The 72,089-nt window shown below is 35.3% G+C and overlaps 4 protein-coding genes across 5 annotated transcripts; 2 read left to right on the top strand and 2 right to left on the bottom strand.

The window, feature by feature from the left end:
- The first annotated feature begins 17,943 nt into the window (after positions 1-17,943).
- Positions 17,944-19,503, top strand: LOC127092183 (BURP domain protein RD22). The gene is made up of 3 exons (XM_051031011.1): positions 17,944-18,091; positions 18,206-18,314; positions 18,608-19,503. Exons 1-3 carry the CDS (start codon positions 18,050-18,052, stop codon positions 19,354-19,356), a joined length of 900 nt encoding a protein of 299 aa, XP_050886968.1. The 5' UTR covers positions 17,944-18,049; the 3' UTR covers positions 19,357-19,503.
- A 9,458-nt stretch (positions 19,504-28,961) lies between these two features.
- On the top strand, positions 28,962-48,654 carry LOC127092181 (BURP domain protein RD22). Of its 2 annotated transcripts, XM_051031008.1 has the most exons (4): positions 28,962-29,164; positions 29,283-29,394; positions 29,490-30,278; positions 48,256-48,654. In XM_051031008.1, the coding sequence occupies exons 1-4, from the start codon at positions 29,126-29,128 to the stop codon at positions 48,414-48,416; spliced, it is 1,101 nt and encodes a 366-aa protein (XP_050886965.1). In that variant the 5' UTR covers positions 28,962-29,125; the 3' UTR covers positions 48,417-48,654. The 2 variants fall into 2 exon arrangements, with proteins under 2 accessions (XP_050886965.1, XP_050886966.1); XM_051031009.1 differs by lacking the exons at positions 28,962-29,164; positions 29,283-29,394; positions 29,490-30,278 and adding exons at positions 47,112-47,243; positions 47,374-47,485 and having other exon boundaries at positions 47,578-48,654.
- Positions 32,720-35,368, bottom strand: LOC127092182 (alanine aminotransferase 1, mitochondrial). Its single transcript, XM_051031010.1, has 8 exons — positions 35,235-35,368; positions 34,325-34,375; positions 34,043-34,093; positions 33,871-33,936; positions 33,723-33,784; positions 33,199-33,277; positions 33,033-33,099; positions 32,720-32,934 (listed from the first exon to the last, which is right to left on the bottom strand). The coding sequence occupies exons 1-7, from the start codon at positions 35,289-35,291 to the stop codon at positions 33,091-33,093; spliced, it is 375 nt and encodes a 124-aa protein (XP_050886967.1). The 5' UTR covers positions 35,292-35,368; the 3' UTR covers positions 32,720-32,934; positions 33,033-33,090.
- Positions 48,655-48,834: 180 nt separating the features above from the next.
- On the bottom strand, positions 48,835-70,671 carry LOC127092179 (helicase and polymerase-containing protein TEBICHI). Its single transcript, XM_051031007.1, has 26 exons — positions 70,441-70,671; positions 69,840-70,249; positions 69,076-69,277; positions 68,163-68,975; positions 67,873-67,937; positions 67,350-67,455; positions 67,021-67,221; positions 66,660-66,860; positions 64,958-65,119; positions 64,636-64,875; positions 64,267-64,479; positions 63,643-63,993; positions 63,343-63,495; positions 62,770-62,976; positions 61,366-61,584; positions 61,142-61,259; positions 59,645-60,804; positions 59,324-59,521; positions 53,319-53,578; positions 52,326-52,515; positions 52,124-52,228; positions 50,241-50,593; positions 49,888-49,996; positions 49,591-49,731; positions 49,414-49,510; positions 48,835-49,292 (listed from the first exon to the last, which is right to left on the bottom strand). Exons 1-26 carry the CDS (start codon positions 70,474-70,476, stop codon positions 49,192-49,194), a joined length of 6,411 nt encoding a protein of 2,136 aa, XP_050886964.1. The 5' UTR covers positions 70,477-70,671; the 3' UTR covers positions 48,835-49,191.
- Positions 70,672-72,089: the final 1,418 nt, after the last annotated feature.

Here is a 72,089-nt window from a genome sequence, read left to right as displayed (position 1 = left end):
GAGATCTCAAAGTTGTAAAATTGTTCAACACTTGGAAAATTTTCCAAGTGTTTAGAAGTTAAGATTGTCAAAGTTGATGGCCAATTATCTCCATGATCCAAGTTGAATCTCTTCAAATTTCCGACATGAAAATTCTAGAGGATTTGAAAATCTTACCAAAGAGCCCAGTCACATGAATTTATCACACTTGAGCTAGGAGTTTTGAAGAAGGAAAGTCACCATGTTAGGCCAAATTGAAAGTTCATCTTAATGTCAAGTTTCACGTTCAAACCAAATCCAAACCTCAAGATCTTTCTTTTCAGCCTATGATGATTCTAAATCTCAGCATAATGAGTGTTTTACACAAACCATTGATGCATTACACAAGGGTTTGAACCATTATTCTAACAACATACCATTCATGGATCATTTTGTCATAAAGCTTCATTGCCATTTCCATAAAGATCACTTTTCTCAACCACTTTTGCTTGGAGCTTTTTAAATAGATCTTTCTTTTATCTTACTCTATCTAAACACCAAAAGCAAAAACACTTTTGTACTTTTTACCATTTTTTTCAGATTTTATCCAAAGTCCATTAAACAATACTAATAACCTATACACCAAATCTGAATTCATTCACTATAAAAGGAGGCCTCATTGCAATTTTCCAAAACACAAAAAACATCCATTATCAAGAAAGAAAGAACATTGAGTCATTCTTGCACTCTTTCCATATTTTCACTCAAGAAAGCTTGAGGGATCATTATTTCTCATCTAGAAGTGTTTTTGAAGGTGCAACAGACACACTCTGTTAGGTAAAAAAAAGCTCATTTTGAACTCCCTCATAAAAGCATCATTTTCACTCATTCTTGTTACCATTATGTTTGTTTTGAACATGAACTCCCTCATAAAAATCTCATTTATTTTTTTATTTAGTTTTTAATTTTATATTAAAAAATCCAAAAAAACTTTATTATTTATTCCTTTTTATTTTTTCATTTACGTATGCTTTGATTCAATTTTTCCCATGATTAATTTGCTCCCATTTTGATTCATATTTGTTGAATACCTTGATTATACTTGGACTTAGACTTGATGATAACTTGTTCATTTGATTTGTGCTTGAAGTACATGTATGTTTGTGGTTGATGACTTGCTTTAAAATCCTAATGTATGAACCTTAGACGCATGAACCTTAATGACTTGAACCCTTGTATAATGTGAACTTTTGTCATAAAATGATGTTTTGATGTGCTTTGAAGTTACTCTTAAAAATTGCTTTAGTCTTGATGCATGACATATTTGTTTAAGGTTTAACATGCTTGTATGCTTGTATGATCCATGTGTTATGATTTATTCTCCATGCCATGCCTTTTGCTCCATTCTTTATTGATGGCCTTGATTGGTGTCTTAAGATGTTTAAGTTTGATACATGGTAGTGATTTTGTTCATATGCTTGCTTAGTGCATATTGTTAACCCATGACATTTCTTGCATGATACTTGTGCTTATGTTTCAATCTAAGGGAAACAGATTATAGTGACTTATTCTCATGTGCATATTCGTTGTGTGTGTTTGTTGTAACACCCTTCTAAAATACCCCAATATTTAATTAAAACAACAACATTATTCAGAGTAAATATGCAATTAAGGGTGTCACACTTGACACTTCACACCATTTTCCAAATAACTGGTCATACTCATTTGTTTATCAAAATAAAACATTGCACAATACGCAGCGGAATAAAATCCAACAATGAACAAAACATGTAACACATCACATGTAAAACTTGTTCAACAACCACAATTGAAAACAAAGTAAACATCCCGTCCCGATGTTACATCTACCAGAGCATGACCCACTAAGGAACTACACTAGACTCCAAGCACTAGCTTCTACTCAATCACTGCTCGTTACCTGAAACATAGTTGTAAGGGTGAGTTCCTCAATCGATATAATAAGCATTATAGGATATCATGTAATGCTAAGTAAATGAACACATCTCATCACCCTAATCATATCACACATTCAGTAACGGCAACATCAACTCATACTCATAATCATGCTCAACATAAACATCAAAACACACGTATAATATTGGAACACATCCATTCATATTATACACAATACATACATTATGCAATGAGACTCCATGCATGCGGTACCGACTATTCATGAACATATAGTTCAACCTCACCGATCAAATCCAGATACGGCTACCAAGCTCACTAGTCCCACTCATTTGAGACCTAGTGACTCACATCACTAATTCCTCACCATGGGAATTAGCTACCACCCCAAGGGCTATGCTATGCACGCTAAATCACCTAGCATGCAAACATCAACAACAATCCACAATAATTCATCACTAATTCCTCACCATGGGAATTAGCTACCACCATAAAGGCCACAATATGCAAGCTAAATCACTTAGTCATGCAAACACCAACAATCATCCACAATGGACATATGCTCACACTCTAAGCCATAAACAGTCCATTCACAATTGCATACATAATAGATACATCCACAGCATTATGCATACAATCATACATCATCCACATATTTATCACATAATCATATCATGCCACATAATCAATCACAGTATTAGCACGCTCTACTAATACCCCTACCGCTCAAAACAACGGGAAATGATCCCTATTATATCATACGCCAATATAGGCCAAACATCAAACATGCACACCACATTTAAATATAAATTTTTCACTTTTCACACAGTGTTAACCGGTTAACGCCCTGGGTTAACCGGTTAACGCAACACAGAACACGCTTCCTGGCAATTCACAACAGTGTTAACCGGTTAACACCCTGGGTTAACCGGTTAACGCAAGACAGACAGCAATATTTCACAATTCATAACAGTGTTAACCGGTTAACACCCTGGGTTAACCGGTTAACGCAAGACAGAAAGCTGTTCCTGCGCTAACACGAAGCAGAATGCAGAATTCTCCGCATTTTCCGCCGTTGGAGGACTTCCGGACCTCCGATTCCAATTCCGTAAAAAGCTACACGTTCGGAAAATCAAGACACATCCAATTACAGATTCAATTACAGCTTTAACATAACTTATTCATCTCAATTTTTCAGCATTCAACATCCTAATTAGGGTCAAATCAATGGCTTATCACTACCCATTACATGTTAACCCATAATACCCATTAAACAACGATAAACCCCCCTTACCTGAGTTAATCCGGCAAATCCTTCTTTGACCTTCAACAATCGTGAATCCTCTTCTTGAGCCCTAGCTTCTTCTTCTCCCTTTCTCAGTTTCTTCTCTTTTCTCCCTTTCTCCACTTTCTGTCGCTCCTCTGGTTTTCACGTGAAAAACCCTTTTTACCAAATGGAACTCTTTATATATATATTCCAACTTTATTATTCCAATAATAATAATCCAATAATATTCCAATTATTTAATTAAATTAATAAATATACTATTAACTTAAATTAAATAATTATCATATTTTATCGGGGTGTTACAACTCTCCCCCACTAAAAGAGTTTTCGTCCTCGAAAACATACCTCAAGCGAATAACTCAGGATAAGACTCCTTCATCTGACTCTCAAGTTCCCAAGTCACATTGCCACCTGCTGGTCCTCCCCAAGCTACCTTTACCAAAGCAATCTCTTTACCCCGCAACTGCTTCAACTCTCGATCCTCTATCCTCATAGGTGATGTTTCAACAGTCAGGTTATCTCTCACCTGTACATCATCTACTTGGACCACATGCGACGGATCAGGAATGTACCTCCTCAACTGAGACACATGAAAAACCTCATGCAAATTCGCAAGTGACGGCGGTAAAGCGATAACATAGGCTACCTCCCCTATCCTCTCCAAAATCTGATAAGGACCAATAAATCGAGGTGTCAACTTCTTCGACTTCAAAGCTCGACCAACCCCAGTTATCGGAGTAACACGAAGAAACACATGATCTCCCTCTTGAAACTCAAGTGACTTCCTCCTCTTGTCGTGATAACTCTTCTGACGACTCTGAGCAATCCTCATCTTCTCCCGAATCATCTTAATCTTTTCCGTAGTTTGTTGAACAATCTCTGGTCCAACCACAACACTCTCACCGAATTCATACCAACATAAAGGTGTCCGACATCTCCTACCATACAAAGCTTCAAACGGTGCCATACCAATGCTCGAATGAAAACTATTGTTATAGGTAAACTCAATCAAAGGTAAATAACAATCCCAAGCACCTCCCTTTTCCAAAACACAAGCCCTCAAAAGATCCTCCAGTGACTGAATCGTCCTCTCAGTCTGACCATCAGTCTGCGGATGATATGCAGAACTCAATCTCAGCTTAGTTCCCAAAGCCCTCTGCAAACCTTCCCAGAACTTCGATGTAAATCTAGGATCTCTGTCCGAAACAATACTCGACGGAATACCATGCAAACTTACAATTTTCTCAATATACAACTCAGCTAATCTCTCTAACGGATAATCCATTCTGATCGGAATGAAACGAGCCGATTTTGTCAATCTGTCAACAATCACCCAAATAGCTTCAAAATTCTTAATTGTCCTCGGTAAACCAGCAACAAAATCCATACTGATACTATCCCACTTCCACTCTGGAATAGCCAACGGTTGCATTAGCCCAGACGGCTTCTGATGCTCAATCTTTGACTTCTGACAAGTCAAACAGGAATAAACAAAACTCGCAATTTCTCTTTTCATTCCCGGCCACCAAAATAACTTTTTCAAATCATGATACATCTTCGTAGCCCCAGGATGAATACTCAGGCCACTACGATGTCCTTCCTCAAGAATACTCTTCTTAAGTTCGGTAACATCCGGAATACACACCCGATTACCAAATTTCAAAACACCATTCTCATCCACTCTGAATTCACCACCTTGATCTTGATTCACTAGAGTCAACTTATCAACCAAAAGCACATCGGATTTCTGACCCTCTCTGATCTCATCCAGAATACTACTCGTTAACTTCAACATTCCCAATTTAACACTATTGTGAGTACTCTCACACACCAAACTCAAGTCTCTAAACTGCTCAATTAAATCCAATTCCTTAACCATTAACATAGACATATGCAATGATTTCCGACTCAATGCATCAGCCACTACGTTTGCTTTACCCGGATGGTAATTCAAACCAAACTCATAATCCTTCAGAAACTCTAACCATCTCCTCTGTCTCATATTCAGCTCTTTCTGATCAAACAAATACTTTAAACTTTTATGGTCACTGAAAACCTCAAATCTTGACCCGTACAAGTAATGCCTCCATAACTTCAGAACAAATACCACAGCTGCCAACTCTAAATCGTGTGTCGGATAGTTCCTCTCATGAACCCTCAGTTGTCTCGAAGCATAAGCTATAACCTGCTTATTCTGCATCAACACACCACCCAAACCCAACAATGAAGCATCACAGTAAACCTCAAATGATTCCGATGGACTCGGTAATATCAGAATAGGAGCAGTAGTCAACCTTCTCTTTAACTCTTGGAAACCTTCTTCACATTTTGAGTCCCAAACAAAAGCTTGCCCCTTTCTAGTCAACATCGTCAACGGTAATGCCAACTTAGAAAATCCCTCAATGAATTTCCTATAATAACCTGCAAGTCCAAGAAAACTCCTTATCTCAGAAACTGACTTCGGAGCTTCCCACTTAGATACAACTTCAATCTTAGAAGGATCAACAGCAACACCATCTCTTGAAATCACATGACCAAGAAAACTAACCTCTTCTAACCAAAATTCACACTTGGACAGTTTAGCAAATAACTTCTTTTCTCGTAGAACTCCTAAAACCACCCTCAAATGCTCAGCATGCTCTTCTTCAGATTTCGAATACACCAAAATATCATCAATAAACACCACAACAAACTGATCTAGGTACGGATGGAAAATCCTATTCATATACTCCATAAATACTCCAGGCGCATTAGTCACACCAAAAGGCATTACAGAATACTCATAATGTCCATACCTTGTTCTAAAAGCAGTCTTCTGAATATCCTCAGTTTTCACACGTATCTGATGATACCCAGATCTCAAATCTATTTTGCTGAACACACTCGCACCAACCAACTGATCCATCAAATCATCAATCCTTGGCAAAGGATACCGATTCTTGATCGTCACTTTATTCAGTTGCCTGTAGTCCACACACAACCTCATAGTACCTTCTTTCTTCTTAACCAATAACACTGGTGCACCCCACGGTGACACACTCGGACGAATAAATTTCTTATCCAACAGATCTTCCAACTGACTCTTCAATTCAGTTAACTCAACAGCAGACATACGGTACGGAGCCATCGACATCGGCCTAGTACCAGGTACCAAATCAATCGAGAACTCAACTTCACGCTCTGGCGGTAATTCATTCACTTCTTCAGGAAACACATCAGGAAAATCACACACCACAGCTAGATCGCAAATCACCAGTTTATCTTTAGCCTCCAAAGTCGCTAACACCATAAACAACTCTGCCCCATCTACTACTGCCTCATTCACCTGCCTTGCTGATAGAAACAAACTATTTCCTTCCTCAATCTCAGGAAAGATCACAGTCTTATCAAAACAGTTGATATGAACTCGGTTAAACACCAACCAGTTCATACCCAGAATAACATCAATCTGCACTAGTGGAAGACACACTAGGTCTATTCCAAAGTCTCTACCAAAAATACTCAAAGGACAATTTAAACAAACTGAAGTAGTAGTCACTGAACCCTTCGCAGGAGTATCAATCACCATACTTCCATGCATCTCAGATATCTCTAACTTAAGTTTCACAGCACAATCCAAAGATATAAAGGAATGAGTCGCACCGGTGTCAATAATAGCTACAAGAGGAAAGCCATTAATATAACACGTACCTCGGATCAAACGATCATCTGCAGAAGTCTCAGAACCCGATAAAGCAAAGACCTTGCCTCCCGACTGGTTCTCTCTCTGAACACAGCCCAAGTGATCTCAGTATTCCCAGCAGATTCCAACTCAGTGCGGGTAGCAACCCACCAATCATCTGCTTCTTCTGACAGCATATGCGTACCGAACCTGACCTTCTGGTTCTCGGCACACTCAGTCACTCGGAAGATCCTCTCAATCTCCTTCAACCACTTCTGAGCGCCATCTGGATCGTATGCTCCCTTGAACATTGGAGGATTGTTCTTCTGGAACTCACTCAGTTGACGAGCAGCTCCCATTCCCACAACATTCGGATTTCCTCCAAGTACTCCAGCTAGCATACCCAGAGCCTCAGCAATCGCAGCATCGTCTCTACCTCTTCCATCCATCTCTATTCTGAAAGCCCAACAAGCTAAAACAATAAGTACTGATAGGGTTACACAACACCTATCCCGTACAGGGAAACAGAATAATTACGACTCGACTCGACCGACTATGCTCTGATACCACTAATGTAACACCCTTCTAAAATAACCCAAATATTTAATTAAAATAGCAATATATCAATCAGAGTAATTATGCAATTAAGGGTGTCACACAATCATTTCACACCATTCATCAAATAACTGTCATGCTCTTTTATTAATTCAAAACATAAAGCATTTGCACAATACGCAGCGGATAGAAATCAAATCAATCATGCAAAACACGTAACACATTACATGTAAAATTATTCAACAAGGTAAAACATCCCGTCCCGATGTTACATCTATCAGAGCATGACCCACTAAGGAGACTACACTAGACTCCAAGCACTAGCTTCTACTCAATCACTGCTCGTTACCTGAAAAATAGTTGTAAGGGTGAGTTCCTCAATCGATATAATAAGCATTATAAAATATCATGTAATGCTAAGTAAATAACACATTAATCACCCTAATCATATCACACATTCGGTAACAGCCACCTCCACTCAAACATCATAATCATGCTCAACATAAACATCAAAACACACGTATAATATTGGAACACATCCATTCATATTATACACAATACATACATTATGCAATGAGACTCCATGCATGCGGTACCGACTATTCGTGAACATATAGTTCAACTTCACCGACCAAATCCAGGTACGGCTACCAAGCTCACTAGTCCCACTCATTTGAGACCTAGTGACTCACATCACTAATTCCTCACCATGGGAATTAGCTACCACCCCAAGGGCCATGCTATGCACGCTAATCACCTAGCATGCAAACATCAACAACAGTCCAAAATGACTAACATCACTAATTCCTCACCATGGGAATTAGCTACCACCATAAAGGCCACATTATGCTATGCCAAATCACCTAGCATGCAACATCAACAACAATCCACAATGGACATATGCTCACACTCTAAGCCATAAAACAGTCCATCCACAATTACATACATAATATATACATTCACAACATTATGCATATTTTCACACATCATCAGCATATTTATCACATAATCATATCATGTCATGCCAAATAATTCAATCACAGTATTAGCACACTCTACTAATACCTGTCCTACTCAAAACAACGGGAAATAATCCCTACTATATCACACACCGATATAGGCCAATCACCAATTATGTTCACAACATTAAAATATCAATTTTTCCAATTTCCAACAGTGTTAACCGGTTAACGCCCTGGGTTAACCGGTTAACGCAACACGGAACACGCTTTCTGGCAAACCTCAACAGTGTTAACCGGTTAACGCCCTGGGTTAACCGGTTAACGCAAACAGAACAGCAATTTTCACAAATCACAACAGTGTTAACCGGTTAACGCCCTGGGTTAACCGGTTAACGCAAGCAAAACAACAATACTTCACAATTCCTAACAGTGTTAACCGGTTAACACCCTGGGTTAACCGGTTAACGCAAGACAGAAAGCTGTTCCTGCGCTAACACGAAGCAGAATGCAGAATTCTCCGCATTTTCCGCCATTGGAGGACTTCCGGACCTCCGATTTCAATTCCGTAAAAAGCTACACTTTCGGGAAATCACAACTCACACAAATACAGATTCAATTTCAGTTTTAATACAACTTATCCAACACAATTTTTCAGCATTCAACATCCCAATTAGGGTCAAATCAACGGTTTATCACTACCCATTACATGTTAACCCATAATACCCATTAAACGACGATAAACCCCCCTTACCTGAGTTAATCCGGCGAATCTTTAAGCTTCAAGCTTTTCCGTTCTTCAACCCTTGCTCTCCTGCTCTTCCTCTTTGCCCTTTCTCCCTTTTCAGCCGCTTCTCTGCTTTCACGTGAAACCCTCTTTACCAAAAATGAAACTCTTTTTTTCTTATTTCCCACTTATATACTTTCCAATAATTATTATTCCAATAATAATAATAATAATAATAATAATAATAATCCAATAATTCCAATTATTTAATTAAATTAATAAATATAATATTAACTTAAATTAAATAATTATCTTATTTTTATTGGGGTGTTACAGATATGACCCACCTCTCCACATTTGAAACAAGTCACAGTCTTCAACCGGCACTCTGCAGCCAAGTGACCACCTTTGCCACACTTAAAACACTTCTTCTCAGTACTGGTACACTCATGGAAACGATGTCCAGCCTGACCACATCTATAACACTTAGCAGGGGCACTGGAGTCTCCCCCACTAGGTCTCTTCATCCCACTTTGTCTCTGGAAACCTTTGCCAGCTGCATACGGCTTCCCACGATCATTCTGATTCTTGCCTTTCCTATCAACCCTCTGTTGATAGCTCTCCGCTCTGGCCTTGGTATCTTGTTCAAAAATCCTGCAACAGTCAACCAGGTCAGAAAACACTCTAATCCGCTGATACCCAATAGCCTGCTTGATCTCGGGACGCAACCCGTTCTCAAACTTCACACATTTCGAAAATTCCCCAGTAGCCTCATCATAGGGAGTGTAATACTTCGACAGCTCTGTGAACTTAGCAGCATACTCAGTAACAGACCGGTTGCCCTGCTTCAATTCTAGGAACTCTATCTCTTTCTTTCCTCTGACATCCTCTGGAAAGTACTTCCTCAGGAATCTCTCTCTGAACACCGCCCAGGTGATCTCAGCATTCCCAGCAGCTTCCAACTCAGTCCGGGTAGCAACCCACCAATCATCTGCTTCCTCTGACAGCATATGCGTACCGAACCTGACCTTCTGGTTATCGGCACACTCAGTCACTCGGAAGATCCTCTCGATCTCCTTCAACCACTTCTGAGCACCATCTGGATCGTATGCTCCCTTGAACATTGGAGGATTGTTCTTCTGGAACTCACTCAGTTGACGAGCAGCTCCCAGTCCCACAACATTCGGATTACCTCCAAGTACTCCAGCTAGCATACCCAGAGCCTCAGCAATCGCAGCATCATCTCTACCTCTTCCAGCCATCTCTATTCTGAAAACCCAACAAGCTAAAACAATAAGTACTGATAGGGTTACACAACACCTATCACGTACAGGGAAACAGAATAATTACGACTCGACTCGACCGACTATGCTCTGATACCACTAATGTAACACCCTTCTAAAATACCCCAATATTTAATTAAAACAACAACATTATTCAGAGTAAATATGCAATTAAGGGTGTCACACTTGACACTTCACACCATTTTCCAAATAACTGGTCATACTCATTTGTTTATCAAAATAAAACATTGCACAATACGCAGCGGAATAAAATCCAACAATGAACAAAACATGTAACACATCACATGTAAAACTTGTTCAACAACCACAATTGAAAACAAAGTAAACATCCCGTCTCGATGTTACATCTACCAGAGCATGACCCACTAAGGAACTACACTAGACTCCAAGCACTAGCTTCTACTCAATCACTGCTCGTTACCTGAAACATAGTTGTAAGGGTGAGTTCCACAATCGATATAATAAGCATTATAAGATATCATGTAATGCTAAGTAAATGAACACATCTCATCACCCTAATCATATCACACATTCAGTAACGGCAACATCAACTCATACTCATAATCATGCTCAACATAAACATCAAAACACACGTATAATATTGGAACACATCCATTCATATTATACACAATACATACATTATGCAATGAGACTCCATGCATGCGGTACCGACTATTCGTGAACATATAGTTCAACCTCACCGATCAAATCCAGATACGGCTACCAAGCTCACTAGTCCCACTCATTTGAGACCTAGTGACTCACATCACTAATTCCTCACCATGGGAATTAGCTACCACCCCAAGGGCTATGCTATGCACTCTAAATCACCTAGCATGCAAACATCAACAACAATCCACAATAATTCATCACTAATTCCTCACCATGGGAATTAGCTACCACCATAAAGGCCACAATATGCAAGCTAAATCACTTAGTCATGCAAACACCAACAATCATCCACAATGGACATATGCTCACACTCTAAGCCATAAACAGTCCATTCACAATTGCATACATAATAGATACATCCACAGCATTATGCATACAATCATACATCATCCACATATTTATCACATAATCATATCATGCCACATAATCAATCACAGTATTAGCACGCTCTACTAATACCCCTACCGCTCAAAACAACGGGAAATGATCCCTATTATATCATACGCCAATATAGGCCAAACATCAAACATGCACACCACATTTAAATATAAATTTTTCACTTTTCACACAGTGTTAACCGGTTAACGCCCTGGGTTAACCGGTTAACGCAACACAGAACACGCTTCCTGGCAATTCACAACAGTGTTAACCGGTTAACACCCTGGGTTAACCGGTTAACGCAAGACAGACAGCAATATTTCACAATTCATAACAGTGTTAACCGGTTAACACCCTGGGTTAACCGGTTAACGCAAGACAGAAAGCTGTTCCTGCGCTAACACGAAGTAGAATGCAGAATTCTCCGCATTTTCCGCCGTTGGAGGACTTCCGGACCTCCGATTCCAATTCCGTAAAAAGCTACACGTTCGGAAAATCAAGACTCATCCAATTACAGATTCAATTACAGCTTTAACATAACTTATTCATCTCAATTTTTCAGCATTCAACATCCCAATTAGGGTCAAATCAATGGCTTATCACTACCCATTACATGTTAACCCATAATACCCATTAAACAACGATAAACCCCCCTTACCTGAGTTAATCCGGCAAATCCTTCTTTGACCTTCAACAATCGTGAATCCTCTTCTTGAGCCCTAGCTTCTTCTTCTCCCTTTCTCAGTTTCTTCTCTTTTCTCCCTTTCTCCACTTTCTGTCGCTCCTCTAGTTTTCACGTGAAAAACCCTTTTTACCAAATGGAACTCTTTATATATATATTCCAACTTTATTATTCCAATAATAATAATCCAATAATATTCCAATTATTTAATTAAATTAATAAATATACTATTAACTTAAATTAAATAATTATCATATTTTATCGGGGTGTTACATTTGTAGCTTCCTTTACCCATCTTGTACCCTTTAGCCCCTTCTAAACCCTATTCCAATCTTAGGATATTTCAAACTTGAACTTATTTCATAAAAAACCTTGACTTTAGGTCATTGAATTTTCAAACTTTCTTTCTTCATAAATACTTCAAAAACACTTTAAGCATATCAAACTCCTTCTATAGGACTAAAAAACACAAATCTCATTGAAAACTTTTGCCACTTGGCTTTTTCACTTTAAACCCTTTCTCAAAAGAGACTAGACATGAATCATCTTTATAGTTGAGATATAAATCTCCTATCCCATAGTAATGATTGAAATTGATGTTGATTCTTTTCCATATGAAGGAGTTAGTGGTATACTTGTAGGTTCTATATCCAAGTTGGAGTCATTCCTTAATAATGATGCAAAGATCCATCTTCTCATATTTGTGGTGGTTTAGATGAGTATTCTCATTAATATGACAATTTGTATCTTCTTCTAAAATCAACTAAACAAACCCTTTTGTTATTTGTACCTCGAACTACAGGAATTTGATCCTTCATTGGTACGTAGGCACAATACTTTATGTTTTTTCAAATAAAAAAGCAATAAAACACATTTCTCTTCTCATCTCCCCAATCTTTAGCAAACAACAATAACCAAACACAAATATCTCAAGAGGTTCCTATAGGATACTATAGATGATTAGGATGATAGTACCTTCCCTTTCATAATAAACCCTCAGACCTTCAATCTCTTTATTGCATTATTTTACATTGCATATTTATGGGTTATTTGATCTTTTCCCATTCCCTCGGATAAATTAAAGTTAGGTGGTGGCATTTTTCTTTGCGATTCAAGTTAACCTAATAGCTTGGCCTCCGATTCTCACCACGACAGAAATGGAGACTTCACTGGGGACCTCCCTAAGAGGGTTAAACCTATCTTGTATATATTTGTGTTATTATATTGTTTACTATATTTTTTGGGTTTCTTTTGGTGATTCATATATGGTGAGACATGTCCTAACCCGGAATTAAATACATAAATAAGATAGGAGGGTGGTATAGTCGAGAAAGCTTGGGTGGAGTAATCCCGAACAAGATGACTTAAGAATCCCCCATTCAGTGGAAGCCCTTTTGAGGGTAGTCTTTGTTAAACGAGTAATTGTGAAAGCATTGCTACTTTCGACTCGGGAGCCTGATAAATTGAGGACTTTAGTATCCCTTTACCCCACTCAGCATTTTAGGACGTAGTGCAATGGCTATGAAGGTGTAAACCTGAAATAGTTGATACGTGATGCTACACTCAGACGAGGTTCTCTTAAGAATATTATTGACTCCCGAGTAATCGGTATATGCTATTAATATCCAAAAGATGGATCAATAACTTTAGGAACCTTCTTAGAACCTTGTTCTACAGGTACAAAAAACCTTAGTACATACCTTTTGGGATGGTTGAACCCATGACTCCATGCTCGTGACGTCGAACCTTTGAATCCCATATGTTTGTGTTCTTGTTTGTGCATTCATACATTGATGCATTCCTTCATCATTTTTAACCAAGTTTTAAAGGAACTTAGAAACACTTGTTGCAAACATCACAAGAACTTTTTACCATGGATTTTGGAAGAAGAAGAACTCAAAAGTACACTTTCAAGAGTCCTAAGCTAAAAGATCTAAGAGAACTAAGGGATTTTGTTGCTGATCTAATAGGTTTCAAGGATAGATATGGGAGACTTCTGTCACTATTGAAGACCAACATGACAGATGGAATTCTTGCTACACTAGCCCACTTGTCTAAAAGTTGACTCGCTTATGCTTTTCACGTAATAGTCTTTGCAGATGTCAATTTCTATTGATCGAAGACTTGATAGTTTTCCTTTTGAGCTCATGACCTTCATCCTTTTTCTCACTCATATGACCTAATTTATGGTGACTTAGATTGAGACTTTCATTTGCCACAATTTCAATCAAATGACATGCTCCTACTTTCTTGTAAAGAGTACCACTCTTTTTACCGCGATCAGTCGTCATTGCACCCATTGAAATCTTCCAATGATCACCAGATAATTGCCCTACTGAGATTAAGTTCTTTGTCAGGTCGGGAATATGTCCTAAATTTTTCAACTCCCATTTAGACTCGTTCAAATTAATCTTCAATACACCTTTACTAGTAATCTCACATGATTTTTCATTATCGATGTAAACTTTACAAATGTTTCTGAGAACATAGTTATCAAAGAATTCTTTGTGCGATTGGCATGAAAAGATGCTCCAGAGTCTAATATCCAAGAATCTTTCTTGCTTAATAATGAACATATTAATGCATCTCGTTCTCCTGAGATGGAAGCAACATTTTGTTCACCTTTCACCTCGTGATTATTTTATGCATTCTTTTATTGATTTTTGTAGTGCCTGACTTCCCACAATTCCAACATTCGATTGACTTTGAGTTGTGGAATCTTAAAGGACATTTGGATATAGACCTCATGTTCTTTGACTTTCCATGTCCATTTCCTTTGATTTAATTTATTCCTATTGACTTAGTATGGAATATTAAAGAGGTTGATGATTCTCCCGACTCTCTCCGTTGGATCTCTTCATTGAGAACTATATCACACACATCATTAAAGTTTAACTTATTCCCTCAATTTGAACTACTCGTAACTAGGACAATAGTATTTCAACTTTCTAGTAGAGAAAACAAAAGTGTCAATGCTTCTACTTGATCATCAAACTCAATCCCGACTTAACTCAACTAGGTCAGAACAATATTGAGTTCATTTATATGTTCGTTGATGATGCGCCTTCCATCCTCCTTAAGTTGAATAACTACTTCATCCAATAAACTTTATTTGAAGGGGTCAACTTTTCATACATATCAGAAAAAGTTGACATAAGTTGTGTCGTTATTTTTTATTTTGCAATGATGAAAGCAACATTATGTAATAGCGTCAACCAGATGACTCCAATGACCTTCTTATCAAGAAGAGTTCACTCTTCATATTTTATGCCCTCTGATTTCTTTCCTGTGAGTGATTAGTATAAATTTTTCTAATACATATAATCATTGATCTGCATCCTCAAAAAGTAAAAGTTTGAACCATCAAACCTTTCAATTTTCACCTTTCCTTCATCTGGAGTCATCACCTCACTCAAATTTGACTTATCATCTGCATCATTTTTTTTTAACAAAACACAAAAAAACAGTAAAATTTTCAGCCAACTCTGATACCAATTAGTAAGAAAAATCATGTTAAACTTTTATGTAATGTCATATTTATGATAGTGAAAATAAATATGGAATAAGTGACATACCAATTGATTACAAGCTTCGGCCAATAATTCTTACGTCTCCGGACTGTTGTGATAAAGAAAATATACAATATTTAAAACACATTCAAAACACTCATAACTCACAATCCAATGCCTAGAAGCTAAACTTTTCTCTCAGTTGTTTTTCTCTCTTTTTCTTTACTTCTTGGTGGCTATAAATTGTGTTATTATGCTGTTTTGCTTTTGGTTTAATTTATGGGAAGTATAGGAGGCTATGCTCCATTGATTTGTATTCCTATAATTATGCTTCTCTATTTATTATTTATGGTTTTCTGGTATTTTAAAAAGTTTTAAATCTGACAATTCAGTGTTTCTAGACTTTTTCAACAAGTATATTGATGTCTTCCTTTTTTAAAATTAAAAATAAATTACAATTTCCTATGATTGAGAATTTCAACGGGAAAAAGTTTTGATATCGTTGGGAATTTCATATGTCGAGAAAAGTCAGGGCACTATATTTTATCACGGTTAAAATTTTTAGTTAGGGGAAAAGTCAATCCAACATGTAATTTTGAAAATGCCAAAGCGCTATTTTAGAATCTTCAACCGTGAGAAAAATGTTAACCGTTGGAAATCGAATACACAATCAAATTACTTTTTACCACGGTTGAAAGACCAAACCGTTGTGAAAAGTGGTGCGATATCCAATTTTTTATCTTATCCAATAATCCATAATAAAAAGTAATGTATTTTCTATCACACTATTCATTACTACCGACCACCAATCGTGATGAAACATTTTTCTCAATCAGGATGATAAATATTTTTTATAATACCAATTTATAATTTGTGAATTTTGAGAGCAAATCTTTTTTTTTAAATTGATCTATAAATATTAATAATATTTTTACATTAATACATAAATATAAATAAATAATATTGTTACATATTAAACTCTCGACTAATATTTACACCCATCTAAATTAACTAACACATATGAGAAGAACAAATATTAATCACTAATAACTTAAATTATATATATATATATATATATATATATATATATATATATATATATATATATATAACTTAATGGATTTAAAACTCTCTTATAAAAAAATGAAAAAGAGTAATAATGTGGAGATGGAATATATATTTATGTGGAATAATCATATTTTGAAACAAAGGAAGTAATAATACTCTACCTATTTACCACAAAGAGAAAAAGACATGCGATAAGATATTAATAAACGGTAGAGTGTGATAGGAGAATTTATTAATTTAAGTAAAGCATGCTTAAATGAAACTTAAGTATCTTTTTATCTTTCTTGTTTAATGTGCCTAAAATACTCAATTTCTAAAATAAAATCTACATAGATATTATTTCAAAATGAGTGTCATTTACTATTTTTGTGAACAAATTAAAAAATATAATAATTACATTGTTTAAAAATATAATAATTACATTGTTTAAAAATATGACTCTTTTATTATTTCCCATTCACTTTGAACTTATTATATTTATAAAATTTTCTTATTAATCTATTCTTTTAAGGTTTGTTGTTGTATTAATCTATTCTTTTTGAAATTAATTACTTATTTTGCAAATAAAGGTCTCAATAATCTATCATAATAAATAAATAAATAAATAAATAAATACAATAAATAGTTAAAGATAAATTATATTATAAAGGTTCGCATAAAATACCTAAAAAAGAATATTTAAAAGGATTACACAAAAATCATAATTGAATACCAAAAACCATTATGAATAGGATCGAATCCTTCAAAAAGCAACAAGAGAATGATGAGGTCAAAACATTCAATTGACTCAAGTAGAGAATTAAAATTTTCACCCTATCCGAAAAGGGAAATGAGTAGAGAATTAAAATTTTCCAATAAGTGAATATATTCTCGTCTTTTAAATCCTTCATGTTTAGGGATGTTTTTGAAAAAATTACAAATATTAAAATTAAAAATAATAATTTGTTAAAATTAATATAATGTTTAAATTAAAAATAAAATTTTAATATAAAATTATAGTCTATACTGATCACTTTTTATTTTGTGAGACAATGTTTCACTCTTCGATAATATATATATATATATATATATATATATATATATATATATATATATATATATATATATATATATTATATATATATATATATATATATATATATATATATATATATATATATATATATATATATATATATATATATATATATATATATATATATATATATATATTCCTGTTTTCTATTTTTTTAAATAAATAAAAAAATGATCATAGTTGTTAATGGAGAGTATTTAAATGGTGCGCGATGCCACTTGATTAGGGAGTTATTTTATCTCACTCACCATTTACTACTTAATCTCTAGTTAATTTCAACAATGAAGTTTCCATATATTTCCATCTTTATCTCACTCATGAGTGTAAGCCCCAAATTTCCAAACTATATTCTATCACATCCCTAACATTTTTCCCTAGTTCCTTTTAATTATTTCACTTCATAAGTACTAAAATAAGATATCATCTTCACTTTGCAGCTTGCACTTGTATCAACCCATGCTGCATTACCCTCTGAATTGTATTGGAAGTCCAAACTTCCCACAACTCAAATGCCAAAAGCCATCACAGATCTCTTGAACTCAACTGGTTAGTACATACTCTTCCATTCCTATATATATATATATATATATATATATATATATATATATATATATATATATATATATATATATATATATATATATATATATATATATATATATATTTTAACTATAATCTCACAAAATGGTATCGGAAGGTGTTAAGACCTATAAAAAATAAATTGTGATTAATTCATATTGTAAAGACTACAATCAACGCTGCAATATTTATATTGACTGAAATCGCAAAAGCTTTGTATTTACGCTGCGTGAGAAGCTAAATGAGTTGTATATACATAGGTAAAGGAAAAGTAAATGGGACAAGCAACTCAGGTTATCCTTTTTTTTACTATGGTTATGCTGCAAATAAATCACAATTACATGATAATCCAAACGTGGGATTGTTCTTCTTGAAAAAGGACTTGCACCATGGTACAAAATTCAACATGCAATTCACAAAGACCTCAAAATATGGAGCATCATTTTTGTCTAAACAAGTTGCTACTTCCATACCGTTTTCATCAAACAAACTGAAAAACATCCTTAACCACTTTTCCATCAAGAACGGATCATACGAGTCTGAGTTCGTGAAAAGCACTATTACTGTCTGTGAAATGCCCGCCATCAAAGGCGAGGAAAAGCTTTGTGTAACATCATTAGAATCTATGGTTGATTTCGCTGCTTCGAAACTCGGAAACAACGTTGAAGCTGTTTCAACACAAGTGAAAAATGAAAGTAGTGTGTTACAAGAGTATGTGATAGCTAAAGGAGTGAAGAGATTGGGAGAGAAGAACAAAACTGTTGTGTGCCATAAGGTGAATTATCCATATGCAGTTTTTTACTGTCATAAAACAGATAAAACAAAAGTTTATTCTGTGATTTTGGAAGGTGTTGATGGAAATAGAGTTAAAGCTGTTGCTGTTTGTCACACTGAGACAACACAATGGAGTCATAACCATTTGGCTTTTCAAGTGCTTAATGTTCAACCTGGAACTGAACCAGTTTGCCACTTTTTCACACAGGAACATGTTGTTTGGATTTCCAAGTAAAAACACCAATTCCATCCATGAATACAATACTTGCATTATAAATTAAGTTACTTTATATACTTCTTGTACAAGTGGTAAAAAATTTATATTGTGAAATGATCATTAGTATTACTTTAAATAAAAATTTGATGTCTTGTTAATATAAAATGTTTAATTATTTATATGGTTACAAGGTTGTCTATATCTATCTACACAAGTTTAAAATTTGGCTCGGATTGTTCAGATGGACAATGGTATGGTAGAGTAAGAAATTGGCATTTGAACATTCTTTCTTCCTTTTGATTAGGCTTAAAAAGAATAAGTTCGGCACACTTTTATTTTATTTTGGGATTGTTTATTGCACCTCATATTTTACTCACCCACCCTAATGAAATTTCGAAAATACTTTTAGAATTTGAAAATTGAAATTCAAACATATTTTATATAAAAAAAAATTCAATCTCAGAATTACGTCAAATATAAGTAAAAAATAAGTTTGGAGATTGAAATATGAATTCACCTTAATCATAACTACTTCAATCTCAGAATCATGTCAAATACAAGTAAAAAATAAATTTGAAGATTGAAATCTGTATTTCAAATCTGAAGATTGAAATTCAAACATTTTCATTTAAGTGTATGCAGACAATTTTCCCCTCCTTATTTCATTACATTTAAAACAACTTCTCAACTTATTTCAAGAACTCAACATAACTCAATCAACTAAATCAAGCATTTTTTCAACATTGTTCTCAACATTTACTTCTATTCATTCAAACCAAACAGATCAACTTGTACTCCTTTCCATTCAAACTAAGTGCATTAATCTTTCACGTTTCGTAAGTTTTCATATCTTTGCTTTTATGATTTTTGATGCATGCAACTCCATTAATAGCTTAATAATTATAGTTAAACCACATTATGTTTCATCCAATATAAATGCAATTCCTACTTAAATTTGGCATGAATTTGAGATATTTGAGGGTTAGAGTTGATGTTTGATTTGGTTTCTCCTCTCTGTGTATGATCTGGATTCTAAATCCAAACCCTTAATATGAATAACTAAAATTGAATTACTCAGTTTGTCATTATGTTTGCTTATACATTGTTTCCGCCTTTTTGATTATGATATGTCTTTGCATGTTTAATTATAGAAAAATGATCGACGAACAAAAACAATAGAGAAATGGTTGGTTGTTCCAACATACTCCAGTGCATCGAGAGAGAGCTAAAAGGACGCGAGTTGTTGAAGATGTTGAACAAGTGACTCCAAACACAAGAATGAGTTTCAAACTTGTTAATCTCATGGTTTAGGCAAACTTTTATTTATTTTCCCATTTGTCTTGTTAATCCCATGATTTAGACAAATTTTTATTTTTTTCTCATTTGCCTTGTTAATCCGTTAGTTTAGGGAAACTCTTATTCTTCTTCTCGTTTGCCTTGTTAATCTCCGGTTTAGGTAAACCTTTACAATTCTTTGTCCTTGGTTCACAAACCACCTTTACAATTATTTGTCCTTGATTCATACACCACTTTTACAATGTTTTGTCATTGATTCATACACCACTTTTAGAATTTTATGTCCTTGGTTCAGACACCACCTTCACAATTCTCTGTCGAAACAACAATTTCTTTTCATAAAAGAATTGTTACAATTCATTCCTTAGAAGTCGGACTAATAGCTTATAGCATCTGAACCAGGATCACACACCTAACGTCAAATACTTCTAGGATATGATTATAACATTGTTCCTTAAAATCAACAAACAAATACTCATTTTTTATCGCACGAACTATGAAGGTATGATTTTCTCATTGCACCATGAGAATACGTAGGAACAAGGTTTCAAAATTTGGCGAGCACATTAACTAAAAACTTATTTTTTCCTTAATTAAAATCAATCGCAAGTAACCTTTAGATAATAGTATACATCCGCACAAAAAACAATCAAAATGATTCCAGTTGAATACAACAAATGTGATGGGTGTTCATACATTCCCCTTGCATGACCAACATTTTTACCATTTTCTCTTCCCTTTGGATTTTATTGATATTTTCCCTTTCTTTTAGAATAAATAAAATTCAATGGCGACTCTGTTATATTTTAAGCGCGCGATGCGCTCGGGTATTTTTCGCGGCGCGATAGACTCCAACTGAACTTGAGGACAATTGTTCCTACCTAGACATATACATATGAGAAATCAGCCCAATGACTTAGTTACTTACTTGTCGATATAGATCATGGTTAGCGCATAACAATCTCGGTCTCATAAGAGAAAAAATCATGTAAATCCGAGAGGGAGGGAATTAGTGATAAGGGTGACGTAAGGTAGGGACATCAGGAATATGTCACCAAATAGAAGATTCTATGGCCTAGAGAACATACATAGGCTTGTCCTAGAAAACATCAAATCTGAGCATATAGGTGAAGGCTAAATCGTTGAATTATAGAACGGGTCATATCTCGTCATTTGGCAACATAAACGGACTGGATGGAAACTACAAAGGGTATGCCAGCAAAAACCCTAAAAGAATCCCTATAAAAGGGGACGGCAAACGACAAATCAGGTACACACTCAAAAATACCTAAAAAAAATCATTTCCTTTCCTTAATCAATTATTGACTTGAGCATCAGAGTGTATTTTGCCGATATCATCCCCTTTTTCTTCTTTCTCGACATCTAACCAAACCGAGAAAAACCCGATCGACCATAAACCTCATTCGACACAGACACACAATTATCTTATTTAAACTTCTAATCTATTGTTGGAATATTTTGATCTAAACATACATAAATATTTAAAAAAATTTAAAGACCACCGTATTGTCCACAAAAATGAATAAGTTAAGAAGCATAATAAAATGCTCATACCCATGGAATTGTATCCTCTCCTGTTTTATATATTCGGCCATCTGTCTTGTTCCTACTCTAGTGGCTGAGAAATTATAAGAAATAATTAATTAAAAAAATACATTTATGAAGAGAGAGAATATCAATTATACTCTCACTTTTGAGATTTCTATCATTTTTACGTTAAATATTTTTAGAATTTCATCCCAATAAATATTGTCATTAATTCAATTTAAATTAAAATGATGTCTATAATTAAAATTAAATAAAACATTATAATGAAATAGAATCATAATCTCATTTCTTTAAATAAGAATTACTATTAAAAACAATTTAACAAATTCATCAATCTGAGTCATTTCTTCCTAAATATATACTCTGAGTAAAATACTAACAATTACTAATATCTCTAATTTATAAAAAAAAACATAAATCAATTTCAAAATAACTTAACCAATATATTTAATGCACAAAGTCATTCTTTGGAAATATTACAACAGATAACCGGCTTCTCCATGTACCATACTCCTTTGCCTTATTTTTCGAAGAGAATTATTTTGATCAAGACGAATAAATCCCAAGTTAGTTTTACCTCCCACTTCTTTACTCATCAAATCAAACGACTTCCTTTGTTGTAATCCCGCTTCATCGGCTACATGAATTTGATGACATTGAATTTGGGAGACTTTCCTTTAACATGACAACATATGAGTTATTTCTTGTAAATGTAAATTGTGATTATGTTCCTCCACAAAATCAACGATCATAAATTTATAAGAAACTGGAAGAAAAGAATTGTGTAAAGAATTCATACTTTACTCATTAGTTACTATCATGTATATATACAACCTAAGTAAACCTAAATGGAGTGAGTCAGGCTAACAACTTTCCTACAAACTCTCCACTAATTAAGTGAGTGAATAATGGATCAATATCAGATTTACAAATCATAATAATTAAAGGAAATTAAATTCTAATTATTATTATCGATATCCTCCCGCAAGTTGTATGGTCTGAATGAGAGGTGCAACTTGGACAGTAAGTAATCGAACTGAGGACGGATCATGGGTTTGGTTAGAATATCAGCAAGTTGATCATCGGTAGAAACAAAGGATACACAAAACTTGCCATGTTAAACATTTTCTCGGGCAAATTGGTATGCTAAGGCTATATGTTTCATCCGAGAGTGAAATACAGGATTAGCACTAAGATGGGTAGCACCGAGATTGTCACAATAGATGACTAGATTGGTTGTTGGAGTGTGGCCAAGTTCGGTGAGTAGGGAAAGGACCCATAGCAGCTCACTCGTCGTGTCAGCCAAGGCTTTATATTATGCTTCTGTGGACGATCGAGCAACAGAATGTTGTTTTCGAGAGCTCCAAGAGATGGGTGTGCTGCCAAGATATAATAGGTAACCAGTGGTAGAAATATAATCATCCTTATCGCCCGCCCAGTCCGCATCCGAGTACGCGTGGAAATTTAGTAGGGTGGTCGTCGAGATGAAGACGCTTTTGTCAGATGAACCCGCCAAGTAGCTGAGCACTCTTTTGAGTGCAGTCCAATGCGTCGTTCTGGGGTTCTGCATGAATTGGGCTAGTTTGTTGGTGCTGAAGTCAATGTCTGGGCGAGTAAGGCTCAAGTATTGGAGGCTGCCAACGAGCGCTCAATACTCGGTTGGGGAGGGTAGGAGATTGCTTGAATCCTTGAGTAACTTATATGTGGCAGACATTGGAGTGGATGATGGTTTCGTATCTATCATACCTGATTTATGTAGTAGATCAGTGATATATTTCCTTTGTGAAAGGAATATACCCTTAGTAGAGGGAATCACTTCGACCCCTAAGAAATAGTTAAGACATCCAAGATCTTTTAGAGAAAAGTGAGCGGCGAGGGTGTTGATGAGTGTGGAGACCTCTGCAGAAGGACTCCTAGTGACAATGATATCATCAACATATACTAATAAGTATAGTGTAACTCCTGGTTTGTGGTGGATGAATAAAGAGGCATCAACAGTGGAGTTGACGAAGCCAGGGGATAATAGGAATACTCAGAGCTCCGTATACCAGGCACGGGGTGCTTGCTTTAGCCCATAGAGTGCCTTTTTGAGGTGACATATATGATTAGGGAAGTTTTTGTTGATAAATCCAGGTGGTTGTAGCATGAATACTTCCTCCTTTAGCGTCCCTTGGAGGAATGTATTGTTGACGTCAAGCTGACGAAGGGACCATCCTTGGCGAACTACAAGTGTGAGGACAATTTGAATAGTCACCGGTTTAACAATTGGACTGAATGTTTCTGTGTAGTCACAACCAGGGCATTGATGAAACCCTTTGGCGACTAGTCGTGCCTTGTAACGATCAATGGAGCCATCCAGATTTCGTTTGATTCGAAAAACACATCTACACCCAACCAAATTCTGAGCAGAGGATCGACTAACAAGATCCCAGGTGTTATTGTTATGTAAGGCATCAAATTCAGCTTGCATAGTTGAGCGCCAATCAGGGTCACGAAGGGCTTGAGTGATATTGTTGGGTTCGATGGAACATAAGGGGCGAACATGAAGGTTAAGCTTTTTGATGGGCTTAACGATGTTGTTTTGAGAACGAGTGATGATCTTACCGCCGTTGGTCGACTAATTTTTGTGTGGACGAGCAGTGGGTGGGGCGGTGGTGGAGGCGTTGGCGATGTAGTGATGTGGGCCAGCTCATTGGATATTGGGGACGGGGGCAAGGACATTTGAATGTTTTGAGCGAGCTCATTGGAGTTTTGTGAAGAGGGAGAAAATGTTTGAGTGGGTTCGGCGAGCTCACTGGAAGTTTGTGAGAAGGGCAACTGCTGTTGAGTGGTGTCGGCGAGGTTATTAGGGATTGATGATGAGGATGCAGACGAGTGAGTGATATGGGTGAGTTCATTTGTGATTGGAGTTGCAGGATTTTGAATGATTTGAGTGAACTTGTTTTGGTTTGGCGAAGCGAGCATCGAGTCTGGAGCGATGGCCTGTGTTTGAGAAGGGAGCTAAATGGAAATTCCGATTCGATAAACTTTACATGGCGAGAAGTGTAAATTTTTCCCGTTGTGGGATCGAGACATAGGTATGCATGTTGATCAGCCGAGTAACTTACAAAAACACACATAGTAGACTTTGGTGCAAGTTTATGGCTAGCATATGGTTTAATCCAGGGAAAACAAAAACATCCAAAACATTTTAATTTATGATAGTCCTGGATAATGTTGTGCAATTTGAAGTAGGGCCAGTGGTACCCAAGAATGAGAGTGGGAGGGCGATTTATGAGGTAGGCTGCAGTAGTCATGGCGTGAGGCCAATAGGTGAGGGGTATGCCTGAGTGATGGAGAAGGGAGAGACCAGTCTCGGCAATGTGGCAATTTCGGTGTTCTAAAATTCCATTGTGTTCAGGTGTGTGGGGTGGAGTGGTGTGATGACTTATACCATGATTGCTTAGAAAAGTACGAAGACCAATGTATTCACCACCATTATCTGTGTACAAGATTTTTATTTGTTGTTTATGGAAATTTTCAACAAGTGATTTAAATTTGGGAAATATGACTTGTACATCAGATTTGCATTTCATTGGATAGAGCCAAATATAACGAGTGAAGTGATCAACAAACATGCAATAGTAGCAGGGACCATCAATAGATGAAATGGGCGAAGTCCATACATCTGAAAAATTTATTTCTAATGGATAAGACGATATAAGAGTGGATTCATGGAAAGGAAGTTTGTGACTTTTACTAATTTGGCATGAGTTACAATCAGATTGTTGGAATTTATGTGTGCCTAAAGAAAAATGTTGGGAAATAAATTTGAAAATAGAGGATGAGGGGTGTCCAAGCCTATGGTGTCATGATGTGGATGATTCCTTGCGAACAGTGTGAATAGAGGGTGCGGGGGCGGGCCAGGGATAGAGCCCACGACACATGAGTCTTTATGGGTTGTTTGACCAGTCTTTAAGTCCTTCACATAAAAAAATGTGGCAAAAAGAGAACAACTGAGTTAGTTTGTTTGATAAGTTGGGAGACAAAAATGATTTGTTGTTTCTTGGAGGGAACACACAAAACATTAGACAAGGATAAATCATTAATTAAAAGTGTTCCAGAGTGAGAGATGTTTAAACCTGAATCGTTGCCCATAAGCAGTGAGTCAGGACCCGTGTAGGGATGATGAATTTCCATATTTGCAAGGTCATTTGTTATGTGATGTGTTGCTCTACTATCAACCAAATAATCAGTTTGTGGGAGAGCAGCAGTTGCAGTGTTGACTTGGGGCGAGTCCCGAGGAGGTGGCGGGATACCAGGATGTTGTTGTCTGAAGGTGCGACACTGGGATAGAACATGTCCTTTGACTTACACCACTGACATTTTCCGAGGAAGGGTTTGCGAGTTCCAGGGCGCGGTTTGATGTTGTTGTAATTAGGTCTCGCCTGAGCATTCAAGGCAGTGAGTGGGGCATGGGTCTACTGCTGAAGAACAACGATTGAGAGTTCCTGGGTGAGAAGCTTCTCAAGAAATTCATCAATGGTAATTGGGTTATCCCTAACATTCACTCCGTCAATGACAACGCGATAGTCGTCGTCGAGGCCGCGCAAGATATAATCAGTCATGTCTTCAATGAAGACAGGTGATCCAAGCGAGGCAAGGAGATCGCCTGTTTGCTTTAGGGAATGCATATAAGTGGTGATGGATTGAGTACTTTTGGATGTTTTCCGGAGACGCTCCTTTAGTTGCTTGAGATGGCTGCGGGAAGCCTTGGCATATGTGTTTTTGAGGAGGGTTCAAAGATTGTGCGAGGTCTTTGTCTGGGACACTAGGGAGGCGACCTCATTTGAGTGGGTGTTAAGGAGGGAGCCATAGATGAGGCGATCATGTCGTCGCCATGTTTGATAGGCGGGATTGGTTGTTGTCATTGGAGTTGTGGCAGTTTTGGTGGTCATTTTGGGCGGCGCCGGTAACGATCCATTTAGGTATTGGAGGAGGTCATAGCCATCAAGGAAAGCTTCAACTTGGAGTTGCCAATTAAGGTAATTGGTGGGAAGAAGTTTGGTTACAATGCCAACAGTGATGCGGGCGAGTGGTTTGGATGGTTCATAGGGGTTGGTGATTGAGGTATAGTTGTCGTTGGCCATGGCGGCGAGGGTGGCAGTTGGGGTTAGGAACGGCGTCCTGATTTAGAGGGGAGGGCTGGACCGTTTCAGCTTTGATACCATATAAGAAACTGAAAGAAAAGAATTGTGTAAATAATTCATACTTTAGTCATTAGTTACTATCATGTATATATACAACCTAAGTAAACCTAAATGGAGTGAGTCAGACTAACAACTTTCCTACAAACTCTCCACTAATTAGATGAGTGAATAATTTGTCAATATCAGATTTACAAATCATAATAACTAAAGGAAATTAAATTCTAATTATTATTATAATTGATAAAATTTACGATCCATATTCTTAATTCCTAATCTTGTTTGACAATTTTTTCGGGTCTCCGGCCTTGGATTGATTATTTTATAACCCCGTTTATCTGGTTTTCTAAACCTTCTTTACAACCAACAAACTTGTAAGAAATAATTATATCATTTTTGTTTTTGTGATAATATTGTTTCCTCACTCCAAATCCAACTTTTTCACCATAATCAATCCAAAATTTTCAAGCATCTTCAATGCTATCAAAAATCATTTTTAACTTTGGTTTCCAATCTTCTTGCATTTTCTTCACACAAAAATTATGCATTTGCGGTTTATAAAAATTATGCAGTTTACACACAACAATAGATATACTAAAATTTATAAATAAAAAAATCAAACAAACTATAATACATTTTAATAAACCATGAACATATTATTTTAATGTTAAAAATACATTATAACGATATAATATATAAGCAATGAATAAATATCTTTTATTAATTCATAATTAGAAAAATAGAATGAATAGAAATTAACCTTATTCAATCAATAACAATGGTGAAGCCACTATTTTTTGTTGATAAAGAATGGTGAAGTCAAATCTCTTAAAAAAAAAATTAATAAATTTTTACTTTGTTGGTAGTGATGAATGTAGAGATTTTAAAAGTTAAAATTTTAAAAAAAATGGACTTGGGAAAAGATAGAAACTTAAGAAATAAAAATATAAATAGTTCAGATGAAAATCTTGTATATTATTCTCTTTCTTAATAAATATATTTTTTAATTAATTATTCCTTATAATCCAATTCCATATTCCCATATATTATTCTTAAAATTAACTCCAGCCATTATTACTAGTTTTCCCTTATATGATTCATGATTAACAATTCAATACTTAATTTTCATAATTTTTGTTCGAAATGTTCCCACAAAACAACTGAGATTATCAAACTTAACATCACTAAAACCTCTTCAAAGACAATACTACCAGTTTCCTGCTGTGAAAATGACTAGCAACTGTCATTATGCCTCAAATAAATTAAGTAGTTGATTGTTATTAGATGCAACATGAAAAACAAAGTCAACAATTTACTCCATCCTTTTATAACTTTCTGAGTAGTGTCCCCTTGTATGTGTATGTGTAAAGCCACGTGTCTCCATATACATTTATTTGTCTGTATACGCATTTGATTCACTCATAAGCCCATGCTCCAACCTGCAACCAAATTCAATGAGTACAATATACAAGAAAATATGTAAGAAAATTCGCTTTCACAAACAACAACTGTCAAAATACTAATGGCAGTTAATGTGGCAATACTCTAGCGGTTGAAGTTATTAAATGTGTGTCTAAATTGGTGGTAAGTTGCAATCCAACCATACAACCGACCTAATTATCTTGAAACTATTTCCTTCATTCTTAAATTTGAGCCATCTATAAAAATGTGTGAGACCACCTAGGGATCATCATTCTATCTTGCTTTCAGTTCCTCTATTTCTCAATCTAGCTTTAATGGAGTTTTCTCATTTGTCCATCTTTATAGCACTCAGTGTAAGCAATACTTTCCCAACTATATTCTAGCATCTGCCTAATATTTTTCTCACTTTATTCTTCAACTTTTACTTCCTTATTTTCATAAATAAATCCTTAAATATATCTTGTATTTCAGCTCGCACTTGTTGTAGCAACCAATGCTGTTTTACCTCCTGAATTGTATTGGAAGTCCAAACTTCCAACAACTCAAATGCCAAAAGCCATCACAGATCTCCTGAACCCAACTGGTTAGTACACACGACTTCGAATCTTGACTGAAACAATCATTATCGAACTTTACTATATGATTTGGCATGTGAAAACTATATATGAATATATGCAGATTGGACAGAAGAGAAAAGCACATCGGTAGCTGTTGGAAAAGGTGGTGTCAATGTTGATGCAGGAAAACCAAAACCAGGTGGAACCGCAGTTAACGTAGGAAAAGGTGGAGTCCATGTTAATAATGGAAAAGGAAAACCTTCAGGTGGAACAGCGGTTAACGTTGGAAAAGGCGGTGTCAATGTTAACACAGGAAAAGGAAGAGGAAAACCAGTTCGTGTTGCAGTTGGAAAACGTTCTCCATTTGATTACATTTATGCTGCAACTGAAACACAGTTACATGATGAACCTAATGTAGCACTTTTCTTCTTAGAAAAGAATTTGCATTATGGCACAAAGTTGAACTTGCAATTCACAAAAACAACCTCAAACAACGAAGCAAAGTTCTTAACTAAACAAGTTGCTGATTCCATCCCCTTTTCATCCAACAAAGTAGAAAGCATCCTTAATAGGTTCTCAATCAAAAAAGGCTCAGAGGAAGCTGAAATTGTGAAGAACACGATAAACGAGTGCGAAGAAAACGGTATCAAAGGAGAAGAAAAGCTATGTGTAAAATCATTGGAATCCATGGTTGATTTCACTACTTCGAAACTTGGAAACGATGTTGAAGCTGTTTCAACAGAAGTGAAAAACGAAAGTAGTGAGTTACAGCAATATGTAATAGCTAAAGGAGTGAAGAGATTGGGAGAGAAGAACAAAGCTGTGGTGTGTCACAAAGAGAATTACCCTTATGCAGTTTTCTACTGTCATAAAACAGACACAACTAAAGTTTACTCGGTGCCATTGGAAGGTGTTGATGGAAATAGAGTTAAAGCTGTAGCTGTTTGTCACACTGATACATCACAATGGAATCCTAAACATTTGGCTTTTCAAGTGCTTAATGTTCAACCTGGAACTGTTCCTGTTTGTCACTTCCTTCCACAGGATCATGTTGTTTGGGTTTCCAAGTGATTAAAACAGTAACAGTTTCATCCATATAGGGTTATCCTTGAATAATAAATTACACAATATAGAAACTACTTTAATGGTTAAAATAATGAGAGATGCATTATGCAAACAGTGTTTAATTATGTTATATGGTTACAAGTTTGTGTATGTCCATGATGTATTATAATGTATGAACAATAGGTTTCTTGTGCTTATCATGTAAAGCACAATATGTAATGCTTTATGCAGTAATGAGACTTCTCTCATTTGCATTAATTTGATGAAATCTCAATGTTATAAAAAAATTATTTTATCACTTTCAAATTGTTATATTCTATCATTGTAAAAGAAAAATTTTACTATATATTTATAATGATTATTATTTAATTTAATATTGTAATAGTTAAGAAAAATAATTTAGGCAATTTACCATACTTGTTAAGTTAGACGAACAATGATAATACATTATTTTTATGGTAAATATATTTTTGGTATACTTAAATTTTTAATTCTATTTTTACAAAGACCAAAAATAACAACATCTAAGATGACATCAACCTACCTAATTTTTGAAATTGTTCAGCCCCAAAATATCTATAAAAAAAAAAGTTAAAATGCTCTACCGAATTAAAGCTTTAAGGGATGCTTTGTGTCATATCTTATTTTTGTCCTCCCCAAATCTTTTCATTTATTTTTCTCGTTTCATTTGGATTTTTTCATTCATTGCATTTTTTCAATAAAGTCTATATCAAAGTGAAAGTGAAAAAATCATGTTTAAAAGAATAGAAAATTCATTGATTTATTTCACTCATTATTTTATTTTTCATGACACTTCTTGCATCATAAAATACAAAAAATCTTCAATTCATCATCATTCCATTTTCTTACACCATATTAATAAGTCATTATCTCATTACATCCTAAATCCATTTGTCATGTCCATATCACAAATTAAAGTCTTTGTTTTAACTCAAATTTCCATTGTCACCATTATTATTTTGATTCATCAATAAACATATCATTTCGTTTCATCATCACATACATTGTATTAGCCATTGTTGGAACAAGATTTATTCATTTCTTTAAAAAGTTTTGATGATAACAAAATATTTAAATAACAATAGGATTTAATGGTTATTCTAATATGCAAGATCAAAAGACATTAACCTTGATATAAATCAAGTTAATCACTCAGAAAATCATTAAAAGGAAACAAACTTGTTCTTATCTGAAGGATCAGAACCAAGCTTTCAGACTCTGAAGAGTCTACTCAAGTCTTTCAGATGACCAACTTTATTCAAAGATCAACAATGTTCTAAAGACTAGAGCAATTTGAAGCAAACAGACTCTGTCATAAGGAATAACTCTGCAACTTCTGAACAAGAGTCATTAGCAGTTCTGAATATTTTGCTTCAAAGGATTATTGTCTACATTAAGTCATCAACTCTGAAAGTGTTCATCCAGACTAGTTCTGATCATGAATCTGATGAAGACAAGCTCAAAACTTGTGTACTCTAGACTCTGAAGTCTCATTCCAAACAAGACATACTTTAGCTTCTGATCATGCTTTAAATAATTCTATAAAAGTATATGATTCAGAAAGCTAAGTATAAGGATAACAATGACTCTAAGCAAGCTTCAACAAATGTCTATAAGAAGTCTCAGGTCAGAAGTTATCTAAAGAAGATCTTGTGACAATCACTACAACAGACAAGACCTTAGACAGCGCTTTTTTTAGCCTTAGACAGCGCTTTAAAGCGCTGTCTAAACCTCCGCTGCTAAAGGTTTAGACAGCGCTTTTTTAAATCTTAAAAGCGCTGTCTAAGCCCCCCCCCCCCCCCCCCCCTTAGACAGCGCTTTGGCCAAAAGCGCTTTATAAGACCCTCTTATTTTAAATTTTTTAGGTATACCTTAGACAGCGCTTTTGAAAAGAGTTGTCTAAGCCCCACCCCCTTAGACAGCGCTTTGGCCAAAAGCTCTTTCTAAGACCCTCCTATTTTAATTTTTTTAGGTATACCTTAGACAGCGCTTTTCAAAAAGCGTTGTCTAAGCCCCCCCCCCCCCCCCTTAGACAGCGCTTTTGCCTAAAGCGCTTTCTAATCCCCCCCTTAGACAGCGCTTTTTACAAAAGCGTTGTCTAAGGTATACGAAAATTTTTGAAGCTTTTGTTTTAAACCACATTTTTTCCAGGTTTATAAACCAGAATTTCTACCTGTTTTCAACCAGATTTTGACAGACAATTATCACATTTTATATATGCCATTTTGGCCTTTTTTCTACCAATTTTTGGCTAACAAATATATATATATACCAATTCAAACCAATTTTGCCTTAAATGTATCAAAATATATACAAATTTATGTACACATTTACAAGTCATAACATATACTACAAATGTACACATTAATTACACAAATTTATGAACAAACATTGAGCTCTATCATGAATTGACACCACTCCTCTTTGATTTCGTCCACTTGATCCTTTGTATAAAATGCACACTTGAATTCATCAAAGTACTACATAATAATATAACATATTTTGAATTAATTCCAACTATTTAATTATATGAGATATGTGTAAATATAAAAATAACTCATAAGTTAGAAATACATACATCGGTGGGAATCTTTAATCGGCCCAAAGCAAGAGTATCTCGCATAAAGTAAACCGGATTAACACCTCTTTTGAAACATAAAGTAAACCGGATTAACATAAAGTAAACATCATTAACATAAAGGGATAATAATCAAATAAACCAAATTAGATAACCCCATCAATACCTGACTATGACTATAGGCACCCGTTGCTCTCCCAGGAATCTGATCCACAATCTGCCAAGCTCGTTCTATTGAATCAGCACTGCAATATGTCAAAGGTCAACTTCAACGTAATTTATAAAGACTATCAGAATATTAAAACCAATGTTATCGAACGCAGATCACAGAAAATGGCCATCTGTTCAAATTCCGCTGCACTAGTGTTATAGAGCTACTATAGTCGCTATTTGACAACACTATGCACTAACAAAAGTAAGAGTATCATGGAAAAATAGTGATTCGTTCAAATTCCATTACTTAGACATTAATCAAAACCTACAACTTAAAATCATCAGTAACAAAAGCAAATTTACTTTGCTTCAAAGGATAGACTACAACACCGTAAAAATGGATTAGAAATCTGATATTCATTAACATATTCAAATTCAATTTTGATGTTGTGGATAGACAATTCAATCACTAATATATTTTCCATCCACAAAACCGCTAAGATTACTGTTCCGCTATGTTTTATTTTATCCTAATACCTGAACAAACCCTGAGTTTCACTTTTGTCCAAAAGAGCTGGATAGTCACATAATGCAAGAACCTGGCAGAGATGAGATTGTAGAATAATCAGTACTCAATTCATATCAAATTAGCTGCATTCACCATACAGAATTATAAAAAACAAACCTCTCGGAAAAAAGTTATTGGCTGCTGGCCAAGAGACTGAGGATTTCCAATGTTGCAGTAAATTATCTAATTTCAGATAAAAGAAAAGTGAGAGGAGAGGAAACAAAACAAATGTAGAAAACCCAAAGAGTTCATCAACTCCCGAGGATATAAAGTTGAAAAGGAGAAATACCTCATCAAAAGAATGAGCGTCTGGATTGGCCAGCAAATGTTTTTGCAAATTCTGCAGCATTAAGGCATTGTATGTTAGATAAATATTATAAACTTCAAACAGCAAAGACAATTTCAATATTCGAGCTATACAGTCTTAGAAGAGCACTGTGGCAAGTGTTCTTAGTTAATTTGTCAAGTAAAATATATAAAATGTTTCTATCAGAAAAATCTGTCTGAAACAGAAATACCTTCTCAATGAAACTTGATTTCACTAACACAATATACAGGAAAATCACAGTACCTGAGCAAGTGTAACAATCTCTCCTCGAACAGCATACTGACATTTCAGAACCTAAGCAAGAAAAAAACCAATGTTTCAAACAAGCAAGTAACCGAAGATTAAATATCGATGTCAGTAAAGTGAAGCAGTTATTCTGATCCAAAAAAATTTCACAAATTAAGAAAATTTTCTTGTTGATATAAGAAAAACTCAGTTAAATAGCCTAAGAAGTGCAGGTCCATGCTTAGATAGATTAAAGTTGAGTTTAACAGAATCACTACATTTTCAGCTTCAACAAATTCTATCAATATGATTTCACTATGATTTATTGTAAGTCGCCGTCAATCCAAATATACACTAAACCATCAAACTATTAGACAAAGAACCAATTATGGCCGCGACAAAACCGCATCGAAAGATGCCTATACCCATACTGTTATTCACTTTTTTTATGATAAAGAACAAATTATGGTTAATTCTCATCGCAGCGACCGCAACACCCGGACGTGTACAGACCGAAATAGCAATAACTTTTTTTAAAAGCTTGCTTTTACCACAAATGATTTCACTGATTCCATCATAGTACAAAAAAAACACAAAGCAAAAAGCACTGAATTAAGCATAACACTACAGAAATCAGAAATCAGCTATTAATCAATCCTCAGTCACATAACCAAACAGAAATCAAATTCAAAACTCAGATCATTACAATATCAAGCAACCCTTAAAACCCCCAAAAATCCAATCAAAATATAACCCTTATCAAAAACATCACCCCACAACAAAAATTAATTTCCATGCAGAGACGCAAACAATTTAATAAACTAAGAAAAAAATAAAACAAACCCAAAACCCTTAGAAACATCAAAAGACACACGATCAAAAACCGAAATAAACAAAAACATCATTAAAAAAAAAGAAAAATATAAACCTGTGGGTTGATATTTTGAGCGGTAACAGGAAAAGGGGAAGAAGAATTGGAAGCCATGGAAGAAAAAGCAGTGGAAGACGATGATGGAAAGGGAATAGGATTGATAGGATGGTGATGTTGAGAAGTAAGGAGTGAACGGCAACGAAGTGGGACCCACTCTCGGACCGGGAAACGCTTGGGTAACAGAACCGGTGAACTCAACGAGGTCGAGAGCTTTTTCTTGAATCCACGGAAGTTCCTCTTCTACTTCAACCTCAACAACTTCATCTTGTCTAGATTGTTTAGGGTTATTGTTACTGGAAGGGTTTTTCGATGATGACGCTGAAGCAACGGTTGAGATTGAAGTAGGTGATGATAAGAGTGGTTTTGGGTGGAGTGTAGGGAAAAAGAAGGGTTGAGATTGAAAAGGGGTTAGGGATGGGTTTTTGTTTGGGAGAGAGAGAAAATGGGAAGTGAGAGAAGAAGTGAAAGCCATTGGAATGGGTTTTTTTTTTAATTGAAAGACTTTAAACAGCGCTTTCTCAAAAGCGCTGACTAAGGTCTATATTTAAAAGCGCTTTCTAAAAGCGCTGTCTAAGGGGGGGTCTTAGACAGCGCTTTCTAAAAGCGCTGTCTAAGACCCCCCCTTAGACAGCACTTTCATTATTTTTTTAGAACATTTTCCGTGTTTTATTTTTATTTTAACCTTAGACAGCGCTTTCTTTTAAAAGCGCTGTCTAAGATGCGCTGTTAAAAAACCTTTTTGGCGTAGTGAATGGTACTCTACTTTAGGTCTAATCAGCATAAAATTATGTTTTCAGGATCTTATCTATCCAACTGCTCTGAACTCTACTCTGCTCCTCTAAACGTCTTTATGTTAACTGAGTTTCTAACTCACTTTATTGTATACCAGCTAAAGACCTTCAACAGTTACTTGTATCATTGGTAGTTTCAATCTTCAACGGATCTATTCTTAGCATATATTTAACTAAGAAGGTTGAAAACATTCATAGTTGCTCAAGAAGAAAATTTGTACATGGAGAGAAGAAGAATGAAAACCTCATTCTTCTACACTCAAGAGAAAATAATTCATATTTTGATCAAGAGTGTAAATCTTTGTGTATCTGGTTATCTAAGAAGCACACATATTAACATAAGGTTAATACCAGACTCTTTTGTTAAGAGAATCTGAAGACTCTAGCGGTTGTGCTCAGAGTAAGTCTCTTTCTGTTAGATTGAGCAAAGAAGTCTTTTATTGGGTGCTTGCGCATTGAAGTCTCATGCTTGCGAACAGAGCAGAAAGTCTTGAACGAGTTGTTCAGGCATTGAAGTCTCATGCTTAAGGACAGAGCAAGGAAGTCTCAATCATTGTGATTAAGCATTGAAGTTTCATGTTTGCAGGAAGTGCAGGAAGTTTTGAACGAGTTGTTTAGGCATTAAAGTCTCATGCTTGAGGGTGGAGCGGGAAGTCTCTTTCTAGATTAATTGAGCAGGAAGTCTTGAGTTGTTGGCTTAAGAAATTATAATCAATCTGATTATAGTTAAAAGCTATTGTGCTGCAAGAGGACTGGACTACTCTCAATTGAAAGGAACCAAGATATATTGTGTGTCTATTTATTTACTTCTACATTTACATTCTGTTGTGCAAATAAACTCTAAAGTCAAACTCTGATCTGATTCAGCCTCTTACTTGTATAAGAAAAAGAAGTAAACTTCTCACTATTGTTACTCACTATGTTATCCAATTTTGTATGTGGTTCAGAATCTGATGCTCTAGAATCAGAAGTGAAAATATATTTTTTAGGCATACACTATTCAACCCCCCCCCCCCTTGTGTATTTTTCTCACCTTCAGCCATGAATAAAGTTCAATTTAAGGAAATTTAAAAAAGTTTTGAATTTGAGCTAAGTTGCATCCATAATATTCACCATCATCTTCATGACCAAATCATAATAGCCATGTCATTATCATCATTTAATCAATCAAGAGAAAAGCAATTTTATTCCTTCTAAATAACCACATCATATCATCATTCCCTCATTACCACATACAAGTGAGAATTGAGCAGAAAAGTAAATCAACATAGCATCCAATTACATTCAACATTATATGTCATCACATAGCCATAAATAAATAAAACTAACTAAAATCAAAATAAATAAAAATTCAAAAGTGAGTAAATTGTTATAAGATAGTTTCATTACATTGAAGCCTTACATACATAACATCACCATATCATACCGGGGTTGAATTTGAAATAAAATTGAAAAAGAGTTAACTTGAATTCAAACAGAATCTATTACACGAGTTATATATGAGCAGAATTACTTCATCAACATCATTTTATTCCATTAACAACATTATCATACACATGTATCCATTACACATGAAAAATAAAATGGAATTGAAATGAAAACCGAATTCAAATTGAAATGAAATAAAAAGTTATTTCATTACATGAGATGAAAAATACGAATCACGTGAAACAAGTTACAGCAACCATGACCATATCATCCAAACATCCCATACATCATACTCCCTCGCACTTTTTACATCAGTGTCATATTTTTCTCATCTTCAACGCGTTTTCACCCTCCTCAGTCACATAATCCCCACTGCTCGCACACCTACACATATCCCTTAAGTTCCCTACACGAGTTCTATCGAGCCCTCAATTATCCTATATAAACAACCATGCATCCACTCTCTATATACACCAGAAAATCTCTAGCAAAACTCTGCATAAAATCCATCCAACCCACATCACCTTAGAGCTCGTTTTCAGAAAGCCTTGAAGAGCTTCACCTTGAAGCTCCCCAAGCTTTGATCTACCCGAAATTCTGGTAAGCAGATATCAGATGTCCTAAGAGATATCGAGACACTGATATTTGACCAATACACAATAACAAGATAACTTACATACAGGGGAACATAAAATAACATAACATACAAAGTTGTTAACCAGTTCGGTGTACAACAACACCTATATCTGGGGGATACCTAGCCAGGGAGGCAATTCAATAAATAGTATCAGTTTGTAGATCTTCTAAAAACTATCTCCAGTTTACAATCTACACCTTAATCATTACCCGTGTGTAACTTCTACCTAAGACATTCTAGGTGTGAGACCCTTCTTACTTCCCTTTTAATCACAACAGTGAAAATTCAAACAGTTACACAAGATTCTGAAGTCACACTTAACTGACACACAATCACTCAATGCTTAAAAGCTTATGAGTGCTTGACAACCCTTACAACTCAAACGAAACATACCTACTCATATCAAGATGATATTAGAGAGGTTCACAATTAACAAGAACACTCAAACCCTAATACCACACTAACTCCTTCTATTCTTCATCCTTCAATTAGGTTTGAGGCATTTTATATATATCCAAAGAATGAACTGGATTTGGGCCTGGTACATGCAGAGAAACAAATGCACAACATTAGGTTACCAATCAAAAGTTTCCTAAAATGTCTCAACATTTAGAAAACATAATAAGTTTAAAATCAATTAGAATCTCTGATTCCTCACCCATGGACGCCACATGGGATTTACTTAATATTCCTAAAATATTATGTAATCAGTTAAACACTCAAACGCTACCAAGAGTAAAACATGTTTCATATAGGATATTGAATCCACATGTTAGGACATCTTGTTCAACATGTTGCAACTAAGTTAGTTTTACCAAAATTACTGCCAATCATAAATATAAAGAATTAACAATCTCCCCCTTTGGAAAAGTTTGGCTAAAACAACCAAATACCCCTTGCACACCAGCACCACATTCCAGATTACAAATAGAACTACATAGGTTTGAAAAACAGATCAAACACACACATCACAGAGGTAATCAAGCAATCACACCAGACAGAGTTTGTACTCCCCATGTTTCACATAACCAGGACTCCCCCTCAAGGGATTATCCATAGCAAACAAGACTTGTCCAAGTACACACATCTTAGGCATAAGCAGCAAAAAAAAACTTATCACAACAACAATAACTCAGACAAGTTGATGTTAGAATAATATGTTTGACATCACAACACAACAGTCAGTTAGAACAGGAACTTCTTCTTAAGCACGGCCTGGCAGTCAGTGGTTAGTGGTCAGAACTCACAAACCTCTAACAATACTCCCACTTTTTAGCCAAAATATAATAAAGGTAAACATCTAACCAAACCAGATAAAACCATACTCATAAAGTTAATAATCACACACAAGGGGGCACCTAAGGGTGCATAATATCCTGGTCACAGACCACAAAACATAACCAAAATAAAAAAACAAGACTACAATCAGATATCTTCCTGACTATCTGAGTCAACAGTTGCATACTCTTATCCTTCATCTTCTTTCTCTTCATCAGCATCATCCTCACCAGCATAGTCCTCAACATCAGTTCCTTCATTTCCATCATCATCGTGTTCAGCTTCCTTCTTCTCTTCTGCCATCATAGCCTTCATCAATGTCTCAAGTTTGATCTTTGTTGTAGTGCTAGATCTGATGGAATCCTCCAACTCTTTACAAGTATCCTTCAGCTAAGCAATAACACTCTTCTTGGAGGTGGCAGGGCCAGGTACCTGAGAAGATGTTATGACAATATATGGGGCATGTGTTCCAGCAAAGAGTTTGTAGTGGAGTGATAAGGGAGAATCATTTTTATTTACACTGTCAATAGGAAGCAAAATACCAGGATGTTGGTTAAAAATGATTCCATAGATGGGGATGGAAAGCACATGGGCATTTTTACAGCAGTAGAGAAGGCATGCTTCAACACTTGTTCAAAGATGTATTTCCCAAAGTCAAACACTTTTCTTGTTCCAACAGCATAAATAAATTTCCCAAGACCAGTAGAGATGGTTGAGGTGTGATTAGTGGGCACCCAGTTGGAAGTCCCAATCCTATGAAGGATAGCATATTTGACACTCAACTTTCCAGCAGATAGCTTCTATTTGTTTGGCCAATGTCTAACCTGCTTGACAATTATCTCTTTGCACACCTGGTCATCTGTAACCTCTAGCTCAGCCTGAGGTTCTTCTATTCTTCCTAGAAATATATTGATCACAGCTGGAGAGAATGTCACAATATTTCCTCTCACATACACCTTTCCATAGTTAGAACTCTTCACAGCATCACACCCATCAGGAATAGTCACCATAAACTCCTTGACTAAGTTTTCATAGCAAGGGCCAAATTGTGTGACAGTCTTCATCAACCTAGTAGCTTCTATAAGATCTATGACCTTTTTACATTTAAGGGCATCCTTACCCAATTCCCTTTCCAGGGCTACCCCCCTCTGAATGACATATTTCCACCTTTCAGCATTCTTCACATAATGTAAAGAAACATTGTCCAGTAGAGCCTTAGGCATAGCAACATGAGGCTTCTTGTTAGCAGATCTTTTTACAGGTGTGATGTCCTGGACATCCTTTTCGAAATCAAACTCAAATTCACTATAAGAGACAACTTTCCTCTTTCTAGTAGGGGTGACAACTTTACTCCATGATCTAGTAGGACCAACAGGAGATTTTCCTATGGAGATTCTAGAAGGAGTGCCTTTCAAACCACCAAATTTTCTCTTCATTTCCCTGGAGGAAGAATCTTCAAACACCACTACCTTTCCTTTACGTCTCTGCAGTCTCTTGGCTATACTAGGAGTTACAATATTGGTGAGGGGTTCTTCATCAGAAGTTAGTTCATCAACATGACCAGCTTTCTTTTTACTTCTTCTCTCACGAGCAACAAGTTCATGAACGCTTTCCTCAGCTTTTTCACTAGAATCATCGTCAGAGCTAGATTCTTTTGCCAAAGATGTTTGAACATCTGGCAAAACATATGAGTTTACTTCCTTCAAAACAGATGTAACGAACTTCCTAAGTTCCTTATCAATGGCACTCCCTTCCGCTTTCGTTGGATTCTCAGTGTCGTCAACATGCATACTAGGGTTTCTTATCTCAAGCCCTTTAGACCTAGATTCTTCTCCAATAACAATTTTATCTTTACTGGGAATTATAGGTTCAGAAGAATTACCAGAAGTCTTGACATTTTCAGACACAAAAGGTGTATTCTTCTGAGGAGGTGGATAAACCGTGGATAAATGTGCAACATCCAAGACCAGATCCTCCATGTTGATCATTTAAAATGGTTCATTTGCCCTAACAGTTGGGGAGGATAATCCACTAGTTTCAGTTGGGACATGCATGTGTGTGGGTGAATATTGTTGAGACATTTTAGTTGACACTTGAAGCATATGGAATAGGGAAATACTCTAGAGAGAGAGGGGGGGAGCACAGATGTCTGGGGAGGAATGAGGCGTTTGGAAGGAATGGGTAGCATATTTTTGTCCAAAAGGATACACAATGAGGTAAAGGGTTTAAGTAAGTGTGTCTAAAGTAATGATGAGAGTTAAACTCTTAGTTGACACACTTAAATAGTTGTAATTGCTATAAATGCTCATTAACACAAATCCCAAGTTTTCCTCTTAGTTTTTCAAATTGAATTGCATCCAAGGCTTTGGTAAAAATGTTTGCAAGTTGGTGTAAGTTCCATAAAGTTAACGAAAACCATACATAAGACTACTACAAATAATCAAGAAGGAAATTGGACGGCTAATCTAGGAGAGACACCTCAAAAAGTATGTTAAGGACTACACTTCTCGAGGGTTAGGCAAACCTAGCTCCCGCGAGCGAGATGACGCAAGGAGCCCCAGATCGAGCAGAGAAAAAAAGTCATCCACAGCGGAGGAAAACAAAGTTGTGTGTCACACGCATAATATTATTGCAAGAGGGTTCGTTGGGGTAGGGAGACTGGCTCTATTGGCAGAAGGTATGCTCGCTAGGTATTGAATGTAGAAGAACTCTCTAAGGTGTTAGATAAAGGCAAACCAAAGGTGCCCGAGAGCGAAATTTCCTTCTCGAAGAAGGATGCAACTGACATCCACCCGCACAATGATGATCGCATGGTCATCATCGGTACTTATGTTGGATGTGAGATCAGAAGATTCCTCATAAATCAAGGAAGCTCCGTAGATATCCTCTACCGAGACGCGTATGAGAGACTCTGTCTCGACCCAGATGACTTAAATCCCTTGAAGGGATCACTAGTTGGATTCTGTGGAGAGCAAGTGCAAGTGAAAAACTACATAACATTGAGGACCACCTTTGAGACGCATGAACCGACGAAGGAGATTAAGGCCAGATATCTGGTTATTGACGCCCCCTCTTCTTACAATATGATTATAGAGTGTCTGACTTTTAATTAGTTGGGTATCGTCATGTCCACTTTGTATTTGTGCATGAAATACGTACTCTCTGATGAGCGGGTAAGAGTTATCCAAGAAGATCAAACAATCGTTTGGAAGTGTTACATAGAGAGCCTCAAACTGAAAAAGGGTAAAGACCCTTGCCACGAACACCATGAAGCTTGGTTTGGGAATAAAACCTCTAAAAGAAGCTCATATATGCGAAGAGACTCCCATCGGATTAGCGAGGAGATTGAAGATTAAAAGCTTAGAAAGAAGTAAGTTTTATTGATACCCTTAACAAATGAGCATGATAAAAGAATATTTAAAATATATATCAAAATATAGATATAATCCTTCGAAACTTCTTTTTCCAATATACTCACCCAAAAAATATCAATTTGCTAACATACAGGTGAATTTTTTTGGTTTGGGTTTGATATCAGTAAGGACGGAGCCACCCAATATTTTGATAACTTATTAAAAATAGGTATTATAAATAAATTTTCTTGTCGAATATAAAATTTAAATACATATATGATGCGAAATGTGAACTAAGTATTCGTATCTCGTTCAATTGGTTAATCACATTTTTCCAACCCTAATGGTAACCTCAAATGAGATTATCTCTATATAAATCTTCCCTCAGCAGAGTAAAAGGGAAATTAACTCTTTTATGATCAAGAATTAGCATTAATGTTGTATTAACTTTTGAAGTACCTAGTAGTTTTTATTTTAAAAAAATACCCTCTAGCTTTAATTTATGCCATTTTTGTTAACTACTATTATTTTTAGATATGTTAACCGTTATTGTTGACCGAATGGTAAATAAGTTATTTGGAAACATAAAAGTCCTGGGATCAAATTTCATTGATGTTTTTTTTTCCTTCTATTTTTAGGATAACAATATGTAATTTAAATTTATTTTTTTATATATTTGACCCCTCAACAATTTCAGTGTATATCTATGTTGAATCTCTCTAACAAGCACCAATATCCCAAATACTTAATGGCAATTAATGTGGCAAACCACCGGCAGTTGAGTTTATTAAATGTGTCTCAAAATTAGTACTAGTCAGTTGCAATCCAACCATACAACCGACCTTAATTATCTTGAAACTATTTCCTTCATTCAAATATTTTGGCCATCTATAAAAATATGTGAGACCACCTAGGGATCATCAATCTATCTTGCTTTCAGTTTCTCTATCTCTTTGCAGCTTTAACTTCATTTGTCTTAGATTTCAGTTTCTCTATCTCTTTGCAGCTTTAACTTCATTTGTGTTAGATTTCAATTTTGTTAGAATATTCTAATTCATATGTATATTGTCAAGTTTTATATTTTTAATTTTATATATATATATATATATATATATATATATATATATATATATATATATATATATATATATATATATATATATAATAGTAAAAAAAAGTTAATATTTTATATGTTATAAAAATTGACTAAGATTATATTTTTTTATTATATATTTTGGAAAATAAATTCATGATTATTTGATTTATTATCAAAATATCCATTTGAATTTTATTAATCATTTTCATGTATTATAAAACAAAAACCAATGTTTTTAGAATGTTCAAAAAATCTCTCATTTATTATATCATTATTTCATGCATATATTACATCATAATTTACTACTCCCTCCGTTTTTTATTATAAGTCATTTTTTATTTTTCACACGTACTAAGAAATGTAATAGTTGTAGTATGAAAAAGAGAAATTATGAAGGGTTTTACAAAATTATCCTTCATTAATTGTATTGAAAAGATAGATTGACATAATTGAAATGAGAAAGAATAATAAATATTTAAGAATATAATAGGAAAAATAACATTAATGAATCATTGATATTATAAAACGACTTATATTTGGTACACAATATTTTTCCAAAGTGACTTATAATAAAAAACGGAGGTAGTATTTATTAAATAAGTTTTTAGAAGACATTCACACTCTTTAAATAATTCTTAAACTATTCTTTCTAAAACATATAGATAAACTTCATTTCATTCACAAATGACACCACCAATCATTCACAAAAACTAAGCAAAAACTCTCTTCACTTTTCTTCAAGTCATTTCTTTCTTTCTTTATTGAATTTTATTTTAGATAAACTCTTATGTTTGTTATTTATTTAATTCTATTGCATTTGTATTCTTATGTTTGTTACTTCATTTATTTAGTACCTTAATTATCATCATTTTGCATGGAAACTCCATTGATTCAAAATCAAGAGTTTAAAGTGTTTTTGAACTTCCATGAGCAAAAGCGATTAAATATGAATTAATTTTTATTTATTTAATTTTCTTTGCATTATTATTTTTCTGTATTTAATTTGTATCTAATCACCACCATTTTGCATGGAAACTCCATTCATTCAAAATCAAGAATTTAAAGTATTCTTGAATCTCCATGAGCAAAAGTGATTTAAATGAGATTTAATTTTTCATTTTTTCGTAACTTAGTTTTTAATTCTGAGTATTCTTATGAATGCAATGTACTTCTTAGTTAAAAATGTTCTAATGAAACAATGCAAACTTTTGAATTCAAATGGCCATTTCCAAGTTAAATATGAAATTAATTGAAACATGTATTTTAGATGAATTCTAAAACAAGTTTGAATGAGATGAATGAAATGGAAACCAATGGGCCAATGGAATGCCTTGACCAAATAGATAATGAAATTGAATCAATGGGACTAGAAAGCTTGAACTTTTACACATTAATGAAACAAAGAATGACATGAGAATGGAATGAAACTTAGATCATATGATGACCATGAAAATCAATGGATTAAATGTGACTTGGATTAAACGAGACCAATGAGAACATGCAATCAGTGAATGGAATATGAATGAAATATTAATGCAGGCATATCTTAGACCAATCATATAACACCATGAACTAGGGTTTTAACTAGGTCAAAGATCAAAATGCCAAGCAACAACCAAGAACCTGAAACCAAGAAGTGAGTAGCCAACACAAGTAGTGCACCAATGTCATGAACCACAATTAGGATTTTCACCACCTCGGAGCAAGTCACAAGATTCACAAACCTCTCAGATCAAGAACTAGGGTTTGGGCATGAATGAACCTCAAGATGCAACTTTCAAGGCCTCAAGCACCTAGCAACTAGGGTTTTGCACCTTGAACCATATAATAAGCTATCCACTTTAATTGTAGCATTGCAACTCCTAGACTTGATCCTCAAGCAAACCCTAGCTCCTTGTTAAGTATAATCAGTCTCAAACTTTTGAATCTATGATTATGCTAGTGCACTAGATGATATGGATGTCCATGAATGTAAATGAATCTCAAATCCAAAAGATTAGATAAAAATGAAAAGGGGAGGGTAAATTTTGGGGTATAACACTTATAAAGTGGGGGTAATGTTCTCTCTATGAGTCAAATTTGAAGTGTTGAATTAGGTTCAAGCACAATTCTTAACACAGATAATTTGTTGAAATTATAATAACATATCGCGACCAATAAAGATAATATAGTAGTATGGTTTAATTGTTGAAATGAGTACCCAAAGAAGGGTAATGAGAAGATGTAACACGTATACAGAGTTGAAGAAGAACTGCTTCCCCTACCAAGAATAAGGTATTACATAAGCAAGTAGAAGACTTTTATCCTCTTATCAAAAAAAAAACTGATAGTATAACACGTGTAGAGGATAGGGAAGAGGAGTATAGAGTTAAAATTGAAAAGGTTTGGTTCTCAATGACAAAGAAACAAAAATTGGATTGGAGTCATGGTTTATTATATTCAAATCCAAAAATAAAGTTGTGATCTTAAATAAATCATTGATTCGAAGAATGAAAAAACATAAAATGAAATTATCCAAATCTAATAACTATTTTTTAATCACGAGTTGGTCATTGGGATCTTGGATTTGAATCACCATTTCTAATTTTTGAATTCACCTTTATTTTTTAATCATGTGTTTATCTTTAAATGCGGAATCAAATCATGGTAAAACTTACAAAATATTAATTGAAAACCCATGTTAAAAGATTTGACTGAAAATTAATAATATAGTGTTCGATTCATATAATTTCTTTTAAAGCATGATGTATTATTTCCTTTTTCTATAATAAAGATAGCACACTCTTTTTTCAAATGAGCCATTTCATAAATCTCATGCTCCCTTCATTTATATATATATATATATATATATATATATATATATATATATATATATATATATATATATATATATATATATATATATATATATATATATATATATATATATATATATATATATATATAATTGTAGTGTTCGATGAGTGTCCTTTTTTTCTTGAATATTGAGGATTCAATAGCAAGATTGAAAAGGAGGGAATATAAGCTTTAGGATTAAGTTTTAAGTTTTTACAGGTTACACAATTGAGTTAACTTTTTCATTTTTCTCATGACACTCTTTACGACAGCAAAAGAAAACTCTCATGACATTTTGGTATTTACGGCCATATATGTGACCAAACCATGAACAACCTCTTACCAATATTATGTCACATATAGTTGAGACAGTGGAAGTTGAATTAATAACTTGGTTGATACTTTGTGATAAAACTCAATTTTAATAATTAGATACCATTATTCTCTACATTATATAAAGGCTGCAAGCATGCACCTTTCTTTTTCATTCCATCTCAACTTCTTCTCGTCATCATTTCTTCTTTAGAATTTCAGCTTCATTGATCCAATATGAAGTTTCATTTCTTTCACATTATTATTTTCCTCGTGGTGAGTTGCTCACAACTCCATAAACTCAACCACTTTCATTTCTTCAAAAAGTTGTTGTGATATTCTATGTCTTTATTTTTGCTTGTAAAAAAATGATTACTAATGTTAATATATTCTCAAATGCATGCAGCTTGTGATAGTGACAACTAATGGTGAAGAAACATTGCCACCTCAACTTTACTGGAAGTCCATGCTTCCCAACACTCCAATGCCAAAAGCCATAACTAATCTGCTTCACCCTAGTAAGTACCATACACTAAAATTGTTTATGGATCAAAGTAAAAATTTCTATCACACATTTTAATTTTTTTCAATTTATTGTTTCTATGTGAAGGTGGATATTGGAGTGAAGAGAAAGCAACATGGGTGGATGTAGGCAAGGGTGGTGTAGATGTTGGAGTGAGAAAGGGCGACAATGAAGGAAGTGGAAGTGATGTGAATGTTGGAGTTGGACATTCTGATTCTCCATTTGATTACCTTTATGCTGCAAGTGAGACTCAATTACATGATAAACCAAGTGTAGCACTCTTCTTTTTGGAAAAGGACTTGCACCATGGAACAAAATTGAACTTGCAATTCACCAAGACCACTTCGAATAATGAAGCTAAATTCTTGCCTAAACGAGTTGCTAATTCGATACCCTTTTCATCAAACAAGGTCGAATACATACTCAACAAACTAAACATCAAAAAAGGGTCAAAGGATGCTCAGATTGTGAAGAACACAATCAGTGAGTGTGAAGAACATGGTATCAAAGGAGAGGAAAAGAGTTGTGTAACATCATTAGAGTCTATGGTTGATTTCACTGCTTCTAAACTTGGGAAAAATGTTGAGGCTGTTTCAACACAAGTGAACAAAGAAAGTGAGTTTCAAGAATATACAATAGCACAAGAAGTGAAGAAGTTGGGAGAGAAGAACAAAGCTGTTGTGTGTCACAAAGAGAATTACCCTTATGCAGTGTTTTACTGTCATAAAACAGATACAACTAAAGTTTACTCAGTGCCATTGGAAGGTGTTGATGGAAATAGAGTTAAAGCTGTTGCTGTTTGTCACACTGATACATCACAATGGAATCCTAAACATTTGGCCTTTCAAGTGCTTAAAGTTCAACCTGGAACTGTTCCTGTTTGTCACTTCCTTCCACAGGATCATGTTGTTTGGGTTTCCAAGTAGAAACAGACAAATCCCATCGGTGACATTGAAGAATATTTATGTGGGTTTAACAGAATAAAATGAATTATGAAATTTATTCTAGTACTTTATAACTACTGCTTTGTTTTACTTCCACTGTTTTAGGTTTGTCATATTTGCTATGCTGTATTGTTACAAGTATGATCTTTGTATCTGCTCTAATGTATTATTACATGTGTACTAAATATGATATAGTGGAGCTTTATCATTTGGGTGAAAATCATCTTAAGAATTTCATATTGACTAAAAATGTTTAGTTAAACTTGTTTTATTTTATGCTAAACAATCTTATCTCAAGATGTCAATATATCCAAAACAACTCAAGTGATCAATAAAAAAAAATAAACTTCTTCCACTGACTTTTGCATCTGGATACATTACCAAATAAGAATTTGGAAACTGCTTTAAATGGGAGCTTATGCCATTATATACATTATGGGAAGACTTTTTTCTTTCGAACACAGCATTAGAAGCCAATGTTCAAATCAATATACAAAACAAAATTTCGGTTATCCTACCCTATAGATCAAAAATGATGTAAAGAATGGTGGATGATAACTACATTGCATCTTGCTGTACATTGTAACTAATTTCACCCCCTAAACTGCATGCCTCATCATGATAATTGAGTATTCTGGGGGCACTTATATTTACGCTGCATCCAAGTTTCAAATCTCTGAACCAATATGAGGAATGCACCACCCAACATTAACAAATTTCTTTTTACACTGTCATGAACAGAGATGGTTTGGGTGCTTCAGGATTCAGCCATGGGAGTGTCTGCCTTGAATTTATCAGGTGCAAATGGCTCCAAGGATCCCCAAGTTCTTCCAATCTTTAATTTAACATTCAGAGGAACTGCAAACGCATACGTGTAAACAGTGAATATGTGATCTGACCATACAGTCAGAAAACCTAAATTACTTTTACCAGTCTATATCTTCAACCAAAAAGAATAATTTGTTTAAGGAATACAAACCAAGAAGTGATACTGCATTCTCCATGCTGGTCTGCAACAATATTGCAGCTTCTTTCACCACAGAGGGATCCACTTCCAGCACCAATTCATCGTGTACCTAGTTAACATTTACTTAAATGATTACAACAAAGAAAAACATTTAAAAAATTTAGAGAATACAAATCCTTTAAAACTAACCTGTAACAGAATCCGGCAACGATCTCTAAGCATGTGGAACTTGGTTGCGCCTGAAGAACTTGACTCCGGGTTATCAACACCAGAAACAATTTCAGAGTAAATTTTAATCATTGCAATTTTAATTATGTCGGCAGCAGATCCCTGGGAGAAATAGAATGAGGCAGATTATAAATTAATTTTGATATCTCTGAAGGAAACACTAAATGAATACTGATATCTTTGAAGGAAACACTAAATGAATACTGATATCTTTGAAGGAAACATCCCGATTTAGAAGAGGAAAAAAATATAGTACACCTGACAAATGGAATTTACAGCTTGCCTCTGGGCTCTTGATTTTTCTGTACTGCTGCCAAATTTTATTTTTGACAAAAATCGTTTCCTTCCCTTGAGAGTCTCCACATATCTGGATCAAAGTTTTCTACATTATTAGATATAGAAATCCCAATTTAAGGAAAGAATAGGTGTCATTTACAATAGGGACAAATATTTGAAATACCAGTAAAAGCGATTATTTTGTCAAAGAAAAAGATAAATCAGCAATATAATCATTCAAACTAAAGAGCATCTGATGCTTAGATAATCGTCATCATGGTATCCTGCTAAAGGAATGAGTTAGGATGTGCAAAAGTGGCACAAAGTCTCCTCACCCTTTACTACGACAAAATGCAACAGCTTCACGAAGCCAAGAAGCAACACCAGGAAAAGTGCTTTTGAAGTTACTAATCCTTTCAGCAGCTTCATCCGAAGTGCAGTCCATTTGTTCTGCAAGGCTATTTGGACCCATACCATAAAGAATTCCATACACCATCTTTTTGGTCTGCTCTCTCTGCTGGGAACCCACGGAAACCTCAGGACATCCAATCCATCTTGCTGCTATCATTGTGAAGACGTCTCCATCAGGCTTACTCAGAAGCTCTATAAGTGAAGAGTCTTTAGAGAAATGTGCCATCAACCTCAATTCTATCTGAGAATAATCTGCTGTTAACAGTAACCAATTATCCTGCAGTCAAAAGAGATATATAAGAATAGAACACAAGTCACCAAATATAAAGCACAAAAGCGGAAGAGAAAAAAAGATATAAGAGGATCTGAATGACAGGTTGAAGAATTTAGAAAAGGCTTAGATTAGGAGGCGTAATTAGAATCCAGTGAACTTCAGTTAGCATGTGTGATTGGCAGGGACGGAGCCATATTGATACATATGAGGGCATGTGCCCCTACTAAGTTTTCATGAATAATATTTAATACTAATATATTTATAATAAAATCAAAAAAAATATCTATTTAAGATATTATAATCTATCAATTAATTAAAAAAGTATTATTACTATTAATATATTAAAAATTAAATGTAAAATTATATAATATATGAATAACGGCATGGTCTTGTTTGAGATGATTCTGAATTTTTTATTTTTGAAATTAAAATTTAGATAAAATATAGTTAAATTTATTTTGTACTTAAATTATAACACAATTTTTCACTAAAATTTTAAATGATAATTTTGTGTTATATATTTTTATTTTAACACAAAAGTATCATTACCATTTTTTTAAAAGGCAATATCATCACCAAACATTGCAAACAATTACTCGTAGCATCATCATTAGTTATATAAAAATAGATAGATAAATATTTTTTTTATAATAAATTTTAGAAAATTATACAACTAAAAATTTAAAAAACTTTTTAAATATTTTTAAAAAATAAATATGATAAGTATATAATATAACTAATTTATAAAATAAGGTAATGCCCCATAACTTAAAATCTCTAGCTCCGTCCCTGGTGACTGGTATCATGTTGTTAGTTTGTAAGAGGAAAGAGAAATAATTTTTAAAATTATGGTTGGACCTAACTCAACCTTATAAAACCGGGTCGTAAGGTGAGGATTGCCCAAGTTTTATAGACACTACACGGATCATATCTCTAGGCAGTGTGGGACTAACACCCCTTCATACTCAACACAATGAAAGTGCTGAAGGCTGCAATGAAGGTAACTCGAATGCCGCAATTAGGCGGCTAGGGACAGACTGCAATGAAGGCGGAATTTCCAAAAAAAATAAAACTTCAAGTTATTATTGCGTTAGACTCTCATAAAGGAATTAAGAAAATCTGAATATTCAGTTTTGTAACTGTTATTATAATATTAAGAGTAGTTTAATGGCAGCTATTATATTATTAGAAGTAGTCATGTTTATTAATTGTGTGGGTTATGTTTAGAATAAATAGGGGAAGATAGGGAAGAGTCTGTTTATCGTGGATTTTGACAGGGAAAATGGGTCATTTTGGCATTGGGGAGGTGCACACCCTCGAAGTTCGGTTATTTATTTTATAATTCAAAGAGATTTTCTCTATTTTCTTTTATATATCAGTTGGTTTCTATCATATTTTGATGGTTTTGAATAAGCACTAAGACACTTCTTTATACTAATACAATGTGCCAATCGGAATTAAATAAGGAAATAAATCATGATTAAGAGCAACCAACAAATAATTAAAATAACCAGAGTTAAGGGCATATGTCACCTGCGTAGGAACAAAGAAGTCACGGGCATTGATTCTACAACTCTCATCAACTTCACCTCCATTTTTGTCTCCTATCATCTTAAAATCAACCGGATGCTCAACACACTGCATTACCAAACAAGTTTGTACATCCCATTAAATGTAGCAGTTAGCTGAGAGAAGAAATAAACAAAATTAAAACATGTGATAAGAGAACCCAAACCTGAAGATTAGGTTCCTCCATTGAAAGCCGTCCAGTTGCTGTGGATGTTTGGAGCCAATGACCATGTAATGTGTACTTCTGTGTGCTTACAGATAGCCTAGCCAGAGAACAAATTGATCCTAGTGTAGAGTTCAGGAGCTTTGCCAATGTACGGTGCTCTTTGATGATTGGAACAATGGGATGTTCATGCCTGAAATAAACACTTATTAAAAAACTGCATTCAATCAAACAAGTACTTACTGAGGTGCATAGAGAACTTAAGGACAAGTGATGTTAAAAGAAGCTCAGCTTTCCCTCCACACACCCTTTTGTAGAGTGGAAAAATCATAGACAAGGACAATTTTTGTTCAAAATGAAACTAGAGATGTGGACATTTACTTTGCAAATCTAGGGGTTGTAAGTGTTATTTACTCTTCTACTTATTTACATACATCTCCTCTAAGAGAAGTTTAAATTACATTTGCAATCCTTCTTATTTTGAAATATATATATATATATATATATATATATATATATATATATATATATATATATATATATATATATATATATATATATATATATATATATATATATATATTACACATTAGTCCATTTAATGTGATATAACTTTTTATGTATAGCTCTTCTCCATTTACGATTCTTAGCTAATGTAGAGTTTTGAACCCTTACTCTTAATTGAGACACTAGAAGATGGAAATATATATGTTGCACTAAGTTATTCAAAACTTAACTTTATCTTTTATAAACCTAAAATTAATAATAAGGTGTTAACAACTAATTGTTGGTGACAAAGTTTAAAGAAAAGTAATTTCCAAAGCTCAATCATAGTCATTCATCTATGTAGTCTAGGTTTTATAATAAGATTGGATGATGGTGTAATTTACTCTTTTCTAAAATGCATACGAACGAAACATCTAATCATAAAAACGTACGATTCTATTTAGTATGTATCAAAGAGAAACAACAGGGAAAAGGAAACTTTTTCAATACCGTAGTGCATCCAAACAATGTTTGTCAGTACTTGGATGGTTTTTCCCCTTATTTTTTCCATCAGGAATCGGCAGTTTCAAATGTTCATACAGCACCTTTGCAATATCTGCTGGCATATTCAATGAAAACGTCATTCCAGCCAGTTTGTAGGCTTCCTTTTCAAGTTGCTTCAGCCTTTTCACCAACAATTTCCGAGCCTGGATGCATCTCTCCAAATCAACACCAATTCCCCAAAGCTCCATGTCAGCAAGAACATTCACCTAACATGTGTTAAAATAGCATCAAATACTTCAAATGTATCTTCCTGTTAAGATTCCCTGTCCATGTATGAAAGCTGTTGATATTTGTAAATACATAGTGTTAGAATATTTGTATATAGAATAGTCCCACATCGACTATATCATGTAATTAGTTGTAATCTCTCTATATATAATAAAGTCTCCGTAGTGCTTTTAAAACACACGGTTTAACCTAAATGTCTCTTAGTCTCTCCTAATTCAATATGGTATCTAGAGCCTACTAAGAGACAACTTTTTGCCGTGCTTTACCCGGTTGACCCACTGTCTTCCGGTGATAATTTTTTTTCTTCTCAAATCATGTCATCATTCCGGTTTGCCTCTAACTTCTCCGGTTTTGCCTCTAACTTCTCCGGTTTTGCTTCTAACTTCTCCGGTTTTGCCTCTAACTTCTCAAAATTCTCAGGTAAAACCACCCTACAACCCTGATTGTGTTTCTTTAAGCCATGGGAGATGTTGATGCCATCTCGTTTACTAAAGTTCCGCTTATCCCATGTGAAAAACTAACCGGATCAGCCAACTACAACGTATGGGCTCGTGCTGTCGATATGTGGTTTCATGGTCAGGGATATGAAGATCACCTAACCACAAAATTGGTTGATGTTGCCGACGCAAAACTCGCTAAATGGAAGAAAACGGATGCCTCTCTCTGTACTGTGTTATGGTTTTCCATCGCACCCAACCTCCAAGCGCAGTATCAAGCCTTCTCCACTTGCAATGAGGTTTGGGAAAAGGCTAAGAAAGTCTTCTCCAACGACGTTCATTGTCTATACAGCGTCATCCTCAAACTCGACACACTGAAGTTGCAAAATATGGATATGCAAGCCTATCTGAGTAAGCTTGATGCCTTGAAAGCGAGTTTCGAAACTCTCATGCCTTAGGCAAAAGATGCAACAGCTCATTCTGAACAACAAAGTAAATTTTTCATGGTCATGGCACTTAAGGGACTACCACCAGAACTCGAGTCCGTTCGTAATCAGATTTTATCAGGTACTATTGTTCCTAACTACGATGCAGTTAGTGAACAACTGTTGCGCTTGGCTACACCTCATGCATTTGGTCCGGTTTCCCCTCCATCTATTGTTGCTCCAACACCAGGTGACACTGCTGCCCTTGCATCTCTTGGCAACAATCAGAATCGCCTTCGAGGAGGGTCATCCAACTCCAAACCTCGTCCCAAGTGTGACCATTGTAACCGGCTTGGACATACTATCGACCGTTGCTGGAAGTTACATGGCAGACCTCCACGCCAGGTAAATGCAGCTCAAATTGATAATCCAGATACTATGCAAACTTTACCTTCTCTTCAGAGCCCTACGCCAAGCTACGAGGATTTTCTCAAGTGGTGTCAGAATAATCAGACCTCTGGTTCCACGGCTTCGGTTGCACACACTGGTAATTCATCTGTTTGCTTCTCTCAATCATCTCCTATTGGTCCTTGGGTCCTCGATTCTGGTGCGTCTGATCATGTTACCGGTAATAAAGGTCTTTTTTCTTCCCTCTCTACCTCTAGTTTCTTACCGAGTATAACTTCCGCAAATGGTTCTCAAACCCGATCCCAAGGGATTGGTACTGTTCAAATTTTACCGTCTCTCTCTGTGACTTCTGTCCTATATGTACCTAATTGCCCATTTAATTTACTGTCAGTCAGTCGTTTAACTCGTTCTCTAAATTGTTCTATCACCTTTACTAATAGTAATGTTACTTTGCAGGATCGGAGTTCGGGACAGACGATTGGCGTCGGATGTGAGTCTCAGGGCCTCTACTACTTCTCTATGTCATCTACCACATGCTCCACCACAGATTCTCCACTCATTATACATGCACAGTTAGGTCATCCAGGTCTTCCCAAGCTACAAAAGTTGGTGCCTAGTCTATCTAAATTGTCCACTTTACATTGTGAGTCTTGTCAGTTAGGGAAACATACTCGTAGTCACTTTCCTGATCGAGTCAATAAACGGGCTGCGTCCCCTTTTGCTTTAGTTCACTCCGATGTTTGGGGTCCCTCGCGTACCGTGTCGACTTTTGAGTCTAGATATTTTGTAACTTTTATCGATGATTTTTCACGTTGCACATGGTTATTTTTAATGAAGAACAGATCTGAATTGTTTTCTATTTTTGAACAATTTTATCGAGAAATAAGAACCCAATTTGGTTTGTCTATTCGTACCTTAAGAAGTGACAATGCACGTGAATATTTATCCCAACAGTTTCAAACTTTTATGTCATCCAATGGTATTCTGCACCAAACATCTTGCCCTCATACACCCCAACAAAACGGGGTAGCCGAACGCAAAAATCGGCATCTTGTAGAAACCACTCGGACCCTACTAATCCATGGTAATGTTCCTCTCCGTTTTTGGGGGGATGCGGTGCTTACAGCATGTTACCTCATAAATCGCATGCCCTCATCTGTCCTTAATAATAAAATCCCTCATTCAATCCTGTTTCCAAATTTTCCTCTCCACCCAATTCCTCCTCGAGTATTCGGGTCAACGTGTTTTGTACACAATCTCTCCCCTGGTCTTGATAAACTAGCAGCTCGATCACTAAAGTGTGTCTTTCTTGGTTATCATCGTTCCCAAAAGGGTTATCGTTGTTATTCTCATACTCTACAACGATACCTCATATCGGCCGATGTTACCTTCTTCGAGTCTGTTCCATATTTCGGGTCCAACCCAGTATCTCCGGAACCTCTTCAAGAAAGTACTTCCACACCTTTTCCGACAGTTATTAATGTCCCGCCTACCATTATCCCCCACCAGTCTATGGCTCCTGACCCCCCTACGTCTCGACCACTTCAAACATATCAGCGTCGTCGTCCAACGTCTGTCGTCCCCGTCCCTGAGGTCATACCTGTCCCTGAGGTCATTGCAGACTCTCCTCCGACGCCTCCGCCATCACCGGATCCGACCCTGCAACCTGAGTCCGATCTTCCGATTGCCCTTCGAAAAGGTATACGTCAAACACGAAATCCGTCTCCACATTATATTGATTTATGTTATCATCGTCTTTCCCCTTTGCAGTATACTTGTTTGTCTTCTTTGTCTTCTGTTTCTATTCCTAAAACTCCAGGTGAAGCATTATCTCACCCTGAGTGGAGGCAAGCAATGATTGATGAAATGTGTGCTCTTCAAAGCAGTGGTACCTGGGAACTGGTTCCTCTACCCCCTGGGAAATCTTTAGTAGGTTGTCGTTGGCTTTATACAGTGAAGGTTGGTCCAGATGGTAAGATTAATCGATTTAAAGCTCGCTTGGTAGCCAAAGGATACACTCAGATTTTTGGATTGGATTATAGTGATACCTTCTCGCCTGTAGCCAAGATGGCATCTGTTAGACTTCTTCTAGCCATTGCAGCCATTCGGCATTGGCCTCTTCATCAACTTGACATCAAAAATGCCTTTTTACACGGCGATCTTGAAGAGGAAGTATATATGGAGCAACCACCTGGATTTGTTGCTCAGGGGGAGTCATTGAATATGGTGTGTAGGTTACACAGGTCTCTTTATGGTCTTAAGCAATCTCCGAGAGCTTGGTTCGGCAGATTCAGCGCTGTAGTACAACAGTTTGGTATGGTCCGTAGTGAAGCTGACCATTCTGTTTTTTATCGTCACTCAGCCCAAGGGTGTATTTATCTTATTGTGTACGTAGATGATATTGTCATAAACGGTAGTGATCAGCAGGGTATACTCCAGTTAAAACAACATCTCTCGAATCAATTTCAGACAAAAGACCTTGGTAAACTCCGTTATTTCTTGGGTATTGAGGTAGCCCAATCTAAAGATGGTTTGGTGATTTCTCAGCGGAAATATGCTATGGATATTTTGGAAGAAACAGGTTTGTTGAATGCCAAACCAGCTGATACTCCTATGGATCCAAGTGTCAAACTACTACCCAATCAGGGGGAGCCTCTATCTGACTCAGGAAGGTATAGGAGATTGGTTGGAAAGTTGAATTATCTCACAGTCACACGTCCAGACATTTCTTTTGCGGTTAGTGTGGTAAGTCAATTCTTAAATTCCCCGTGTCAAGAACACATGGATGCTGTTAGCCGGATTATGAGATACATCAAATGTGCTCCAGGAAAAGGTTTAGTGTATGAAGATAAAGGACATACTCAGATAATTGGATACTCTGATGCTGATTGGGCAGGGTCACCCATTGATAGACGATCCACCTCTGGGTATTGTGTACTTGTTGGAGGAAACCTTATATCCTGGAAAAGTAAGAAACAAAACGTAGTTGCAAGATCAAGCACCGAGGCAGAGTATAGGGCCATGGCAATGGCAACATGTGAACTTATTTGGTTAAAGCAGTTGCTCAAGGAACTTCAAATTGAAGAAGCAAGACCAATGACACTTATTTGTGATAATCAAGCTGCATTGCACATTGCTTCAAATCCAGTCTTCCATGAGAGGACCAAACATATTGAGATAGACTGTCATTTTGTTAGAGAGAAGATCGAGTCAGGTGACATCGTCACAAGCTTTGTCAATTCTAATGATCAATTGGCAGACGTGTTTACAAAATCTCTGAGAAGTCCCCGAACTAATTATATATGTAACAAGCTTGGTGCATTTGACTTATATGCTCAAGCTTGAGGGGGAGTGTTGATATTTGTAAATACATAGTGTTAGAATATTTGTATATAGAATAGTCCCACATCGACTATATCATGTAATTAGTTGTAATCTCTCTATATATAATAAAGTCTCCGTAGTGCTTTTAAAACACACGATTTAACCTAAATGTCTCTTAGTCTCTCCTAATTCAATAAAAGCAATGTATGCCTTACAATATACCCATTTGAGCTAGATTTAGGGGTTGAATTGGGCCCAATCTACTCTCAATTGTAATATAACCATTTAAATTGATTGAACATAAAATCATAGTAGTAAACTATAAATTAACTTGGAATAGTTAATGATATTCCCGATCATATCATGTTAAGAGTCTCATATCAGATGATATATGACATGAACATATGTTTATAAGTAGGGGCAATCCTCACCTTACAAGCCGGTTTGTAAGGTTGAGTTAAACCCAACCCAAATTCTAAGATGGTATCAAAACCTATTCAAGATCCACTATAAGGTTGAGTTAAGCTCAACCCAAATTCTTATTGTCTATTGGTGACAGTATCGAGGACATATTAAAGAGCAAAATAATATAAGGACAACAAAAGATAAGAGTCTTTCAAAATATAACATTGGATTGTGCCCACCAAACTTTAAACAAACCCTTAACTGTGTTAAGCTATATATAAATAAATGTCTCGAAAATAAAATAAAATGCACTCTCCACATAGAAGCCAATTTCACCCATTAGTCACATTACTCTGGTTTAATTACATTTGTTTCATTTGACTCTTTCCTTAAGTTTTCATGCAACGTTAACACAATATGATGCATTTTTATTGAAGTTGTGCACTTATTGCAGGAATTATAAACCTTAAATATAAATTCACACAAAATGATCAAGTTGCGTAAAATGAATTTTTAAGATGTCTCCAGCATCGGGTCCTAAGTGAATCAAAAAATTGTTCAATGCTATTTTTCTTTCTCAAGATAAATATTCGATATTAGAATTTATAACTTATTTTGGCATGTAATGACTGGTATAAAAGATTAAGAGCAAAAGAAGATTGAAAATAACATCAAACATCACATCGCTTTTCTTTAAATGTACCGAAGTTTCATAGATTCTTACCAGTGGGATTTCTATTTCCATAAGCACTTCTACGAGTTTCTCAGAAACAAGCAATTTCCAAAGAACAGCACATAATGCTCGTGTTTGAGCAACCCGACGGCAGCAACCATTATGAGCAGCTTTACGCATCTGATTCCTCCACCTGCCACACTGATTAGCTGCTCCTGCATCCTCGGGGGATAACCTTTTCTTTACCTCCTAAATTACCAAATGTCATTGTTAATACTAGTACACTCAACTATCAAGTCACCACAAATTGAGAACAAAGATGTGCATGTGTGTACACCAATGTATGCAGTACAAGATGACTATTTAGGTTACCTTATCCAGGTTTGGACTAGAGCTACTCTCTTCATCAGGCCAAAGAATCCAAGCAACAATGCATACGTCAATTGCCTCTTTGACATGGATTGGGGGCAACAATATGTAAGAATTGTCTACAACTTCAAGGTTCATATTTTTATCAAGTAAGTCAACAGAACCAAACCTCTGAAGTGAAACTGATGGCTTTTTTAGCACCTGAATCTGAACTTTCAAATTCCAGGTGAACTTTTTCACACTTTTTTTCCCTATTATTTTGCTAATCCTGCTCCATCTATTCATGGCATTCATCAAATCTTGCTTAGAATTAGACGATGAACCTTTCTGCTTATAACTGCATGCACTCAAGGAAAAACCGTCGTCTTTTCTATTGTCAGATAACAGAATATCCCTAGGAAGATTAATATAATACATGGGAGAGTTTTCCCAGCAGATGGCAATCCCATGTACTTCAAAAGGGGCAGCAGAGTGCAATTCCAACCGTTTGATGTAATGGATATCAAAGTAGAACGCTGGTACTGTATCCCATAGATCCAAGAATGAATCAAGTCCACCAGGACTACTAACTGCATTGATGGGCCCTTTTCGGCTGGAATTATTCATGTTACCACTAGCCAAATTCTCCTTATGATCTTGCTCCCCTGTACCATGAGCATGGCATCCATCATGTATATTGGACTTACCATTTTGTTTCTGTAACTGGCCAGAGAGGGTAGTAACATCGGGAATTTTGGAAGCACCAAGAGTCATACTGAGCTCATTTGTTGTAGGTACTACAACTGGAACATTAGACAAACTACATGGCATCGCTCTGTCTGATTTTTCTTCTACAGAAGCCCGAGCATCATTGTCAGATGATTTACTCAAGTCCTTTTCTTTTTCTAAAGCAACTATCTTAGAATTATCCATATGATTTGCATCAACAAAGCTATGACTGGTGTCAGCTGTGTCACTTCCAGAGGAACTTCCAACTTCTTTTCTGATAGAATTGCGTGCAGGGGTGGGTATGGGTGGAGCTAACTGCGGGACATCGTATCCGAGTGACTTGAAGGCTGAGAAAGCAGCAATCCTTGCTTCTTCAGCTTTATCAAGAACAATTTTGCGAGCACCATTCTTTATCTTCTTTGCAACACCAAGTTGTAAGCTCCTTTGTGCAGAACCTTCAAAAGAAGTGGAATCAACTTTCAATGATAAAAAATAAAAATAAAATCTAAAGCAGCTTCACATACTTTAAATTAAAAAATTGGCATAACAAATTTAGTTGGTGAAATAGAGTTAAAAACAAACACAAGAATGCACATGGACAAACTAGAAATATAATGCATTGCTAATGACATTTCACTTGAAAGCATCCTCAAGAAATAAAGAGTATGTTAATCCAATATTTTATCTGTTTAACATATATAGTTTCAAGGAATAAAACATAAACAAAATAATCTCAACCATTATTGCTACCTAAAAATGTTAGACTAATTACAGACAATTTTCACACATTACCTTCTGTGGCCCATGATGAAGATTCAAAAAGTGCTTTTACTATTTCAGGAATGGATGCTTCGGCAATTGCAAGAGGCGTGCGTAAACCTGCTTTATAGAGTGCTCTTGCTCGAGAGCCCTGCAAATTGAATGGAAAAGACAGGGGAAAAGGTGAGTACTTCAACAATAAACCATAAGTTATTTGAAGGAGTGTGTAAAACAGACATAGAACTTGAGCTACTTACTTTAACATAGGGAATGGTGGTAAGCTCAACAACTTCTGCTCTAACTCCAAATGAAACACGATTTTGAAACTTGGCGACTAAGCCTTCAAGATCATGCCACCCCAACCTCTCACAGAACACAGCAACCATAGATGCAAACCGACCAGCATTTTCTTGCAAACCTTGAACCATTCCTCTGGCAACTTTAAATGATTCACAAACCTCACCGACAGGAGTTTCCTTCATTAAAGCATATTTATTCATAAAATTTTAAAGATAAGATGGAAAAGAGAAAAAAAAGACAGATAGGGAAGGAGCACAAAAGCATAATTTACTAATAAAACTCTTATTACTTCCAAAACATTAAGCCTAAGGGCCTAATTACATTTTATGCTAATAATGTCGGCTATTTAAAAAATACAATTGTGCAAGTGTTGTACAATATACCAACTGTATAGCACTTACAAAAGTATTCTTAACAAAAGAGACCCTAATGTTTTAACCCTCCGTCTCAAACTGAAATTAAGCGTAAGCTCTAAGCTAGTTCAACATTATCAATTACCAATTACTATAGATAGTTATGCATTAGAAATCTTGTTACATCAGTAATTCTTGAACATGTACAACTGGACACAAGTGATCGTTTACTATACAGTCACTGTTACTGGTGTATCTTTGTGGTTCTAGCCTCATGTTACTATACTACTCTTCCTCCTCATGTTGTAAACCCTATGATACCTCAGAATGATGAAGACGGGGAGCATTGGTGCAAAATGACATGGCACAGACAAGGAACGGCTTTTGGCAAGGTTCTAGGCCAAGGGACAGGCTAATGAACCAAACTCGCAAAGGAATGGGAAGGATCCTGAAACTATTGATATGGGTCTTGATGATTAAAGGAAGACCTAAAATAATTTGTTAGTGTTACTACGGTCGGATCGACAAAAAATCATATCATATCTGAAGTTATTAATATTATAATAGTCTTCAAGTGTTGTATGAGTGTAAATTGATCTCTCTCCATATATAGGATATGTAACAACAAATAATATGAAAATAGAATTTTATCATCAAATAATACAAAACATAAATTCATTAGTTTCAAGTTCTTAGTTTTCGGAAAAAGACTCATTGCCTCCTAAATTGGTGTGAAGTAAATAAGTGTTTTCAGGGCGTTAATTTAGTTCTTTTCACATGGTTTCTTCCTGAAACTTTCCGTGGTTAGATGAGCAAAGAGATTGGAAAGCTCTATTAGTACATTTTTCCCTATTTGTGGTTGTTGCCCTAGGCTATGAGTTTTAACCAAGAAGCATTCCTTATCATCCTTCTGTTTTTTTTCCTAACAATATTCTTTTCTTTAAAACAATATTCATTAACAAAAATAAGCAGTAGAGATATTTGAGTCCATATACTAGAGAAAAGCACCTGTACTAAAAGAGATAAAATGAGAGCAACATAGAATCTTCTACAGACACGAAGTGTTTGATCTTCCGAGTTGACAGTTCCACTTGAGATCCCATGTTGACCTTTCCGTTTATTGTTCAACCATCTTGACTTGTTTGAACCCATCGGTGCACCATGTGCCATACGCATCAAGAATGGTTCTGTCACGCCTACTCGATTGCCAACTGACTACAAAACATATTACAATTACAAATACAATCAACAATATTTACAAATATGTCAAGATTACATTGTTATTTCAAATCTACAAAAACGGAAGACTCAAAAATCGATATCTATAGAGGTGGAATGACGATTCAAATTAAACGCTTCTGAAGTACAGGTAAACCTTATTACAAGAATCACACTGATGTATACATCTTTCTGTAGAAAAAATTGGTTTCTTAGAAATTTATTTCTTCCTAAACAAAAATGATATACTATGTACGCAACATAAAATAGGTGATAGTAAGCATGTGGTGAACTCTAAGAAGGTTTAATAACATTATTGGCTGAAAAACAAGAATGGGGAAATTTATTTTAACACAAACTCACCTGATCAAGAGGAGACAATTTCATAAAACGCTCATAGTACCATTCCCAATCTGGCTCAACATCAACATTGATTGGCGTCACCAAGTAAACCAAATGCAAGTCAGATGCAAGGACAAATCCTTCCCTTGCCCTTGAAAGATCAGCCAACACAATCTAAAAAGTCAATCACAACATGGGTTTAATGCCAATCACAACATGATTATACTACCTAATATTGCAGGAAATGCCAGGTCAAAATCAACCCAAAGCTAGTTAAAAAGAGCAGTAGCAAAGAATAAAAGTATAGACAGAAACATTTACAAGTGATTCTTCCGGACAGAGAGAACTGCCAAAAGATGCACGTCCAAGAGGTGTGGTACTGTAGAGTTTAGTGTCTTCATTCCATTCAAGAAATTTTCTTTGGCACAACCATTTTAGGGATTCTTGAGCTGATTTTACCACCTCCAGGAATGGTTTCGTGGAGTTCAAAAGAGTACATCTAACATACCGGTGAATGTCATTAGCGGTTTGAACTATTCCTCCAGCAACCACTTCTAAAATTGCATGAGTCATTCCATTTAAATCTTCAGATAAACAAGAATATAACGGTGGACAGCTTTCATTCAGAAGTCCCATAATTCTTTTTAACTCCTCAGGTTTGCAGATGAGTACCTATGCAAGTCAAAGCCACATAGATATGCCCAAATAAATTATGATAGCAATGTAAAAAGGTAAAATGAAAGAGAAAGCGAAAGAAGAAGAAAAAGGAAAAGAAAGAAAGATATGAGTACAACAAGGGAACAATGGGAAAAAATACAAAAAAATAGTAGAGTATACAACAAACAAAAACATAGAAACTCTCAACAATCTATCAACATGACAGCCTAGAAAAACCACACATACACTACCGTATAAGAGTTAAGGATATAAGAGAAGAAGTCATACACTTTCTCCTTTTGTATCAATTCCAGTTCGACCAGCACGACCAGCCATCTGCATGTACCTCGTCCCATCAATAAAATCACAACCAATTCTAGGTTGTCGGAAAATTACTCTCCTAGCTGGTAGATTAACTCCGGCTGCCAAGGTTGATGTGGCAGTTAAGACGCGTAAAAGACCTTTCCGGTAACAAGTTTCAACAATCTCTCGTTCCTCAACCTATTAGAATTTAGAATGGTAAAAAATGGGTTAGGCCGTGTAGGTAGGTAAAATAAACCCAGCATTCCATTGAGATCAAATATGAACTTCTACTCCCAAAATATAAGTCTAGTAACAATGTTAGTGGAAACCATAACACCAAAAGAATGGAATTACCGTAAGGCCAGCATGGTGAAATGCAACACCAGCTGGAAGAGTTTCTTCCAATACGGGGTCCAACCCAGCAGGGCACTTTCTCAAGGAGTTAATAGCAGAAGTAATATCAGCAAACTCACAATTATTCTCATTAATATCAACAGTGAAGCTTTTAAGGAACTTTGCAACATGTCTTGCAGTTGATTCACAACCCTTGCGGCTAGAGCAAAATATTAACACCGACTGTCCCTCTTGAACAATCTGAAAAAATATCAATTATTCAAAATTGTTTATCTTGAAGAAATGCAAATTGTAGTTGTGGCTAAGACTTTAAATTGCCTACCTCATTACATAGTTCAACAACATGATCTGGATCCTTGCCACCAAGGTCAGCTCCTTTTGGGATTGTTCTAGAAAGTTCCATATTCTTGTTATAAATGGAATTACCAACTTTAATATATTCTTCTAAAGGAACTGGCCGGAACTCTGTCTGGTATAGTGCTGCCTTGATACAATTTGGGACAAACAGATTTATAAGAGCTTGAAGCGGGAAAATTGACCAAGTAACAATTGCTTTTTACAAAGACATGCCTTGAAAATTTAAAGACTAATGTACATTAATTCTATTAATTGCTATCCTAAAATTAAATTAAGGAAAGAAAGGCTGACAAAATAATGAGAAATATGAAAAACCGTTTCACAAATAAAGAGGAAATATATCTATCTATCTATACAAATAAAAGACAATAGCAGAAAGTCTTCCTATGAAACAACATAGGATAATCATCATAAAAGGAATCATTTTTACAAATGCAGCATTGTCAAATATACCAACAATAAATAGTCATCCATTAGAAATATTAATTGCTAAGATATAATTCACAGGAGAACTTCATACTTCAAAGGAAACCAACGCATCATTGGATCAAAACAATATGCTGGACTCATACAAGAAGAGCATGCATCAAATATGATATCAGAAGAAAGTCTATGTTATCCAAATGTCGAGATACACACATATGACATCTCATTGTCATTGAGTAGCCTGCTGCATAATTGGTTTCTTATATTCCTTTGTGAAATTTTTTCCCATATACAACAAATCATTAGGCAATTCTGATCAGCTGATTGCTAATCATTATCCAATTGGTCAAAGTACAACATCTACATATGCAAATACATAGTGTCATATAGTACTGCATTTTCCACGTCTACATTTGAAGAAAGCTTTTCCCTAGTTATTTTGGAAACCAAAAGAACAATATGATAATATAATCCATACTCATCTAGTTATTAAGTCAAAAGAAAAGACCAAGCAAACTCTAAAAATACCATCATCTGCAATTTTCATGATAATAGCCTTGGTGTTCGGAACATTGAATCATCTTTAAATTACTGCGAATAATATTGATAACTATGAGATAATTGAGTCGATAAAGTTTCAAGTCAGGCATAAAAAGACTAAGTATTCTGGTATGAATTCAGAATAGTGAGGCCGTGATAACAGGGCATATGCTAGAAGTGGTGATGATTTCAGGGTATATTGATCTCCTGTGTCTTCCCCTTACTTTGTTTCATCCATAAACCCAAATAAATCACTTAATGTCACTCAAATTTGTTTTCTGCTAAAACATATTAACCATGAGACTGATAGCTCAATCAAACTGAAAAATCCAATATTCCTCTATTTCAAGTTAGTGTTTATTAATCATTACATTCAAAGTTATTTTTCTTTTGGATGAAAAGTAAAATTAAGAATGCTAAACATGTATGTATTATGCTGTTAGCATAGCAAACACCAGGTGGATTTAGGTTTTATAAGGCTAAATATCAAATTTTAGTAAAAGTTATTCGGATCCAATTTCAACAAATTGAAGCAATTATAACACCTAGGTGGGATAAGGCTTACTTGTTGAAGCAATTATAACACCTAAAATCACACTCAAAAAAAATGACAGCTGGCCAATAGTAAGAGAAAGCGAAAGCCCAATAATTTATGTATATGTCTATGATATGGAATAAGTGGTACTCATAATTATTCTTACTTGAAGCCAGTCAGCAACTGCTGCAACGTTTGGCATTGTCGCACTCATTCCAACAATCTGCAGACCTTGAGCAGGATCATTCTTGTCACTGCTTCCACCTGAACTATCTCCATCACTTGATTTTGAAATGCCCTCCCCTGCTGCATAGCGAAGCTTTGTCAACATAAGTTCTAGAAGATAACCTCTGCGTGGATCACCAACCTGTTAATAGATGTAGAGAGGAATAAGCCATGGGAACCTTCTAGTGCACCTTTTCTATTTGTCTTTCATTTTTCATAATAATCAAATACAAAAATGCTGAAAGAAACAGTGTATAATAGAACCCATGACAAATAACTACAAAAGTAAGGACTTGTGATACCATATGCAGTTCATCTATCACAATGATTCCCATTTCTGATAGACGGCCCTCTTCCAATAATCTATTGATTAGTGAGTTTGCCTTCTCTATTGTGCATACGGCTACAGAAGTATCTTTAGGAAGTGTTCCGCCACCTTGGTTCCCATAATAACTACGAACATGCTTACCAAGCGGCTCAAGAAGCTTTTCAAGATGTTCTGCCTGCATGAATCAAAAACACTATAATAATTTAAAAAATTGAAATTTTCATATATTTTACACTAGATACCATAAACAGCTCCCCACAACCAAAAATGAATTTTGACAGAAAAAACGATAGAGGATAACACCTTTTCTGCACAAATTGATACATATGGAAGAACAAGTATTGCCATTTTTTCAGTTGTTATCACCCTCCGCAGCATTAAAATCTCAGCAACAAAACTCTTTCCAGCACTGCATCAAATGAAAAGCATTTCATCCATGAGTTCCTCAAATAAAAAGACAGAAAGATAGCAAGAGAATGACAGATAGAAAGAACAGAAAGTAAAATAAAATGACATACAGCAAAACTTCGGCGATAAAAGAGACAAGAATATAAAAGGGTCTGCATTTTCAAGAAAAAACATCCATTTATTGACCCGTATAGTAGTAGTGGTCAGTAGCAAAGTTGAGACTTTAGGTGAACTCCTTATTGTCGGAAATGAAACTTATAATGCACAGATCCAACTTTTTAGATAGAGGCAGCCCTACTCCCCCTTCTTATCCCCAAGTTCATGTTCCACACATCTAATTCTTTAAACAATATATCAACGAAAATGACAGAACTATGACTTAAGATTTGCAGTAATTGCCAGTTAAACGATAAAATACCTGGTAGAAGCACAATACACAAGATTTCTTTTTTGTAGGACACCATTCACCCGAAGGCAGTCAACCTAACAAATGGAAAATATATAATAAAAAACACAAACTAAAATCAAATAGAGGCCTAACTCAGCCTCAAAGCCAAAACTTCAGAAAAACGAAAGGTAAATTGGTTGGAAAAAAAATAGGAACCAGGACTAACAAAACTAAGTGAATCAGTCATACAGAAGGAGAATAATGCACAGTAAATCAATATAATGACGTAAAAAGCATCTTTCAATGAAATGTATTTGAACCTGCCAATTGTAAAGCTTTGAAATGCCTTTCTTTCTATATATGTTGCATATTTCAGGTGGGAGCCAGCTATGTAGGTTTAAATGATCATCAAGTGACACATGACTTGAAGGAGTTTTGGCTTCAACAGATGCATGTATATTAATTGTTGTTCTGGCCTCATTGTTGGGTGAATTAAAACTATTAGATGTCATATTGATATTATCCTTTCCCGCTCTTTTGCCTAATGCATTTACTAAAATCTTCTCCTGCACTTTATACGTCTGTTCATATGCATGACTTGCTACAGAAACAGATTCATACTGCTTTCCAGACCCACAAGTGACATTGACCAGATTATTGGCTAGACAATTTTGAAGGGTATTCTCATCCATATTATTGTCCTCGTACGTAAAATCAAAATGCCTTACAGGAAGGCTGGATGCTTCTTTAATAGAATCGTTTGTGCGCATATCCGCTAACCCTTTGTTTTTACTTTGATCCAATATCTTCCTTGCTTTACCATCATAATTTTGTAAATTACATGAGTTCATCTCAACTTGATCCCCCATCACATTACTTTCTTCTATAACCTTAGAAAAATCATTACCCATGGGAACGGCCAAACCATCAGCAAGTTGAATTGCTTCGTCCCAAAAAGCCTCTCCGGGCGAAAACATCGAGCTTCCGCGTGTTGACTTTGGAGTTCCCTTAATACATGCTTTAACAATCAAAGATCCGGGTGTTTGGCATTCAGCCATATTCATAGACTTGGGAGTATTACTACATTTTCTAAAACCTGTGTCAAAGGCATTAGTATCACCGCCATCAGAAGCCTGCCACGTAAAAGGCAAATCATTTAACACATCAATATATATATATTTGAAGTATGAATTTGGCTACAAAATCTAAACTAGTAATGAAACTGGTTTCAACCTTTGCAGAGCAGCCTGCAACACTTTTCATGGTATTATAGATTTTGTTGCTCAAAATGTTTTCACGGCCAAAATGTGGCTCACTGGTGCCATCACACTTCGGGGGTATAATACCATTTTCTTCTACTAATGTCAGAGAATCATGTCTCTTGTGGTCTTTCACTCTCGCCTCCAATGGTGAACTAATGCTCGGGTGCAGTTCACTGAATATAATTTCATATACTTTTAAAGTTTAACAACAGCAATAATGATAATTACTAATAATAACAATAACAATAAAAGACTAAGGGTATGTTTGGATTGGTGGTATGGGATGGAATGGAATGGAATGGAGTGGTAACTAATGAGATTCCATTGTTTGGATTTGTAAATAATTGATGGAATGGAATGGAACATGATGGAATTCATTCCATCCAATTTCATCCAAATCTCTATTTTTTGTTCCATCCAATTTGGGATGTATGAGATGGAATGAGACATTTTTAATAAAATAACTAAACAATAGAGTGGAATCTATATTCCATTCCGCTCCGTCATATTCCGCTTCGCTCCGTTATGTTCCATCAATCCAAACATAGCCTAAGAAAATAAACTATCAACAACAATCCAGATTGTGCATCTCAACCGGAAACAAATGGCCCTACAAAAACTACTACTCACAAATATATATACAAGGAAGGCAAAGCTACACCGGAGATCCTTTAACTTAATTTAAAGTTACAAATATATACAAGTTATGAACTATATTTAAACAGAGTAGAGTACCCGCAATAGAGAGAAAAAAGTTCTGCTTTAAACTGTCTGAGCTCCGACTTTTCACCAACATGTCTAAAATCATTTAATTTGTTTTCCTGGACAGTATCATCAACCACAATCACTTCCTTTTCAAACCCGGTCCGAGTAGCATTGGGGTGTTGAACCCCTTGAGCTAATGAAACAGGCTGGTTATCAAGTCCATTATCAAGAGAATAACTAGCAATATCCGTCGCCAATTTTCTCCGAACCAAATCCGGCCTCACTGGCTCGTCGACCAAGTCCCCCTGAGACGGAATCAAGTAATTTTCCAATGATCCTTTAGCACTTGGAGACCCATCAGCCACAAGCCTTGCACCTTTCTCAAATTTCCCAGCCTTAGAAATAGGTGAAATCACTTTCCTTTTCTTCGTAGCATAAAACTGTGCAACAAACAACAAAGCCAGCAATGCAAGTCAAAAAAATTCAAATTTCAAATTTCAAAATTTAAATATGAATTATAATCGTAAAACCAAAAATTAAACAGCGACATTCAAGGATTCAATAATTAGCTCGTAATGTGAAACGGTGACGTCTAGGGTTTGGGAAAGTAGAAATGGAAATAGAGAAGGACCTGATTGAGGCGATTCCGAGGGGAAGAGGAAGACATGGTGGGAGAGATTGGTGTGCGTGAGGAGCGGAGGCGGAAGGAAGTGTGGGTGGTTGCTCGTCGTGGTGGACTAATTAGGGTGAGAAGCCATGAACGTTGAAGAATTGTTTGAATATTTTCGCGTGAAGCGAATCGCAAATTTGAAAAAGAGAATGAAGCGGTTTATACTGACAGTGATGCTGGCGGAAGAGGGTGAAATTGAAAACATTTGGAAAATATTTTTAAATTTTGATCAATTTATTTTGATGTTTTTTAAAATTTAATTTTCAATCAGATATTTTTAAATTTTAAATTTTCATGGTCTTTTTCATTTTATTGTCTCATTAATAGCATAGCATATGTGTTCTATATTCATATCATATTTAATAAATATTTTATTTTATAATAATTAATTTTAATATTAAAAAAATTAATTTGAATCATGATTTTAATTGAATTTTTATCATTGCTTTGTTAATGGAAAACTCAGGTTCGTCGTTTCCCAACTCATCCTAGTTGTTTTCGTCTTCCAGCTTGATTTCAATCACGAATTATGTTTCTCATCTTCAATCCTCCATTTTTGTCTCCTTCCCGCATCGTCTTCCACCATTAAAATGTCTGAGAAATCAGTTTCAAAAAGATACTACATAAATCGTTCATTGAGATACAAATGTCATTGTGGTATGGATGTTCCCTTGATGACAGTATGGACTGATGCAAACTCAGGACATCGTTTATATGGATGTGGAATGTATAATGTGTGATTTTCTTTATGTTATTTTTGATGTTCTTCTCTTTTACTTTATCTTCATTCTACTCTATTGATTTTTCCATATGCAAGGTTACAAGAAGTGTAACCACTTTATTTGGTTGGATGAAGAAATGAACTCAAGGGCAGAGGAAGTTATTTCGTCATTACTGCAAAATTTAAATGATGAGAAACAAAAGATGAAAGATGCCATCAGGAAAGATGAAGATGAAATTATTGAAGAAGCATTTGAAACTCAACTGGATAATTACCATTGTTGTATTAATTGTATATGTTGTTTCAACAATAACGAAATAGGATATTAGTTGAATTGGTGTTGTATGCCTAGGTTATTTTTTTGTAACATTGTTGGTTTAAGTTGAAAGGTCAAACATGTTTAGTTTATGTGTTGTAGCATGTTTAGGTTATGTGTTGTAACATACTCTATGTTGAAAGATACAATATTGTGTAACTTGACTTGATAATGAAATAAAATTATGATATTATCTATCAACATGTAACATTTGACACCATAACTTGTTGATTTACTTATAACAAACCATAAAGTTTACTTGATTTTGAAATGAAATAACCATAACATTTGAATAACCAATTGCAAACAGATCATAACTTGTTGATTTACTTATAACAGACATAAAGTTTACTTGATTTTAAAATGAAATAACCATAACAGTTGAATAACATGTTGCATAACATTTGCATACCAGTTGTTATTATATCAAAAGATCATAACATATTTGATTTATACTATTTCATGAACAAATTATAACTTGTTCATAACATGTCATATTGGTTCATAATATACCACATTACATCAAAAAGAACTTAGTCATGCACATATCATATTGGTTTATAACATACCACA

The sequence above is a fragment of the Lathyrus oleraceus genome, chromosome 6, assembly GCF_024323335.1.
Source record: "Lathyrus oleraceus cultivar Zhongwan6 chromosome 6, CAAS_Psat_ZW6_1.0, whole genome shotgun sequence".
NCBI lineage: Eukaryota > Viridiplantae > Streptophyta > Magnoliopsida > Fabales > Fabaceae > Lathyrus > Lathyrus oleraceus.
The sequence above is the reverse complement of the archived record's forward strand: the minus strand, read 5'-3'. Positions and strand labels throughout refer to the sequence as shown.

What these genes read in the sequence shown, in the direction of transcription:
- LOC127092183 (XM_051031011.1), top strand. Translation starts at nt 18,050, where the DNA reads ATGAAGTTTCCATATATTTCCATCTTTATCTCACTCATGAGT. An exon ending in TCTTTATCTCACTCATGAGT is followed by an intron (nt 18,092 to 18,205) that starts GTAAGCCCCAAA and finishes TTCACTTTGCAG; the next exon opens with CTTGCACTTGTATCAACCCA. An exon ending in AGATCTCTTGAACTCAACTG is followed by an intron (nt 18,315 to 18,607) that starts GTTAGTACATAC and finishes GTATATACATAG; the next exon opens with GTAAAGGAAAAGTAAATGGG.
- LOC127092182 (XM_051031010.1), bottom strand. Translation starts at nt 35,291, where the DNA reads ATGGCTTCCAATTCTTCTTCCCCTTTTCCTGTTACCGCTCAAAATATC. An exon ending in CTCAAAATATCAACCCACAG is followed by an intron (nt 34,376 to 35,234) that starts GTTTATATTTTT and finishes TTTCTTGCTTAG; the next exon opens with GTTCTGAAATGTCAGTATGC. An exon ending in ACGCTCATTCTTTTGATGAG is followed by an intron (nt 33,937 to 34,042) that starts GTATTTCTCCTT and finishes ATCTGAAATTAG; the next exon opens with ATAATTTACTGCAACATTGG.
- LOC127092181 (XM_051031008.1), top strand. Translation starts at nt 29,126, where the DNA reads ATGGAGTTTTCTCATTTGTCCATCTTTATAGCACTCAGT. An exon ending in CCATCTTTATAGCACTCAGT is followed by an intron (nt 29,165 to 29,282) that starts GTAAGCAATACT and finishes CTTGTATTTCAG; the next exon opens with CTCGCACTTGTTGTAGCAAC. An exon ending in TTACTCGGTGCCATTGGAAG is followed by an intron (nt 30,279 to 48,255) that starts GTGTTGATGGAA and finishes TGCCATTGGAAG; the next exon opens with GTGTTGATGGAAATAGAGTT.
- LOC127092179 (XM_051031007.1), bottom strand. Translation starts at nt 70,476, where the DNA reads ATGTCTTCCTCTTCCCCTCGGAATCGCCTCAATCAG. An exon ending in TGATAGATGAACTGCATATG is followed by an intron (nt 66,861 to 67,020) that starts GTATCACAAGTC and finishes ATCTATTAACAG; the next exon opens with GTTGGTGATCCACGCAGAGG. An exon ending in CAGTTGCTGACTGGCTTCAA is followed by an intron (nt 65,120 to 66,659) that starts GTAAGAATAATT and finishes AATTGTATCAAG; the next exon opens with GCAGCACTATACCAGACAGA.